Genomic DNA, 72,089 nt, shown 5'->3' with positions numbered 1-72,089 from the left:
AGTTTGGAACCTGAGAAGGAAGGACTTAGAGAGAGTGGAAGGGAAAGAGGAGATGTGAACAGGGTCAGGGGAAAGCAAGATGTGTTCCTGTTCCAAAGCATAAAGCAAAGTCATTTACAATTTTTTTTTTTTTTTTTTTTTGAGACGGAGTCTCGCTCTGTCGCCCAGGCTGGAGTGCAGTGGCCAGATCTCAGCTCACTGCAAGCTCCGCCTCCCGGGTTTACGCCATTCTCCTGCCTCAGCCTCCCGAGTAGCTGGGACTACAGGCGCCCGCCACCTCGCCCGGCTAGTTGTTTTTTTGTATTTTTAGTAGAGAACTTTTGAAGAGAAAACCACAGAAGGGGCTAGTTTAAGATTAGGGCCAGCCTGGCATGTGACAGAGGCAGCAGGAAGCTTTGATTTGATTTGATTTCATTTGATTTGATTTGATTTGTTTTTATGGTCCCTTCTTCCTATTTATAGGCTTTGGGCTGAACTATGGGATGAAAGTGGCCATGTAGAAGGAACATACTAAAGTCAGACAGACCAGGGTTTCAATCCCAGGTCTGACCATGTGACTTTGGGCATTTGCTGACCATGTGACTTTGGGCAAACCAGTCATGAGCTCTCATAACTGGTTCTCTCATATGTGAAATGGAGAACTTTGGAAGTCATGGGGTATTGTGAGAGTTTAACCAAATGATGCACTCTAAAGAGTTTGTGTATGTGTGCCCATAAACACACACACACACATTATATGCACATTTTATATACCAGTTTCCTTTAAATGCACCCTTGAGTATCTCAGAATAAAGAGGCTATGGAAGATATTATTAACCATATGTCATTTTCAAATCAAATTCTTTAATAGTTATTCTACAACTAACATGTGACTCACTATAGGCAATGGGGTTTCATTTGCATTATTTCCACAATAAAAACTTCCACCAATCCATTCCTGTGTAGCACTAGAAGCATAAACAAGATGACAGATGGCTATAACACCTTTAAACCAGATTTCCCCTGAGCTCCATCTGTTTAGTGTACACTATTGGGTTCCAGAGGCTGTGGCTACAGGTCTGAGTTCCCTTTCTTCCCACACCCACAGCTTTCCCTCAGGTCTCACTCTGACCTCCTGCATGCTGGGAATCCAGACCCACCATCCTGCTACTCTCCTGGGAATCCAGCACTAACTACCTGGAAGTTTTGCTAAGTAAACCCTGCAAATGCAACCTCTGACAGAGACCTGGCTGAGGCAGCCAGCAACTCCCCATAAGAAAACCACTGAGAAGGGAGGAAACTTGCAGAAACATGTTGGTGTTGAGGAGATGCACAGTGTCACCAGGTTTTAGCTTTTCAAACGGTTCCTGTGTCTTTCTTGGCAACAATTCATGATCTTGGAAGAGGGAGAATTAAGGAGAACAAAGGGGTGTTTCATGCTTAGGATATAAAAGGAGAAATGGAGATAACAAAAGAGCAGAATTGAAGAACTCTTTGACATTGTTTGGGTTTCTCTCACCATGGGCATAGCAGGATGAAGGTGCCAGGGGAGAACATCACTTACCATGTTTCCTGCCCTTCATGCCTCAGACTCGTACAAGCACACACACTTATGATAATGTGTTTCTTCTTCTGAAGCACAGGTCTGTGGCTTAGCCAGGATCTTTCTCTTACGTGTCTTTTATAGATAAGTTGGAATAATTTTAGAAACAAGTCAAAGAAATAATAGCAAAGGTTTAAGCAATGACAAGAAGTCTGAAGGTTGGAGCACTTAAGGTTGGTGCAACAGCTTGGTGACAGCTGAAAGGCCTTGGATTCTTACTCCATTTTTGCTTTGCACCTGCATCATCACTGTCTTTTCACTGTTGTTGTAAATGCCCTTTGGTCTCAAGAGGATTGCAGCAGCTCTAAGCATCATATCCTCTCTTAACTGTTACAGGAAGCAATGCAAAGCAAAGCTCTTCATTTTCTCTCCTTTTCTGAGGTAGAACCATTTTCCCATGATCCCTGTCCACTCCCCTGACATTATCATTTTGGAGCTGATCACATGTGCCCTTAATCCCTGCTCTTATCCTGGACTGGGAGGAACTTATCACCCTCACCGTGTACGGCAGGACACAGTTGGTTCCCTATGCACCAAAGGAAGAAGGGGATGACTGCTGCATAGCTGCCAAGAGCTTTGTCACATTTTAAATTTCACTGTGCTTCTGAGTTAAGTTGTATGGGGAGGAGAATGTATGAACACCTTGATCTGATACAGTTGGAAGACACCAGGATGAGGATGAAAATGAAATCAAATTTCTGATTTCTCGTATGACATCTTTAGCTTTAAGAACTGTGTAAATGTGGCTTGTGCATTTAGGATCAGGACAGGCTTTCAGTTATGGCAATAAATGAGAAGAGATTTGGAATAGGGTCCTCAACCCAGGACTAAGGTAAGGCTTGCACTGCTTGAGATTGCCGGGCTCTGGCCCTGGGTTGTGGAGGAAGTAGCTGCTCTCCTGAGTCATGGGGCTGAGGACCTGGGAAGAACCAAAGGTCCTGCCCACAGAGCTGCCTGACCGGGTTTCAGGGAAGGAAACTGCTCACACTCCCATGGGCGCTGCATTGAGCATAGAGTCCACTGCCAGTGTGAAAGTCTCAGACACATGACCCTTAGGGCTGGAGCTGGGCTCCTGGAGCCGGCTGCTCTCAGCTCTATCCTCACTGGTTCTGAGTGGCTGGGACCCTGCTGGAGCCAAAGAGGGAGGAACGGCAAATGTCCCTAGAGTCTTTACTCAGCCAGGCTCTGTTCTGGTTAGAAAGAAAATGAGCAGATGCTAAATAAACAAACATAAAATTACATGCATAAGTATATATTTGTAATATAACATATTACATATACATATAATATTTTAGATATGTTATATTTATATATTTGGATATACTATGCATCTATATTAGGAATAAGTATAATATGCACATTTGTATGTTAATAGATATAACTTTAATTGATGGTGTAAGATATGATTTTTAAACTTTGATAAATTGAGCACAAACATTTAAAACCAGCAATAGTTGCACCACCCCATGATCCCTTCCTCACTACAGAGCCTAAGGGTCAGGAAGCTTAGGATCCAACCTACATCCATCCTGGGCTGAGTGGTACCTCCCCACCCATTGCTAAGGACACTGACTGTCCTGAGGGCGTCTGGGGTATCACAGAGCTGCAGGTGCTGGGGAGATGGGCAGTGGGTCTAGGCCCCAACTGGAGGGACTTTTGTCCCCAGAGCTCAGGGTGGGCAGGTCCTCCCCTGGTGGACTTTGTGAGACAGAGCAGCACATGTGGCCCAGTGGCTGTGTGGTAACAGGAAGAAACCACCCCAGGGACCGTTGGAAGCCTCCCCTCTGACTGGATTCAGTCCGTATCAGGTGGTGTTTGGGGATTCAGCCAAGGCGGTGGGGAGGACAAGGCTGGGCTTCTAATCTCAGAGCACAGAGCATAGAGGGAATTACCCACAACTTAGTGCAGTGGCAGCTCCTCCCATGTAACCTACATCATACATGAGACCTCATTTTAGCCCTAAAATATCCCTGTTGATTTTCCTAATATTTCTAAGACCAGGCTTATTTCGGGTGCTTACTGTGGGTTTGTCTGCCATCTAACGGTTGGTTTGTGACTTAGCATCTTTTAGGATTTTAGATACTGAGTCCCAGTCAATCTTGACTGAGTCTTTTCATGGGTATTGATGAAGCAGATCCTATTACATCCATCAGTAGGCCAGATCCTATAAAGAACACAGAATGATACCTCTCCTCGATAAACCAGCACCAAAGTTGAGGACAAAGTATATCCAGAAAAGATGTTGCCCCCAAAACTATTAGCAATTAGGTTCTGAAATCCATGTGAAATGCTGAAAAGGTAGTTTTGGGAGAGGAAGGGTTGTGACAGACCCTGCCAGGCACGATGGCAGGGGCTGAGGTGGAAATCCAAGGGTCTCTTTTCTGGTTCTGTCAGCCCAGGCTCATTCCTGTTATGCTGGAATCTCTTCCAGAGCAGATCTGAGGACCACAGTGGTTGCGCCAGCTGGAGCGCTTTTGAGGACTCCCAGTTTTCCAGACTAACAGCTGGTGAGATTTATGCTCTGAGCTATAACACAGTGAGGGAACACTGGTCAACATTTAGGGCAGTGCTAAGCAAAATAATTTTCTAAGACAATAAAAATGTCTATATTTATGCTGTATAAGAGGGTAGCCATTAGTCATATGTGGCTATTGAACACTTGAAATGTAGCTAGTGTAACTGAGAAAACATGCTTTTAATTTTTAATTAATTCTAATTCACATTATTTGTGGCTGGGCATTGCTAGTGTTTACCATGTGAGAGGATACAGTTTTAGACAATAATAATCAGCAATGTCATCAGCGTAACCAAGCTGCTAAAAGTTAAGCAAGTGTCTGCCCCAGGACCACTGTGCCAAGCTGGGGTGGACCACTGCCAATGTAGACAGAGCGCATGGGTGGATCTCAGGAAACTTCCCTGAATTTCTCTGCTTCTAGGCTGGTGATAGAAACTCTCTCTCTTAGAAGTTGGAGACTGGGGCCCACAGTGTTGCCACGGGAATCTGAGGCAGAAACAAAACACAAATCTTCCCCAATGCTAATGATGTCTCACTCTACCAGCCTCACAGAGACTTGTGTTGGCTGATCAAGTGGGAGGTGAACACTGGGCTTGCTGAGCACAGGACATAAGAACCCTGTCACATGGAGCTCCCATAGCTGCAGGCAGGACTCAAGGGCCAGAGCCCCACGTCCAGTGCTTCCTCTGCCTCAGGTGATCCCATCCTAGAGGCAGCAACCAACCCACTGATAAGGCTCGAGTGACAGGGAGGGGCTTGTGGAACCTGCAGACTTACAACAAGGATGCAAAACTGAACTTCCAGCTTCTGAGCCAGGGAACATTCCATGTTATGGGTGTGACCCAGGTCAAGGTGTTTGATGAAAGATATTAGTATAAATTTTCTCCTGAAAGGAATAAAATCACAGAAGGTACCTTATTATTATAGTACTGGTTGGCTTTTTCAATGCACAATGGTTTATCTGAAATCTCCCAATCCCTCCCTTTCCCATGATGATCCCATGTTCTTTGCTGTTCCTATGGACACTTGGCTGCCTCCTCACCACTCAGATGCATCTTCCGTATGACCCTGAGACCTTCCCTGGTCAGCACAAATAAATGGCCTCAACCTCCAGATGCTACATGCTACTGCCTGAATTTTATACAATTGATCAGCTACTGAAATGATTCTTTTCTCTTTCATTGTGTAGGTATTGTTCTCTGAATGGCTCATTTCCCTACTGAATATCAGTACTTGGGATCAAAAATTGTCTTATTTACTCACATGCTCCTAACCCTCACATGATGGCTTTTAATTGTTCCTGAAAACTCTGATATTATGTTTAACATCCATTAAATGCAAAAATATGTTTCTTTTTTATTGAAGAAAATATCATGGCTTCCCCTCAGCTAAAGACAATCAACTACTTTTATAGTTGAAAAAGATCCACTGGACATTTATAGGAGTAACAAGTATCATCTTGAAATTAGATAAACTTGGTTTGCATGTAAGATGTACAGTAGGAGGAAGAGAGGCCCTCACAGTGGGAGGGGTTTGATGGAGAGGGTCAGGGTGTCTGTCCCTGGAAGGTGAGGGAGGTTCTGATGAGTGACCTCAGGTAAGCATCCAATATCAGGACCAGATATGACTATGAGTAAATCCCGTTTCCATTGGCTTTGATACCAGAAGGAAGTACTGATGGGGAAGCTTTGGGAATATTCATAGGATGAGTGGAATACGGATTGGAAACAGCATGTTTCTAAACACAAACAGCTCACAGACATTCAAACAAAAGTATCTTATAAAATGTTACCTTTTCCTCACCTTTTCTTGCCATTTGGGTTTAACCAATCATGGCACACAATTTAAGTTTCTCTACATGAGGGTCTGCAACTGAAACTACCTTATGAAAGAATTGGTGACTCTCTGCCTGATACCATAATGTGGAAATAAAATGTCTTGTTTCATTCATTGCTCTTTGGTATAAAATATATGTGATAAAATATTATTGAAAATCGATATAACTTTTTGTGATAAAATATGGTGAAAGTCACTCACAAAATATCACCAAATCTGATATGTCTGTTTTCTCAATGACTACATTGTATGTCAAAAATTATTTTTGAATGAGTGATTTATGTGCACAGGAAACAAAGTAAAACAAATAAACTGAGTTGCTCTTGGTATTAAAAAATTCTAGGAGCAGGATACTGGTCCTATAATCAAGAATGGTGAATTTTTTTTTTAAAAAAAAGAGAATTCAAACTGCAGTTTGGATTTTTGAGGTGGATGAAAGAGGACATATGCAATACTCCTGACTCACAGAAAAGAATATTTACTCTAAGGGTGGAGGGTTACCGCCCTGTATTTCATATGTCAGGGCAAGATATAAAATAAAATGTCCACTGAGTTTTTCCACCTCATCTGAGCTCCCAAACTACTTTCTCTTACTCGTTAATACCATGGTACACTCAACTTCTGGACAAGTTGCTCTTATTAGGGCAACTTTATTTCAACTTCCTCGGGCCTGGAATCTTGTTCTGCTCCCAAGACTGGCAACAAAGGGCTCTGTATCCTTCTGGGTTTTGATTCCAGGTAAATGTTCTTTTCAGAAAAGTCTCCTTTTCAAAAGCCCTAGAGAAATGTCTATAGTTATGTTTTCCATGGACCAGTTTTCAGAAATCAAAACCCAAATATTCAGCATTTTCTGAATTCTCAGTTGAATGCTGCACTGGTGAAAGCGAACCTTAATGTTAATCTGACTTAATAAACATCATGCCTCAGGGGGCTGCTTTGGAAATAGAATTTGTCACACCTGTGAATCCACAATAACTGAAACCTCAATCCACGGGATCTTCTGTCACTATAGCTCTAGACCATCACCTGTTTGTTTCCTAATCTTTACCCTTTAAAACACTTTTGCTATAAATGAGAAACTGTAGCCCTGAAGAGAAATCCGAAGTTTTTACCGACTTGTAAAAGATAGTTTATGGAAAGAAAAGGGAGAGGTGACCTTCAACAACTGTCCATGTAGTTTGAAAGTAAATATGGGTAAAGATGAAAGTATGTCACTGTGTTTTTAATTTGCATTTTCCTGATAATTAGTGATGTGGAGCATTTTTCTATGTATTTGTTGGCTGTTTGTATATCTTCTTTTGAGAATTGTCTATTCACATTCTTTGCCCACTTTTTGGTGGGATAATTTGTTTTTTTCTTACTGACTTGTTGGAGTTTCTCATAGATTCTGGTTAGTCCTTGGTCAGATGTACAGTTTGTGAATATTTTCTCCCATTCTGTGTGTTGCCTGTTTGCTGATTATTTCTTTGCGTAGAAGCTTTTAGTTTAGTTAGGTTCCATTTATTTATGTTTTGTTTTGTTGCATTTCCTTTTGGGGTTTTAGTCATGAATTCTCTCACTAAGTCAATGTCTAGAGGAGTTTTCCAATGTTATCTTCTAGAATTTTATGGTTTCAGATCTTAAATTTAAGCTTTTGATTCACCTTGAGCTTGAGATTTTGTATAAGGTGAGATATGAATATCCGGTTTTATTCTTCTACCTGTGGTTTTGCCAGTTTTCCAGTACCAATTATTGAATAGGGTGTCCTTTCCCCACTGTATGTCATTGCATGCTTTGTTGAAGATCACTTGGCTATAAGTATTTGGGTTTATTTCTGTGTTCTCTATTCTGTTCCATTGATCTATGTGCCTATTTTTATACTAGTACCATGCTGATTATTAGTCCTTGGTCAGATGTACAGTTTGTGAATATTTTCTCCCATTCTGTGTGTTGCCTGTTTGCTGATTATTTCTTTGCGTAGAAGCTTTTTAGTTTAGTTAGGTTCCATTTATTTATGTTTTGTTTTTGTTGCATTTCCTTTTGGGGTTTTAGTCATGAATTCTCTCACTAAGTCAATGTCTAGAGGAGTTTTTCCAATGTTATCTTCTAGAATTTTTATGGTTTCAGATCTTAAATTTAAGCTTTTGATTCACCTTGAGCTTGAGATTTTTGTATAAGGTGAGATATGAATATCCGGTTTTATTCTTCTACCTGTGGTTTTGCCAGTTTTCCAGTACCAATTATTGAATAGGGTGTCCTTTCCCCACTGTATGTCATTGCATGCTTTGTTGAAGATCACTTGGCTATAAGTATTTGGGTTTATTTCTGTGTTCTCTATTCTGTTCCATTGATCTATGTGCCTATTTTTATACTAGTACCATGCTGTTTTGGTAACTATAGCCTTGAAATATCACCTTACTCATGCAAGAAGGGCCATAATGAAAATGTCAAAAAATAATAGATATTGGCATGGATGTGGTGAAAAGGGAACACTTTCACACAGCTGGTAGGAATGTAAACTAGTACAGCTACTATGAAAAACAGTATGGAGATTCGTTAAAGAACTGAAAGTAGAAATACCATTCAGTCCAGCAATTCCAGTACTTATTTTTCTTATCTACCCAAAGAAAAAAAAGTCATTATATGAAAAAGAAACACGCATATGCATGTTTATTCCAGCACATTTCTCCATTGCAAAAATATGGAACCAACATAAGCGTCAATCAAGCAACAAGTGGACAAAGAAAACGTGGTGTATATACACCACGAAATACTACTCAGCCATAAAACAGAGCAAAATAATGACCTTTGCAGCAACATGGATGAAGCTGGAGGCTATTATTTTAAGTGAAGTAACTCAGGAATGGAAAACCAAATAACATATGTTCTCATATATAAGTGGGAGCTAAGCTATGAGGATGCAAAGGCATAAGAATGATATAATGGACTTTGGGGACTGGGGAGGAAGGATAAAAGGGGAAGTGAAGGCTAGAAGACAACATATTGGGTACAGTATACACTGCTCGGGTAACAGGTGCACCCAAATCTCAGACATCACCACCAAAGAACTTATCCATGTAACTAAAAAACACCTATACCCCAAAAAACTATTGAAATAAATAAAATAAAACAATTTGTTTTTTAAAAGACGAAAGTATGCAGCAGTGACTCTAGTTTCCTCTCTGCTGGGTGAGCCAGACTTCATTGTATTGGTTAACTCATCGCCCCTGAAGCACCTGCAACAATCAGAAGTATTCTAGGGTATCACCCAGTTTCTCTGTTCAACCAGGCTGAGCTAGTTTTTGTTCTGGGTTGTAACACAGTGTGAGGGAAACTACTACTCTGCTGACAGTAATACGTTGCAGCATCTTCAGCTTCCAGGCTATTGATGGTGAGGGTGAAATCTGTCCCAGATCCACTGCCACTGAACCTTGAGGGGACCCCTGAGATGGACTGGGAAGCATACTTGATGAGGAGCTTTGGAGACTGATCCGGTTTCTGCTGGTACCAGTGTAAGCTACTACCAATGCTCTGACTGGCCCGGCAGGTGATGGTGACTTTCTCCTTTGGAGTCACAGACCGAAAGGCTGGAGACTGAGTCAGCACAATTTCACCCTTGGAGGCTGAAATTATACAGCAAACATTAGTACAACATAAATATGTGTGTATGAAAATCACCTCTAATCTTGCTAGACATGAAGAAAGAATATGCATTACATTTTTTAAATTAGGATTTTAAAATCAAGCGAAAAATCACTTATTGCAGGGTCCCCAATGAAAGACATTACAGATTGAAATAATGTCTCCACCTAGCTTTGTGGAAATATTCTCACCTGGAACCCAGAGCAGCAGAAACCCAATGAGTTGTGATGGAGACAACATCTTCTTGCTTTGACTTGTCAGTTTTGCTCATGCCACATCCCAGAGAAAGAGCCTCTTTTAAGATACCGAGAGGCAGGGCCTCTTCACGTGTAAGAGGAACGATACATGTAAATTACGGGGATGTCCTATAGGTTTAAATAAACAGAAATCACTATTGCCAGGAGAGCGCCCGCCCGACCCCTTCCTTGAGTGTGTGAAGCGCCCTCTGCTGGCGCCTGCGGATGAGCTGCGCTGAGGCTCCCGCAGGGCTTGACCAGATCCAGGGCCCAGCTGCAGAGTGAAGGCAGACTCCATCGCCATCTGTGGGAGGGTCTGCAGTCATCTGGGGTGAACAGCAGCTCACATCCTCGGTCTCGGCCCAGGGCTATGTTAACTCTCCTGCTCTCTGTCGCAATGTAGGCTGAAAAAGCTTTGTGAACGTTCCACAAAGCATCACCCCATACAACACTATATTGATGACATCATGGTAATTAGACGTGATGAGCTGGACATTGTAAGAGCTCTGAATTTCTTGTGAAAACACATGTGCTCTACAGGGTGGGGGATGCACCCCCCAAAACGTCAAGGGCTTGTCACATTAGTGAAAATGTCAAGGGTTTATAAAAGGGGTATGAGTTCTGCTGGCTCATCCCCTTCAAAGTAAGGAAAAATAATTGCACCTTGTACTTCCAACCACTAGCAATGAAGCACAGTGCTGGTTAGGCCATCCTAGAGTGTTGACAACGCATTTCGCACTTGGGTTTACTACACCATCCCATTTATCAGCTAACTTAGAAGGCTGTCTTTTATGAATAAACTCTGAGAAAGAAAAGATTCTGCAGTAAGTTTGAGTTTTAATCCAAATGCCTCTGTCACTTCAGCCATGTGATCCAGCACATTGCCTGGTGCTAGATAATCTATATTAGATGAGGAAACTCTGTAAACCTCCATGCAAGCTCCAAAAAAGAGTCACAGAAAAAAATCTCTACAGTTCTTGAGCAACATCCTGAAATGCCCCCAAAATAAACAAACAAACAACTCACTGCTCAAAATGCAGCTCTCAAAATATCACAGGGTCCTTGTAGGCATGTCCTTGAGTAATTGACTGTTTGACTAAATAATTAAGTGACTAAGCTGCCTTCATAAATTAAGAATGTCACTCTCACCAATTTTAAGGTAAGGTGAAGCTCAGCACCATTCAATATTAGGATGCAGATGGCAGTTTAGTGACTGGGTTCAAGTAGATTCAGAAGGCACACTTCATTTCCATAGACAGATGTTCCAGTTCCTTGTATCACTTTTCTCTCTCACTTTAACACCTCTGCATCAGCTGTCTCTATGATATCATGGGTTTTCCTGAACAGCTAATGCCAGAGAGAGAATAAAAAAAAGAAAAAGAAAACAAAGAAAATCAAAGCAGCAATGAGAACAAGCTGGGTTTCCTCTTGAATGGCTTGGCATCATATGTTTGTGCAAATAAATGTGGACTGTGTTCACACTATAGCAACAGTCATGGATGACTGTCAAATATTACCTTGAGTTATCTTATATCTGAGCAGAGCACATGTTCATCAAATTAGTGTAGAAAGAGAAGTGTCTGGAGTCAAGTATACATATGGATTTCTGAATAGCTGGTTGGCCAAGGTCCTGGAAAAGAAGATTATAGCAATGAGCTGGGCAAACGTTTTGCCCAAATGTGTGAAACTCACAAACCTATTTATCAGTGTGTGTTCTGAAAAGTGCATACAAAATATAGCCAGTTCTTATCTCCCTCTGTTTTACTTTTCACTGCACCACCTTTGATCCCTGTTATTCATACTGGCAGCCTTTAAGTCACCAGAAATGTGTGCAGACATTATTTTAGCAATTCTACCATTCCATCGCTTCCAGGAATCCACTAGTAACTTTCAGCTGGTGTACCACTTGCCCCAGCTAGAGCCCTCAGCTTGAACTAGCTTGCTCTGTTCGTTTCCTGCGGAATTCATCACATATAGCTGGAAACACTGAAGGATCTTGCTTGACTCTCCACCCCAACTCAAGTCCACTCTCTTCGACAGCAAGCTGCTAGTTTCTACTGACATCCTCATTAAAACCCTAAATCTGCAACTCATGTTGACTGAGTGGAGGTGGAAGGGAGCAATCCCAGGCAAAAGGCTGCAGATATAATTTCTTTCCTTGCTCAAAACATTTTCTTTCATTTGTTTTGAATAATATACATTATTAAATGTTTTATACTTTGCTAATTTTCAGAGCGCTGAAATCGATTTGATATTTTTTAGCTTTATACTTAATTTGTGTTTCTCATATATTTTTGCTGAGAGAATTTAACAAACTCTTAGTGACACCATAAAGAGAGATGCATTCTGAAATGAATTTTAATGAATATGATAGCAACACTAAAAGGACATAGATATATGTTAAAACGTAAGTGATTCTGAAGTAAAGAGTTTGAACTCTATATCCACAGTTTAAGGAGAAATCGTGCACTTAACAAGATTATTATTATTAACTCTTGGCAGGGCGCGGTGGCTTATGACTGTAATCCCAGCACGTTGGGAGGCCGAGATGGGTGGATCACCTGAGCTCAGGAGTTTGAGACCAGCCTGGCCAACATGGTGAAACCCCATCTCTACTAAAAATACAAAAAATTAGCCAGGCTTGGTGACACACACCTGTAGTCACAGCTACTCAGGGGACTGAGACAGGAAAATTGCCTGAACCTGGGAGGCAGAGGCTGCAGTGAGCCGAGATGGCACCACTGCACTTCAGCCTGGGCAACGGAGTGAGACTCTGTCAAAAAAAAAAGAAAAAGAAAAGCTAAAAAAAAATATGTATGTAACTCTAATCACTAGATTTCACATTTTCAGGGAATGCACTACAAATCTGTAAAATACCTTATGCATACTCTAGAACTGACCAAGTAAGTGAAAATTCTCTAGATTATGGGAGCCAGGATTGTCTTTAACAGATGATTGAAACACAAATATGAAAACATGATGAATCTTGTGAAATTGTTTAATAAGAATCCATGTTCTTTTGTTTTGTTTTAATTGTTTTTATTTATATATTTTAATAATATTGAAATGTTTTTAGACTTAAAATTTGCATAATATAGTAAGATTGTTCTCATGTACTCTTCCACTAGCTTCTTCTATAATGTCAACATCAAGCATAACTATAGAATAAGTATCAATACCAGAAAATTAACATAAATGCAAGGCTATTAGTTAAGTAATTTGAAATCCCCTTTCTATTTCACTGATTTTTCCAGTAATCTCCTTCTTTATGCTCCAGAAAAAAATCCAAAATCCTGTATTGCATTTAGTTATTGTGTCCTTAATATTTCCCAAATTGTGACAGTTTTTTAGTTCTGTCTTTCATGACTTTGAAACTTTTGAAGTGTGCCAGCAAGTTATTTTGGAGAATCCCTTAACTTGCGTTTGTTTGAAATCTTCTACTGTTTAGATTCATATCTTTTATTTTTAGCAAAAACAAACAAACAAACAAAAAACCAATGGGGTGCATCCTCAGTGCACAGCAGGAATTACAAAATGCCAACATATTCTATTAATGGTGATCAATGAATATGAACAATGAAACCCTTTAAAAAAATTTTTTTTATTATACTTTAAGTTCTGGGATACATGTGCAGAACGTGCAGGTTTGTTACATAGGTATACACGTGCTATGATGGTTTGTTGCACACATCAACTTGTCATCTACATTAGGTATTTCTCCTAATGCTGTTCTTCCCCTAGCCCCCCACCCCCAAACAGGCCCCAAAGTGTAATGTTCTCCTCCCTGTGTCCATGCGTTCTCATTGATCAACTCCCACTTATGAGTGAGAACACGCAGTGTTTGGTTCTGCGTTCTTGTGTTAGTTTGTTGAGAATGATGGTTTCCAGCTTCATCCATGTCCCTGCAAAGGACATGAACTCATCCTTTTTTATGGCTGCATAGTATTCCATGGTGTACATGTGCCACATTTTCTTTATCCAGTCTCTCACCGATAGGCATTTCGGTTGGTTCCAAGTCATTGCTATTGTGAACAGTGCCGCAATAAACATACGTGTGCATGCAACTTTATAGTAGAATGATCTATAATCCTTTGGCTATATACCCAGTAATGGGACTGCTGGGTATTTCTGGTCCTAAATCCTTGAGGAATTGCCACACTGTCTTCCACAATGGTTGGACTAACTGAGACTCCCACCAACAGTGTAAAAGCATTCTCCAGCATTGTTCTGAGGCCTCTGTTCTCTTCCATTGGTCTGTATATCTGTTTTGGTACCAGTACCATGCTGTTTTGGTTACTGTAGCCTTGTAATATAGTTTGAGGCCAGGAAGCATGATGCCTCCAGCTTTGTTCTTTTTGTCTAGGATTGTCTTGGTTATGCAGGCTCTTTTTTAGTTTCATATGAAATTTAAAGTAGTTTTTTCTAATTTTGTGAAGAAAGTCAATGGTAGCTTGATGGGGATAACTTTGAATCTATAAATTACTTTGTGCAGTATGGCCATTTTCACGATATTGATTCTTCCTATCCATGAGCAAGGAATGTTTTTCCATTTGTTTGAGTCCTCTCTTATTTCCTTGAGCAGTGGTTTGTAGTTCTCCTTGAAGAGATCCTTCACATCCCTTGTAAGTTGTATTACTAGGTTTTTAATTCTCTTTGTAGCAATTGTGAATGAGAGTTCACACATGATTTGGCTCTCTGTTTGTATATTATTGGTGTATAGGAATGCTTGTGGTTTTTGCATCCTGAGATTTCGCTGAAGTTGCTTATCAACTAAAGGAGATTTGGGGCTGAGACGATGGGGATTTCTAAGTATACAATCATGTCATCTGCAAATAGATACACTTTGACTTCCTCTCTTTCTATTTGAATACTCTTTATTTCGCTCTTTTGCCTGATTGACCTTGCCAGAACTTCCAATATTATGTTGAATAGGAGTAGTGAGAGACGGCATCCTTGTCTTGTGCCAGTATTTGACAAGAATGCTTCCAGATTTTGCCCATTCAGTATGATGTTGGCTGTGGGTTTGCGATGAATAGCTCTTCTTATTTTGAGATACGTTCCATCAATACTTAATTTATTGAGAGTTTTTAATGTGAAGAGGTGTTGAATTTTATCAAAGACCTTTTCTGCATCTATTGAGATAATCATATGGTTTTTGACACTGGTTCTGTTTCTGTGATGGATTACATTTATTGATTTGCATATGTTAAACCTGCCTTGCACCCCAGGGATAAAGCCAACTTGATTGTGGTGAATAAGCTTTTTGATGTGCTGCTGGATTCAGTTTGCCAGTATTTTATTGAAGATTTTCGCATCAATGTTCATCAGGAATATTGGCCTGAAATTTTCTTTTTTGTGTGTGTGTCGCTGCCAGGTTTTGGTATCAGGGTGATGTTGGCCTCATAAAATGAGTTAGGGAGGATTCCCTCTTTTCTATTGTGTGGAATAGTTTCAGAAGGAATGGTACCAGCTCCTCTTTGTACCTCTGGTAGAATTCGACTGTGAATCTATCTGGCACTGGACTTTTTTGGTTTGGTAGGCTATTAATTACTTCCTCAATTTCAGACCTTGTTATTGGTCTACTCAGGGATTCTACTTTTCCTGATTTAGACTTNGTTAAACCTGCCTTGCACCCCAGGGATAAAGCCAACTTGATTGTGGTGAATAAGCTTTTTGATGTGCTGCTGGATTCAGTTTGCCAGTATTTTATTGAAGATTTTCGCATCAATGTTCATCAGGAATATTGGCCTGAAATTTTCTTTTTTGTGTGTGTGTCGCTGCCAGGTTTTGGTATCAGGGTGATGTTGGCCTCATAAAATGAGTTAGGGAGGATTCCCTCTTTTTCTATTGTGTGGAATAGTTTCAGAAGGAATGGTACCAGCTCCTCTTTGTACCTCTGGTAGAATTCGACTGTGAATCTATCTGGCACTGGACTTTTTTGGTTTGGTAGGCTATTAATTACTTCCTCAATTTCAGACCTTGTTATTGGTCTACTCAGGGATTCTACTTTTTCCTGATTTAGACTTGGGAGGGTTTATCTGTCCAGGAATTTATCCATTTCTTCCAGATTTTCTAGTTTATTTGTGTAGAGGTGTTTATAGTATTCTCTGATGGTAGTTTGTATTTCTGTGGGATCTGTGGTGATACCCCCTTTATCATTTTTTATTGTGTCTATTTCATTCTTCTTTCTTTTCTTCTTTATTAGTCTGGCTAGCAGTCTATCTATTTTGTTGATCTTTTCAAAAAAAAACCAGCTCCTGGATTCACTGATTTTTTTGAAGGGTTTTTTTGTGTATCTATCTCCTTCAGTTCTGCTCTGATCTTAGTTCTTGTCTTCTGCTAGCCTTTGAATTCGTTTGCTCTTGCTTCTCCTGTTCTTTTAATTGTGATGTTAGAGTGACGATTTTAGATCTTTCCTGCTTTCTCCTGTGAGCATTTAGTGCTATAAATTTCCTTTTAAACACTGCTTTTGCTGTGTCCCAAAGAATCTGGTTTCTGAAAGGAGGTCTTGGACAAAGCTAACTAAGCCAGCTGCTTCTATCACTCTTTGTATTTGGTTATTTGCTGACTTTCTGAGAAATAATCTATTCCCGTCTAAAACTGTTTTTTTCTTATGTTACTTAGGCTTTAACCCTCTTCACATTTACTGCACAATAGAGAATATTGAACAAATAAATGAGTTGGCTTTTAAATGGCAAATGTTACTATGATGGCCATTTACCACTTAAATGTTAATAGCTTGAGAAAAAACAAAACAGAGGAAAGAGATTTATTAAAATGTAGTGGTATCAACAAATGAATAGCAGTTACTGAATCGACTGTTTGGGAAAACACAGATTTCTAGCACTTGGAATACCACAGGAATCAAATGGGTAGGAACAGCTTGCCCTGAGCTACTTCTGCTGAGGAGACTGAGATACCATTTGTACCATTTTAGTAATGTACACAGTTCAGACACTCTTTCTGGAAATATGAGGTTCTGGTCCGTCAGTTAAAGAATATGTGGTACATATGCATAACAATTATTTCTAGAAATATGTATTCTCCAAATGTTTAATGTATTATCTGAAAATTTAATAGAATTTTGTCTTTAGATGGTAATAAAACAAAAATGTTAGAAGAGAATGGAAACTTTTAGGTCTATAGAGAGAGTTTATCAGAGAAAGGCCAACCATACTTTACTGGATACAGTTAATCTGACTGTGGCTTTTGAAGGAAAAGACTTAGAGAAGAAAAGTGTTTGAAGAAGTCATACACGTTTAAAAATATATACACAACTTGAAAACCCTTGCAAGAAAAAATAGATGACATCACAAAAAGGTGAAGTGACTTTTCAATTTGCCAAATCACACTCATACATATGCTTTTGCTTTCTCTTTTATGCCCTATACCTCTGAGGTATCAGAAGGGCCTGAGTTTGAAAAAATATATCCCCGTAGAAATCCAGAAAGTAAGAGAATGAACAACATCTTCAGCATCGAAGCACGCCAATCCTGGGAAAAACCTGAGATTTGGTTTTTGAGTTATGGAAGATGTAGTAGAAAAAATGAGGAAAGGTTAAAAAGAGAGAATAAAGATAATGTAAGGAAGGACAACAATATGACATTCTGACCTTTCATAGGATAAAGTTATGATAATGAATGTTGAGAAGAAATGCACTGGACACATCTGAGTGGGCATGATTGAAGGTCTGAGCAAATTAATATAGATCAAGAGCAAATCATTAGCATTTTAAGAATTGTGAGCCAGTCAGTGAAAATCCCATCTCAGAAACTAATGTGGCTATAGATGAAACATCCTTGGATTAGAATTAAGATTGTTTCTCCTAACTCTCTTCTAAATTAGTCTAGTGATGATAATAACGATTATTGCATTGCTAAATGTTATCATAATAGTAACAACAAAATTAATACCAGCATATATTATGATTAGATACTATTCTAAATGCTTTACTTTGTATAAATTGTAAAGAGACCTTTTAGGTAGATTCTACTATTGCCAAAGTTTCACATAAGCAAATTTACTAATGTCATATAGTCTATAAGCATTAAAACTCTGTCTCCAACACAATGGATTTGATTTCAGGGTCTGCCAAGATAACGTCTTGAGAGTTAGACAAATATTGTTGGCTCTAATTCCAGATTGAATGAAGATCCAATTGAAACTTAGAGCAGCATTAATAAAACTGCTTCCTTGATACCTAGGGAAAAGATGAAAAAGTAAAAGATTTTAACTGATTAAAGGAAAAGAGCAGCCATATATGAAATGAGATTCAAGGGTGTAAACAGAGGTTCTCAGAACTATTAAGGAGAAGAGAACCTGACTCTGGGTTGGTAAGCATTGTACAGAATCAAGTGGTGTGTAGCTTAGAGGATCACCCAAGGAGCTGTTCTCTGCCTACATGGACACATTGTCTGTCACCTGCATGGACAACATGATTGTCTGTCTTCAGGGAAATAGTATCAGTAACCTGAAGAACCTGGGTGCTGCTCATCTGTGCAGTTGTGGTCATCCCTGCACCTGCACCACTGGGGTTACTTGAGTGTTGCTCTTTGAGGAAGCTTTAGGGCCCTCAGAAAACATCCCTAAGCAGCAAATGAAGGCATACTTGGGAGATAAAGTTCCAATAACTCTTCATTCCAACCATATTCTCTCATGCACCCACGAAAACAACTAGGCTTATTTAGGGTAGAAAAAAAAGAAATGGGACCACACGTCTTAATTTAGTCCCTACAAGTCTTGTACCATACACCATTCACTGAATCTAGATAATTCATGAGACAGAGAGACACAGGGATATAATTATGTGACCTAAGATAGAAATTCTACACTCAGGCTGAGCTAACTAACAGCCTTTTCAGACCTGACCACCTGGGTGAAAGCTGACCAATATAATATTCACATATCCAGTCATACAGATAGATGTACGTTATCAAATCTGATGGCATAAATATAAATATTGAGTCATCCATTTATAAAGACAGGTAGAAGAAATTAAAACTAAACAATATGAATTAAAATGTGAAATTCACCTCACTTATGGAAAAAGTACACTTATGGAAATGTGCACTTATCCACTGCTCAAAACTCAGTGGATAATAAAAGTAAGCAGGTATTTTCTTGTCCAAAGATGTTCATGATAATAATGATATGGCTGATCAAGGAAGGGCTTAGCAAGGTTGTTCTTCAGCCTTTAGATTGTGTTTCATTTGGGATCAAGGAAGGGCCTAGCCAAGACTCAACATTTGTATGGAATGGAGCAAAAAGGAACACAATTTTCAAACAAACCTGACCAGGCAAATGGTAGCCTAATGTTCTCTAAAACAATGAACACAATTTAATTTATTCTTTCACTTTGTTAAGTCCTAAAGTTTCTAAAAACACTTACTGCATTTAACTATCAAATTATTTGATCCATTGATAAAATAATTGTTTTCCAACTTTTAGAATATTAAAAATGTTTTCAAATGTAATTTTGCATTAATTAGAAATAAAGCAGCATGTATTTTTAAGTGGTTTTAACATAAATGGTCTCACTGTGGCAAAAAAACTTTAGCTGAAGTAAATGTCTTCTAAAACTTGGCTTCTTAAAACATCTGTAGATTACCTCTTAACTTGTAGAAGTGCAGATTATCATGCAATAAGATCTAAAGCACATCTGCTACTTTGCATTTGTACTGTGTTCATAGTGACACTGAGAATGCCACTCAAATCCAGACAAATTTTAAGTAGTAAAGTGCTTTTATATTAAGGAAAAAGTATGGTACATGCACCTACAGGTGTTCTTGTTTGTTTTATCAATTTTTTTTTTTCATTTGTCAAATGATTGCTATGTATTTCAAGCAATTTTGTCATTTTATTTTTTACTTTATGACTTAATAAAATTTTCTTGCAATAATACCAGACTTTCTAATAATACATGTAAGCACATTCAAATGTATTCTGAAGCCACCCCTTTCCTGGAAAATTCTGAGATTTTGGGAAATACTTATCCTACCTGGCTGTCAGCTCCTAAAAGCACGTTTTCTAAAACCCATTTAACCCTCTATGGTTTCTTGTAGAGTTGCTCAAAGAGAAGCCCTCTCATCATATTTGAAGGTAAGAAGAAGGTGATTCAGTATTCTTTGGTACCTGTAGGCAAACATATTCACTGAGATGAAGATTGGAGAATCACCTGGTGAGGTGCTACATCAATTGATCTTCATCTTTGCATCTGGACTTCCAAGACAAAGAAGACCACATGGTTAGACAGCCCATGCCTTTAGGGGCTGATGAACTCTGGCTTCTGGCAGACCTCCAGAGATTTCCCTGTTTCTAGTATCAGCTTCTCTGACTACCATACCCCCAGTTTTGTATATTCAACTCTAATTCCCTGTATTAAAACAGTGCTTTCTTGCAATCTGTAGAGTGGTTTCTCTTTTGATCTATGACCCAGATGGATGCAATAACACAGATTCTTCAGGTATCATAATTGCTATCCCTTATTAAATCAGGAGAGATAGTGTCATGTCTGTGCTGCTGGGGCTGAGCAGGAAGAAAAAGAGTTAGAATGCAGAGGAGACTTCTGGTCAATTCTACGAAAACCTTTAAACCTTGGCTGAACCTGAGAAACACTCTCAGCAGATGAAGGCACCAGTGGAAGCACCTGAGGCAGCCGTGACTCACATTTCTGCTTCCTGGGGGGTTTATTTTATGATTGTAACACTCTAGGACAGCTGCTGTAAGTCTATAGATGCAGTCAGGGAGGATGGAGACTGAGTCATCTGGAAATCACATCTGACACCTGGGACATAAAAACAAATATACACACAACTATTTATAAGATGATTTCCCTGAATGGCCAGGCTGTATACTGAGCACACTGGCTGAGTAAACTCCTAGTGTTCTCCTTCCTTACGTGGGAGCCAGAGCAGCAGCAGCCCCAGGAGCTTAGCAGGAGCCCTCATGTCCATGCAGTGTCCTGACTGGGACTGAGTCCTGCAGAGAGTATGATCAGCCTTTTAGTATGTCTTTAGGGCAGGAGGTTGTGCTCTGGGAACACGCAAATCAGCAGGGGATGGAGCAAGCTGGGCACAGCTGCAGGACTGGTTCATGGAGAAGTATCTTAGATCCAGATAAAAGTTAATAAATATTCATACTCTTATTTTTCACATTTTCAACTTGGCCCAGGGCATCCCAGCCTAATTCAGTAGCAAGGGTGTGAATTGTTTTTCTTTTTACTCCCGTAAGAACAGTAACATAAAACCCTGTGCATGCTCCAGTCCTAGAGGAGAATGTGTGCCAAGAACAAGTATAAAGAACAACTGGGGAAAGGGAGAAAGGCAATGTGTTAACACCACCCCCCGTTAAATATATACTAGTAACTGCTAAGCCAAACAATACCAAAAATGTACCAGTGCTATGTTGTCATGAATCAGCCTCAGTCGTGTGACTGGTAGGCTGAATACATCTGATTGACAAATGTATGCAAAGGAAAGAGGATTGAGATGAGCTAAGTCACCTTTCCCTTCCTCCTTTCTCCTTCTTCCTGACTCCTGGCTCAGAGGGCACTTGCATCTTCTATAGGTTCTGCCCATGATAACGCTATGACTCCTGAAGTGATCTTGTGTGTGATGCCTGAGGTGTAGCTTCATACTAATCCCCTGAGTTCACCAACATCTTCCTCTCACATAGATTTAGAGAATATAGCCTGTCTACTCCTCAGTGAAGGAACTAATTTGGGCAGCTGAGACAATGCAAGTTGGGAGGCTTTTGTCTGGGGCTGAACCTTTGTGGGAGGATATTGTAGAGTGTGGTGGAAGTAGTAATCGCCAACATCCTCAGCCTCCACCCTACTGATTTTAAGCATAAAACCTGTCCCTGACCTGCAACCACTGCAAACTCATGGTTAAGTGGTGCATCACACATGGCTGTAAGTCTTTGGTGACTCAATTGTTGGTGAAGTTCTTATCCAAATGTATTTCAGGTCATATCGCAAATGCCTATTTAACCATAGGATATAGACTAGCTTCCAAAGGTTGAAACTAGTCCTATGACATATCTGGGGATGATTGGTCTACTCTCTCCTCCCATTGGGGAGAACCTGTCTGGGAAGGCAGAAAACTGATTGGAAGTCCTATAGATCAGGAGCTGTGGAGACTGGCCTGGCTTCTGCAGGCACCAATACAAATAGGTGTATCCATTACCATGTAAAAGGTTCTGACTAGACCTGCAGGAGATGGAGGCCGGCTCTCCATTGGTGATGGGCAGAGAGAGCGGAGTCTGGGTCATCACAATATTCCCACTGGATCCTAAAGTAATATGAAAAAGAAGTACAAGGTTATGTAAATCATGAGACATTATCATAATTTCTCAGTGATATATTTAATGCTAAAAAGTTGTATTGCGATGTGTGTGTTGTGGGGGGTTGTCATTTTGATTCACGCACCAACAAAATTCAACAAAAAAAAAAAGACATTTTGAAGGCCCAAGCTGCCCTATGGAAGTCACTTACGCTACCCTCCTCTTTCCAAGTCAGAGTCTGCACCAGAGCTTAGGTCCTTGCTTTTTCTGGAATCTTCCTCACTCTTTCACATATAAAAGTGCCCCCACGCATTCTATTCTGGAGCACAAGACATGTGCATCTAACACGTGGACCGAACACACATGGGAGGCAGTGGGGCCCCCAGAGCTCACCCTCCCACCCCATTCTCCTCCCTCCCCTCCTCTGTCCTTACCAAGAGCCCAAAGCATTAGCAGCCCCAGGAGCTGAACAGGGAACCTCACTGTGAGAAGATGAACTGAGGAGTCAAGGCAAGGTTACAGCCGAGCTTTTCTCCCAGACTCACAGGGGAAGGTCTTTCCTAAGGGACAATATGCACATCCCCTGGTGGTTGCAGTGGTGTAGAAAGAGACAATGTACAATATGCTTAATTCTAAAATGTATCTTTGTCTTCAGTATTAACATGCAGCATCATGGCCTGAAACATGCAAACAAAATGAACCAGTAGCCAAACTAGTCACTACCTACTACACATATATACTAAGTGTAAGTAAGAGTTCAAAAAATATTCTCCATTAGTTCCAGATTTGAAAGAAAGAAAAGTCCAAATAGTATTATCAGAAATGATTATTATGTGGTGTACACGTTTGAGACTCCCATGAGCTTTGATTTGCTCAACAGCCAAAATCATGCCTTGCCAGCAGCTTTCCATTCTCCTGATGGTTGGTGACAGTGAGGGTCACTCAGCAAAGGGAGAAATAAGTGCTCTGAAAGTCATCATTGGCAGCATGTGAGGTCAGACTACACTAGGGTCCCCTCCCAGTGATGTGACTAAGTGTCCCTGCATTCATGACAGCACTAGGGAACTTTAGTGGTAGTTTCAGGGAGGACATGACAGCCACTTCCTGGAGAGTCTGTGGGATGTCACTGCACTAATTGGAGAGAAAGGGAGAGGCTCTAAGAGTTGTCCTGGAGGTCTTTGACCCCTGTTTACACAGAGGAGGAGCCAGTGTTTGTGACTGAAACCTCATGGCCTCTTCCTGAAGGCTCTCCAGCCATCTCTAACTGAGCCCGCCTGGTGTGGACGTGTCCCCTGGGTACCCCAGCTGCTCCTGCTGCATTGAGAGACTGAGTCTCCTTGAGGTTTGAATGTGGGGCCATCACACACGCAGGGTCCCAGTGAGCGTCCTGCTAACAGTCGTACGTGCAGTATCTCCAGGCCCCACAGAAGGGATTGTGAATATGTAATCATTAGAATTTTGGCTGGATGTGTGTCTCCACTTTTGAATATGTGCAGAAAAATACTTTGAAGGTTTGTCATTCTTTGCCCATGTTACAAATGTCTTGCCATAATCCATTTTTTTCTGAATTTCTCTCCTTAAAAATTGAATTTTATCTTCCTTCACCACAGAATGCATTATTTTGGAATACACAGTCACTTCTAATGTGGTTTACTTCCTTACCAAGGAAAAAGAATATGTTGTCCTGCTGATTCAAATGCCCCTTTACTTTGATCATATTATGTCATGATTACTTTAGAAATACTTTTAGGGCATTACTTTAAGTGTCATCTATGCAAGCTATATATTTTCTATACAATTACTACTAGAAGATAGGAATGAGGTTCATTTTCATCTAATGACTACATTGTGTGAAAGTAATGCATGTACTTATATGTTGAAAACCATTTATTATTTTCATGACAATTGAATACCAAAATTGTAATTTCTAAAACATTATTTAGTTGAAAAAGTTATCTCCACTCCCATTACAATAATATTGTGGTTAAAAGCCCTAAAGCAACCACAGCAAAAGGTATAAAAAATACAAAATTTATAAAATTATAACATCAGAGAACAGTGCACAGAATGAGGCCTAGGTAATCTAAAATTCCAGAGTGAGGAAAAGCTTTCTAATTGAGCTGATGCTTACCTGACTTTTTGTTCCCCTGCCGTATTTGCCAAGTGGACATTTGGACTCAAGTTCTGCTTTGGCACAGGCAGAGAAACCCATCTATGAAAGGAGAATCTGGCTGTGCCTCTTTCATTGCACAAGGCAGCCTCTACTCGCAGACAGTGTTGTCCATGGAACACGGGCTATGGTTTCATGACATGTGCAGTCTATGGGTGCTTGTCTAGAAAGGTAGAAACTCCCCGTACAGAGGCCTCATGGAGTTTTTGTTGTTGATAAATTCTGCGCATACCATTCATAGTACATGTCTGAATCATGGATATATTGGTCATCATTGCCACAGCTCCCCAGTTGATGTAGGCTTTATTGGGACTTCAGGTTAGCGTGTCACTGCATGATTTGTGTTGTCAAACCCAATCACATGGCATCTGCTCATTATTATAGTTCGACTGTGATTAGGTCACATAACCTCAGGTCTATTTGCACAGGAACCACAATGAACATTTGATGATTGCAGAACTAAAAGATCATTCTTGATGAACTACTTTTCCTTGAAACTTGCAGTGGTGTAGGCTCAACCTATGGAGCCAGGGAGTGATACTTTCTCCTCCGTGATTTTTCGTAAGAAAGACATTTGGGTTCCTTTCTGAGTTTATATCGTCAACCCCCAACAGTCACTGCCATCCACAACTGTACCTAATGTAAGTCAAAGAGCAGGTTATCGGGCCATAGTTGACCCCCACTATCTTCCATTCATTCTCCCGTTCCTGAAGTCTGCCCATTGTCCTCAAATTCTTACATTTTGTGGAAAGAAATCGCACATCATTCTGTGTTATTTCAGTGGTCTATGAGGCAAATTCTATAACCCATGTCTTCTAGTCTAAGTTTCTGTTTATGAAACTCAACTTTTGAAATTTCAAAAACTACCCCTTTCTGTCAGCAAGACACAATTGAAGCAAATAAAATAATTTTAGCATTCATGTTTTCTATCTCTCATGAATTTACAAAAGTCCATTTTGACGCTGAAATCCAAGATTTTTACTAATTGCCCTCAGTCAGCTCCTCATGATGACAGCTTGTGCAGAAGCCTCTTTCCACGATCAATACGTGGTGGGACGATAAGTGGTGAAAGAGAAAAATAAGAAGTTAGGAAGATTGAAAAATATCAATTTTTGAATATTACCACGTATTATCCTCTTAAATACAGACTTTAAATTGCTAAACCTCAAGTTGTTTTCAACAAGTGTTTCAACAAATCTGGGTTATTTGTCTGGCTATTAACCTGTTTAAGTCTTATTTTCCAATGCAGGTGAGGCAGAGAGGATTGGGATGGGATTTCCTTCAGCTCTCCCTCAGGGCAGTCTATTACCTATGCAGACACTGGGATCACCTCTGGTTTCTTATGGCTTATGCTATGCCAAGGCTGTTGCAGCTGACAGGGCTGTGAATGGGTTTTGCTCGACGTACAACTGAGGCACCCATGGGACAGAACCCTCAGATGCAACCTGTTGCCCTGAGATCTCCAATATGTTCATCTTACACAGATAGAGATTCTGCTCAGCTGCTCCCCAGAGAAACAACACACTTGAGCAGCTGGGCCACGCTGGAGGTTTTTGCTCAGGGCTGTACCACTGTGCGAGGATGATGTGTACCTTCCATGCAGTAATAAACCCCGACATCCTCAGCCTCCACCCTGCTGATTTTCAGTGTGAAATCTGTCCCTGCCCCACTGCCAGTGAATCTGTCTGGGACCCCAGAGTCCCGATTAGAAACCTTATAAATGAGGCGCCTTGGAGACTGACCGGGCTTCTGCTGAAACCAACTCAAGTAGGTGTTTCCACTACTATGCAGGAGGCTCTGACTAGACCTGCAGGAGATGGAGGCCGGCTCTCCAGGTGTGACGGGCAGGGAGAGTGGAGACTGAGTCATCACAACATCCCCAGTGGATCCTGAAATAATGAGAGAGAAGTGCAAGGTTATATAGAAACTTTAAGAGCAATTTTAAAATAATTTTTCTTCTGTTATTTATTTCAGGCTAAATCAATTTTTATAATTTGATTCAGACCCCAGTAATATATAATTTCAAAATAAAAACTTATTTTCAAAGCACAGCAGAGTGCTTTGAGTGCTAGAAGTTTCCTCTACCATTCCCTCTTTCTCTGTCAGAGACGTTACCAGAGCATTAGTCTTTGTTCCTTCTGGAACAATCTTAACCTTACAGGCCTTACTCATGCAGATATAAAAGTTACAAGCCCCATCCTAGAGTACAAGATGTGCACACCAGACATGAGGACAGAACACACATGGGAGGCATTGGGGCCCCCAGAGTTCACCCTCCCACCCCATTCTCCTCCCTCATCTCTCTTCTCTCCTCACCAGGGAGCCAGAGCATCAGCAGCCCCAGAAGCTGAGCAGGGAGCCTCATTATGAGAAGGTGACCTGAGAAATCCTGATAGTCAAGTCGAGCCTGGTGCTGAGCTTTTATCTCAGACTCACAAGGGAAGGTCCTCCCTGGGGGACAATATGCAAATCCCCTGATGGGTGCAGTGGTGTAGAAATAACATGGTGTGTACAGGGGCCTTTCCTATGAACAACATATTTTGTATACTTGAGAAAAAACTGGTAGAAAAAACAATCTATGCAGCCTTATTGGGACAGCATATATTTCAATGTTTACAGTCAATTCTTTTACTTCATTAGCATTTTCCCAGTGAATGTTACGCTTCTCTTTAATACGGCTGAGCTTCTGTAAATATTTGGTGCTTCCTATTTTTTTCTTCATGTGTGTTGAAGAGGTCTTGGTTTGCTCGTCATTTTATAAATCAGAATAAATTATGCCCAAGTAAAGTGCAAACATGTTCATTGCTCAACCAAATAAAGTACTCACATTCACTATCCAGATACAAATATGGATGATTTTAAATTCTCCACAAGCTGCCTTCATTCACCTTTCTAGTCTATAGCTTCTGCCTCTAACCTACCAAGGGAACTGCAACTCTGATATCTATCACCAAGATTCGGTTTTCCTGAATATCAACAACATGTGAATTGAGGTAAGTATATTTATGAAGCCTTTATTTAATTTTATGGATTCAAATTACTGTTCATTGTCATTTACTGATTCTGAATTCTAAAGGATTTCTTCCTGAGTTTCTTATAAGATATATATGCTAGTCATTGCTTCTTTTCTTTTCTTTAAGGACAGATTTGCTGAATATAAAATCATCTTTAACTTATTTTTCTAGTACTTCAAATAGCTTTAACATTAATGGTTAATCCACTACTATTAACGAAGTTACAATCTATATTTGAATTTCACTGAACTTTCCACTGATATATATATCTAACATTTTTACTTTTAATGTTTCAGGATAAAATTTCTGGATCCCATATTGCATTCAGTTTTCATGCTTTCTTAATTTCCTTCCATCTCTGACAGTTTTTTAGTCTTTGTTTTGAAATATCTTGAAACTTTTGATGTATGCTGCTGCTTATTTTTGAGAATGTCCTTAAAATTCGATTGTTTGGTATTTTCTATTGATTCAAGTCAGATTTTTCATTTTTGGCAAGAATATTACAGCAGGGATGTGTTTTCAGTACATCCTATCAAGAGTTACATAATATCAACATGGCATCACTGGAGTTGATATAAATGAATATCACTAATGAACCCTTTTTGTAAGAAAGTCTTGGTCAAAGGTAACCAAGGCAGCTGCTTTTGTCACTCTTCCTATATGGTTATATGCTGACTTTGTTAGGAATTGTCTAGTCATATCTGCTATGATTTAGATGTTTGTGATGTTCCAAACTTATTGTTGGAATGTAAAGCCTAAGTTGATATTAAAATGTAGAGCCCCTTGGGAAGTGATTAAGTCATGTGCTCTGCCCTCAATGAATGGGATTAATGGCCTTATATAGAAGGTTTCAGAGAGCTACCTGGCCCTTCTGTTGCCATGTGCAGACACAACATTCAGTTTGTCTCCTTTGCCGTTTCTGACTCCACCAGACAGCTTCACCAGACACTGAATGTGTTAGCATCTTGATCCTGGACTTCTGAATTCCAGAACTGTGAGAAATAAATATTTGTTGTTTATAAATTTCCCAGTCTGTGAGTTTGTTATAGTTACATGAAAGAACTCACACACTATCTGATTCTCTTTTTACTTATTTATTTTTTTCAGAATTCAGTTCTACTTAAAGCCTGCTCTCCAATACAGAATGCTGATTAAATAAATTGTGCTCACTCTTAAATGTCAAGTATTTCCATCATGACCATTCAACACTGGAATGTTGATGACCTGAAGGAAGGAAGAGAGGACTGGTATCTATGAAAACATAGTGGTACCCACCAGTTCCTGAGTAATTTGGACAAATACATAGTTCTACATGTCACTTAGAATATTTAGGAAACTAAATGAAAAGGTTTAGAATTGATCGAGCTACTTCTAAAGTGGGAGGTTGACATGCTCTTGGTGCCATACTAGGATGCACACAGTTGAGACATGGTTTCCAAGAATCTGAAATCCTAGGGACTAAGTTGCAGAATATGTGGCTATATCAACATGGTATTTATTTCTCAAAATAGGTATTTTTCTAAGTTTTTCATTTCTGCTGTGACTAACCAATGGAATTTTGTCTTTTGATTGTTGTGAAAGTAAATAACTTGTTTTGATTTCAGAGACTTATCAGTGGAAGGAGATGCATATCAGATGTGGCTTGGGACTTGGACTTGGGACTTTTGAGTTAAAACTAGAATACGGTAAGACTTTGGGCAGAGATTGAAAAGGAATAGTTGTATTTTGAAATGTGAAAATGACATGAGATTTGAGAGAGTTCAGGGGTAAAAGGATGGTGTTTGTGTATTTGTTTCTGCTCAAATGTTATGTGGAATTGTAATCCCCAGTATTGGAAGTGGGGCCTCATGGGAGGTGACTGTATCATGGAGACAGATTTCCTATGAATGGTTTAGCATCATCTTCTTGGTGCTGTTCTCTTGATAGTAAGTTCTCATGAGATCTGCTTGTTTAAAAGCTTATGGCAACTCCTTCTCTCTCTTTTGCTCTTTCTCTGGCCCTGTGATGGGCCTCCTCCCACGTAGCCTTCCATCACAACTGTAAGCTTCCTGAGGCCTTCCCAGAAGCTGAGCAGATGCCAGCGTCTTACTTCCTACAAAGCCTGCAGAACTGTGAGTCGAGTAAAACTCTTTTCTTTCTATGTCACCCAGTCTCAGGTATTTCTTTGTAGCACTGCAAGAATGGGCTAATAGATTTGGTCTCTAATTTTTTTTTTTTTCTTTTTTTGAGATGGAGTCTCGCCCTGTCACCAGGCTGAAGTGCAGTGGTGCAATCTCGGCTCACTGCAGCCTCTGCCTCCTGGGTTCAAGTGATTATCTTGCCTCAGCCTCCTGAGTAGCTGGGACTACAGGCGTGTGCCACCGCATTCAGCTAGGTTTTCTATTTTTAGTAGAGATGGGGTTTCACCATGTTGACCAGGATGGTCTCAATCTCTTGACCTCATGATCTGCCTGCCTCAGCCTCCCAAAGTGCTGGGATTACATCACGAGCCTCTGTGCCCATTCCCTTATTTATTTATTTATTTATTTATTTATTTATTTATTAATAAGGACCCTAATTGAATCAGATCAGAACCTAAACCTTATGGCCTCATTTGACTGTAATTAGTTTCTTAGAGACACTGTCTCCAAATACACCCACACATGGACTTAGGGCTTCAACTGGTAAATTTTGAGGGGACAGAAATATTTAGTTCATAAAAGCTTATCTTATTTTCTTGATTCGTCAAATACTTGCTCTCTTGGCATATTTTGTGGTCACTCATGGAGGTGAGATGGATCTTTTCTAATTAATAGATATTATGGTGAAGCTGTTGACACTCCATGTACAAGAGAATTTGGGAGAAATTTTGTAACTCACACAAGGGAATCTTGGGGAAAGCAGGATATGCCAAAGCTGGTATAAACTGGCCTGAGTTAGACAGAGAACTAGGTTTTTATAGTTGGACTGGAGATATGTTATCTTGTATTGCTGAGGATCTCTGAGGTTTGACTGTCCTGCAGGCAGTTGCACAAATATGTGGTGGAAGGGAAAGTGGGAGGTGGTGATTGAAAGCTGTCACTGATCAAACATCAAAAATGGAGTCAGAGTGCTTATTATATAGCACTTATTTGAAGGTATGGTACCTTACAGTATCAGCTTTTTATATTTTCCAACTGTTTATATCTGTTTTAGCAGCTTGGCATGAAAAAAATGTATCTGCCATTTAACATAGTGGGAGTTTTGGGGAAAAAATCATAATTTAGTAAATAATGTCAAAGTAAACAGTATTTGGGGAAACATTGCATCTACATAATTAAGAGATGTAGCAAAATTACAATGATTATTAGCAATTATTTAGTGTTTAATACATTTGAAAGTTATAAACATTTTATAAGTATTCAGTTACTTAATGATTATAATAGTCTTATGGTATAGTTACTTATGTATTTTCCTTTATTAGAGATAAAAAAAAAAACAAGATAAAAGTGTTTAAGTCTTTTGCCAAATTTACACATGTATTAAGTGTAAGGGCCAAAATTCCAACCGACGTAGGTGATTACACTCTGTGTGTTCTGTTATCACAGAAACTAGTATTTCAAAATCTCTTTCACTGAACTTTCTACCCAATTTCATCAATTATGTATGAGTAACTTGAACAAGATAACATTGTTGGATCATTGCACTGTTTTGCTCAGTTTCATCACACGAGGTAGGCAAGCTTTGATGCTGTTGACAGTAACAGTATGCTGCATCTTCAGGCTCCAGGCTGTTGACTGTGAGGGCGAAATCCGACTCATGGTCACTCAACCATGAAGGGACACTAGGGATCTGGATAGTGACTTGCTCCCCTCAAGCTTTGTCCAGAACTTGAAAATTGAGAACTCATGAACACAAAGAAGGGAACAATACACACTGGGGTCTACCTGAGGGTGGAGGGTGGAAGAAAGGAAAGAAGCAGAAAAGATAACTATTGGGCACCGGGATTAATACCTGGGTGACAAAGTAATCTGTATAACAAACCCCATGGCACAAATTCAGCTATGTAACAAACCTTCACGTGTATCTCTGAATCTAAAATAAAAGTTAATAAAATAAAAATAAATAAAACTGAGGCAGCACAATATTCTCATTGACATCTGCATTAAAAAAAAAAAAATCACGAGGGCGGAGCAAGATGGCCGAATAGGAACAGCTCCAGTCTCCAACTCCCAGCGCNTGTTTGTTTGTTTGTTTTCTTTTGAGATTTCCAAGGAGGAATCATTCTGGCAATGACTATTGTCAACTGTCCACTGTAAGCCTATGGGCTGGAGGGCCAACATTTGTTTGGGAAAAAATACAACAGTTTTGAACTTCAGGATATAAGTGAATTACCCTTTGTAGTGAGAAGAGAAAAAAAAAAAATAGCTCGGAGCTCTGACCTATGTGAGGTATGCAAAATTTATCAGGCCCAGAGAGGCATGAGTGTGGAAGTTTGGTCATACCCCTTCACACCCATGCCTGGGGGCAACTGCTTAAGGGCATTTAGTTCCTGACTAGTTGCCTCATTTATTATCCTGATATTTTTTATACAAACTACGATTTATAACCTGTAAATAGTCTTTGTTATTAATGTAAATTATTAGTAAAGAACTTAGGAACTGCCTCCTTTCTTTTTTTCCTTTAAAAACCCGATGATAACTGCGGCTAATTGGAGCATATATTCAGGAAAACTTGAATTTATGCTCCCAGGCTGTAGTCCTCAAACTTGGCCCAAATAAACTACTTATATTACTTTTACCTCATTTTTCCTCTTTAGTTTGACAGTAGGACTAAGGAATCCCTGAACCATAAAACATGAAAAGCGAAACCAATATCTACGTTCAGAGAACACACTTGTTGAACGGCATTGTCCTTTTCAAATACAGAAGGCACAGAACTAGCAGAAATATAAACTGTTGTAACATATGAGGCTGAGGAATAGAAGTGAAATTTCAGAACCCAAACTGGATTTTCTCTCAAGTGAAAAGATCCTTTCTTCAGAGGATCAATGATATGCCTCCAAGGCAAGGTAAATTCACGAATCCAAATTAAACCCATAATGTATTTCTGGCTATGAACCGATGAAAAGTGTAAGACAGATAACCACATAACCTTTAAACAAATGTCATTATGTCAATTGAGAAGATGAATATTAACCAGGTTTCAGAAGAATGAAGATAGTAAGAGAATCAGGGAAAATGATCAAGTTTATCCTCTCTAAATTCATGTCGACATTTAACTGAACATTGTAATCATATTTACATGGACCTTTAAGAAGTGATTGAGCCATGAAGCCCCTGTTCTCATAGTTGAGATTAACACCATTATAAAATGGCTAGTTTCGTTCCCTTTTGCTTCTTTGCCCTTCAGGCTTTTGCCATATCATGAAACAGCAGGAAGGCCCTTGAAAGATTCCAGCATCTTAATAATGAACTTCTAAGTCTCTGGAACTGTTAGAAAATAAATTTCTGTTTATTATAAATTATCCAGTTTCAAGTGTTTTGTTCTAGCTGTAGAAAATGGACTAAGGTAGAAATTTGTACCAGAAGTGGGGTTGTTACTATTAGAAACACCTAAAAATGTGTGTCAGATTTGGAACTGAGTCATGGTCAGAGGGCAAAAGAGTTTAGAGGATCAGGCTAGAAAAAAGCCTAGATTGCTATTAAGAGAGTGTTAAGGGCTACACTGGTGAGGGCTCAAGAAGAGGAGAGCTATAGGGTAAACCTAAATCATCAGTGAGATTACTTGAGTGGTTTTGAAGAGAATAGCAGCAATATGAATGGTAGAGGTAATTCTGATGAGATCCCAGATGGAAATGCAGGACATGTTATTGCACAATGACATGAGGGTTATCCTTTTTACTAAGTGGCAACAAACATGGCTGAATGGTCTTTGTGTCCCAACATTTTATGAAAGGCAGAATTTAAGAACCACAGGCTAGGATATTTGGTGGAAGAAATATCTAAGTAGCAAATTGTCGAGGATGCTGCATGGCTTTTCTAAACTGTCAATAGTAAAACTTGAGAAAAGGGAAAAAATTAAATATGACATGTATATTGAAAAGGAAGCAGAAAGTAAAGATTAGGAAAATTCTTAGTCTGGTTGTGTTTTAAATAAAGAAAAGGCATATTCAGAAAAGAAAAACCTAGGGGGTGGCCAAATTTTGATAAGGAGATTAACTCCCATCACAAGCTCAAAATGCCAATGTCTGGAGAACAGAATTAGATCAAAAGAGGAGTCTTGGGAGCCCTTGGAACCTTGTTGCTCATCACTCAGGGCTTCCTCAAGTCTCTGATTCCTGCATTCCTGAGCAACTCTTTTAAGCCATCTCAGAAAAGGCTTACAGAAGCCCAGATGTGGTGCTGGCCATCACTCCAGAAGGTACAGGGTATAAGTTTTGATGGTGTCCATAGAGTGTTAACTCTCCAGGATTGCTGATGGTAAGAGCTAGATTTCAAAAAACGTGTCAGGGAGCCTCAGGGCTCAACGAGAGAACTGACACAGGTGCAAGGCCACCACAGAGATTACCCACTAGGACAATTCCTAATGGAACATCAGTGGGTGGGTTGCTAGGCAAATAGTTGTTAAACATAAGCAGGAGGGAAGAACTCCTGACAAAAGGGAGGTTTGAAAAATTTTACGCCCCAGAGATTACCTAAAACAGGCATGCTAAATATAAGCAGGAAAGAGGAAATAAACTCTCTGTTCTCTATTTTCCTTCAATACATTCTCTTTTTTGGTTAAATCAATTGCTTGGCAGAACTCTTCCTCCAATTAAAACTAAAAATAAAAAATTCCTGCACTTCCCAATAACAGTTTGAAACACCAGCTGCCAAGAGCTTTGGGGATAATAGTCCAGCCTGTGAGAGCTCCTGCATCGGTTGCTCCCAGAAAAGCCATGGAGGCCCAACCTCTGTCCCAGTCTGTGCTGATGGTGGCACTTGGAGTCAAAACAAAAAATTCTCACACCTCAGGATTTATTTATTTATTTTTTTTGGTGGGGATTGGGATTTAGTTGGAGCCTGCTAATTCTTTTTATTTTCTGTTGCTCTTTTGTTATGAAATTGTCTATCCTATGCCTGTCCTACCATATATTTTTGAAACATATAATTTGTTTGATTTCACAGCTGGAGGGGAATTTTCCTTAGAATGAATCATCACCTGAGTCTTACATATATCCAATTTTGATGATATTTAGATGAGAATCTAGACCATAGACTTTTAAGATTGTGTTAGAATGAGTTAAGACCAGGAGCTATTGGGTTAAAATGAAAGTACTTTATATGTGAGAAATACATGAGTTTTGGGGGTGACAGAGGCAGAATGCTATAATTTGAATGTTTATCCCTTCAAAAATTCATGTTGAAATTTAATTCCCACTGTAACAGTGTTAAGAGATGTCACCTTTAAGTGACAATTAGGCCATGAGTGTAAGATTCTCCCTGGGGCCTGAAACCTTAAGGAGATGAATAACGCCTCCCTTCACAGGCCCAGTCCCAAGCGCAAGGCTACTTGCACCAGCAGTGTGTGCCAGCAAGATAGCAGAAGCAGGAAGAGAGCCAGCTGGAACACACGTACCCCTTAAGATGGAGAAAGAGGCCATCTGGGTCCAACGTAGCAGTTACCTCAGACTAGGGCACTTCCTGTTTACAGGAGACTATAAAACCTTTGACCCGTCCTCACTTGGGGCTGACGCCATTTTAGGCCTCAGGCATCCTGCACCCAGGTGCTCATTAAAACAGCATGTTGCTCCACACCACCTCATGTTGTCCGTTGGTGCGCTGTTGGGGTTTCAAGTGATACAAAAACCTTACATCTGGTGCTGAAACCCAGGAGGGGGCTCAGGTCTGCATCCTCCATGGACCTACCCCTCCACCCCAGAGAGCAGGCCACAGCAGCTGGAGAAAGGAAGCTCCTCGGTCTCCTGTTGCTTCTCCATGCATGCATATTGGTCACTGATCTCACTTACTGGTAAATTTCCTTGGGAATCCCATTAACAGGGAAAAATCGGCATGGCCTCTCTTGGTTTCTTCCATCCAAAAATCCGATATTGGTCCAAGAAGGCTCCGGCATGTACCAGGCAGTCGCTGATCATCTGGTCTTAAGGGGTTGCCTCTTAGCCATTTGACCCTGTTCGGAGAATGAAAAAGGCAGCGGTGACGATTACTCCTTTTATCATCTCCCTCCTGCCGTCCAGGACGGTCTCCTTTTTCCCTGTTCTCCCCAGCCTACCGTCTGTTATGGAAAACTCCTTGTCCTCCATTCCAAAAAACAGCCCTCTAGGCTGCCTCATAAAAAACCTGCAAGCCTTAGGCCTCAGGCAAGATATCCACCCTATGCGCCTTGTCTTTTTTTATTTTTTTATTATTATTTTTTTTGCAATACAGCCTGGCCACAGTACAAATTAAATAACGGGTCCAAATGGCCTGCAAATAGAACATTTAACTTTACAGTTTTTAACCGACTTAAGTAATTATTGCCGACGACTGGAAAAATGGGGAAAAAATTCCTTATGTCCAGGCCTTTGTGCACTCAAATTAGTACCCAACCTCTGCAATCCTTACCTACCTGTTCAAATCCTTCCCCTCCATTCTCACCGCCCTGATCACCTTTCTCCTCCCGACCCTCTCTCTTTTTCCTCATTCGATCCAACAGACTGCTGTCCACCCCTTAAAGCCCATACCTCCTCCTCTCAACTGTCTTCTTTAACCCTCCAAACCTCCTTGTTCTCTCCTCAGCCACTACCTTTCCAGTCGCCCTCTTCCCAGTCACCATCTTCTCGGCCACCATCTTCCCAGCTGGCATCACCTCCAAAAGTAACCACTTCTTCTCCTACACCATCCTCTCCTCGGGACAACTCTAGCATTGTCTGTACTAATTCTCCTCTTCACCCTCCCTCTCCTGAAGCCTGTCAAACCATCCCACCACCTTATGCCCCTATCTATCCTCCACTGCCTGTCAACTCAAACCTTCTTTCCCCTTCATACCCTGAGCAGGAACCACTTCTGGCTTCTTTATTCTTTCCCACCCATACTCGCTCAGGCACCATCTTTGGCCCATGCCCTACCCTTACTTCAGTGCCGGTGCTAGAATGCCCCCTTTGGGAAGTGGCAGGAACTGAAGGTATTGTTAGAGTGCATGTTCCCTTCTCCCTCACTAATGTCTTTCAAATTAACAAAAGACTCGATTCATTTCCAGAAGACCCTACCTTTTATCTTAGCTTCAGTACCTTACCAGTCTTACAAACTAACCTGGCATGACCTCTACGTTATCTTATCTTCCACCCTCACCCCAGAAGACCCGGACCGGACCATATCTGGCCCTTGGCTCAGGCACATGCTGACACAATTCATCACCAAGCTCCTGCCCTGCCTACTGGCACGGAGGCAGTCCCCAGCCAGGACCCCCACTGGGATTATTAAGATGGGGCCTCTGGATGGTGCCATCAAGACCACATAACTATGTGCCTCCTTGCAGGCCTAAAATGGGTCCCCAAAAGTGGTAAACTATGAAAACTTTCAGAAATCACCCAAGGCCCTGACAAAAACCCAGGGCCTTTTTCTCTCTCGTTTAACTGAAGCCATGAGAAAGTATACCAACCTAGACCCAACCAGCCCAGAATAAACCACTATTTCAAACCTTCAGTTCATTTCCCAATCCACCTGTGATATTAGGCGCAAGCTTCAGAAGCTTGACGATGGCCCTCAAACCCCACAACAAGACCTTCTTAATTTAGCCTTCAAAGTCTTTAACAGCTGTGATGAGGAAAGTAAAAGGCAAAAACAGGCAGAGTTTCAAATGCTTACCTCCGCCATCAGGGGCCCTGCAGGCCCCCAGGGTCGCAGCTCCACATGGAGGCCTCCAAGCAATCCACCTCCACCTGGCAACTATTTCAAGTGCAGCAATAAAGGCCACTGGTCCAGACAATGCCCAAATCCAGGTATGCCCACCAGCCCATGCGCCCTCTGCAGAGGACCCCACTGGAAGTTGGACTGTGAGTGGCCCCTGCAAGGACTGCCCCCATCCCTTCCTGAACCGGCCAAAACCTCCTACTCAGATCTCATCAGCCTTGCCACTGAAGGCTGATGGTGCCCTGAAATGGGTGCCCCAGCAACTACCATTGCTTCATCCAAGCCAAGGGTAACCCTGATGGTGGCAGGGAGGCCAGTATGTTTTTTTTTAAATTAATATTGGGGCAAACTACTCTGCTTTACCTAATTTTTCAGGACCCATGCAGTCCTCCTAAGTCTCTGTTGTGGGAATTGATGGACAAGTCTCCAAACCCTGAGCCACCCCTCCACTTTTCTGCTCCCTGCACATTTTTTCCTTCACTCACTCTTTCTTAGGCCTGCCCTCATGCCCAACTCTGCTCCTAGGCAGAAACATCCTTTCAAAACTCCACGCTTTTCACTTCCACATTCCCCATAGTACCCAGCACATCCACCCAGACCCCTCCAGTACTTCTAGCTTTCTTCTACTCCTTCAACCTCCCACCCTAAAACATGCAATCTTTCCTTATCCCCCATCCATAGTTAATCCTGCTGTTTAGGATACTTCCACACCCTCAGTTGCAGAAAACCACACCCCTATCCGCATTACCCTTAAAAGGCCACCCAGTTTCTATCACAGAAGCAATATCCCATCCTCTAAGCAGCTCTCATAAGCCTAAAACCTATCATTTCTCACCTCCTCGCCAGTCACCTACTCCGCCCAACAGACTCCCCTTTTAACATAACAATTCTACCTGTCAAAAAGCCAGATGGAACTTGTTGCTTAGTCCAGGACCTCAGGCTCTTTAACCAAGCTGTACTTTCCAGTAGTTCCTAAGTCATATGCTTTACTTTCTGCAATTCCCTCCAATACCACCCATTGTCTATCCTAGGCATAAAGGATGCTTTTTCACAATTTCTTTACACCTTAATTCCCAATATCTCTTTGCCTTTATGTAGGAAACCCTGACACCCACATTTCACATCAGCTCACCTGGTGTGTACTACCTAGAGGTTTCAGAGACAGCCCCCGACCTTTTTAGACAGGCCCTTGCTTGCGACCTCTGTACCTTATCCCCAAAACCGTACACTCTCCTCCACTGTGTTAATGATCTGCTCCTGTGTAGCGCCTCTCAAAGAGATTGCAATGCCCATACTATCTCTCTCTTTTAAACTTCTTGGCAGAACGGGGGCATTACGTCTCCCCTAAAAGGGCACCAATATGTACTCCCTCTTACCCTATGTACCCAAAGGCTCACAACCGACCGCATATCCCTCCTCCAGTCCCTCCCACCTCCACAAACTAAGCAAGAAATTCTCTTTTCTGGGACTAGCAGGATATTTTAGGCTCTGGGTTCCCTCCTTCGCTCTACGTGCCAAACCGTTACACCAAGCTGCTAAAGGCCCTCTCCATGAGCCTTTAAAACCTGCATAGCTTATTTACTCAACCTTTCCATCTACTCCAAAAGGCTCTCATCTCAGCCCCTGTCCTCACTCTCCCAGACCTCACCAAACCTTTCTCCCTGTATACTGACAAATGGCGTGAAGTTACACTGGGTGTTCTAACCCAGTCTAAGGGACCTAGCCTCCAGGTTGTTGCCTACCTCTCTAAACAGCTTGAAGCCACAGTTCTCAGATGGCCTGACTGCCTCCGAGCATTGATGGCAGCTGCTGCCCTCACCCTTAAAAGCCTAAAACTATCTCTCCATGCCAATCTAACAGTTTATTCACCCATAACATCAAAGACATGCTAACTCACTGCAGTGTACTCTAATCTCTGCCCCACAGCTTCTTCAACTGTATGCTCCATTCATAGAAACCCCCAAAATCACCACGCTAACCAGCTCCCGTCTAAACCCCACCATGCTCTTACCCGAAGCTACAACCAACCAAGACCCTACACACTTCTGTGTGAACACTGTTCAAACCTTTCTTACACATTTGCCAAACCTAACAGACCAAACCTTCCCAGATGCCTCCTTTACTTGGTTTGTAGATGGTAGCACCTTCCTACATTAAGGATGCTGGAATGCTGGCTATGCTATAGTGTCACGCCCCCCACCCCCACACACACACTATTGAAGCCAATCCGATCCTCCTAGGCACCACCTCCCGAAAAGCTGAACTCAACGCCCTCACTCGAGCTCTCACTGTAGCAGCCAGACACAGATCAACATATATTCAAATTATCATTATATACCACATAGTCCTCTCACACTCGTCCATCTGGAAAGAATGGGGTTTCCTAACTGCAAAAACCATCCCTGTCATAAATGATTCTCCCATCAGCAAGCTCCTTCAAGCTGCCAGGCTCCCACAGAAAGTTGCCATCATTCATTGCAGGGGCCACTAAACCCCAGACAATCCTATATCGGCCAGAAATGCTTTAGCAGATCAGGTAGCCAAACAGGTAGCCCTACAAACCTGTGCAAGGTCAGTTTCTGTCCCTGTCCTTGTTCTCTCCTCTTTACTCCTGAGAAGAAAAAGAGAACTTCTGAGCCCAAAACCTTCAAAAGCAAAGACCATGGTATGTCAAGGAAGGGCGCTTTGTTCTTCCTCACTCTCAAAGTCTTCATCACCTCCGAAGCCTCCACGACTCTTTCCATGTTGGTTACAAACCTCTCTTGCAACTTCTCTGCCCTATTCTCACTTGTCCTCACATTTCCAGCCGTGTTCAAAAAATTACCCAGTCCTGCTCTATCTACCACTCAGTGTCACCCCAGGGCTCCTTCCAGCCACCACCTTTTCCTACCCACCAAGCCCGGGGCCAGATGCCCAGGCAAGATTGGCAAGTAGGCTTCACTCGATAAATACCACCCGATAAATGGCTCCTCTGTCTTCTAGTCTTTGTCTGTGCTTTCTCTGGGTAGGCAGAAGTATTCCCAACAACTTCAGAAGGTGCAACTATCCTCACACTAACTCTCATCATGCATATAATTTCCCTTTTTGGACTCCCAACATCCATCCAGTCTGATAACAGGCCCCCCTTCATCAGCCAAATTACCCAAGGCATCTCTACATCCTTAGAAATAAAGTGGGTTCTCCACACACCCTACAGGCCTCAATCTTCAGGTAAAGTTGAAAAAATTAACTGTGTCCTTAAAACCCAACTCACCAAGCTGGCTCTAGAAACCCACCAGTTGTGGACAAAAAATCTCCCTTTCACCCTCATGAGACTCCACACAACACCAAAAGCGCCCTCATTTTATAGTCCCTTTGAAATCATGTGTGGCCGAACTTTTGTCTTAAGGCCTCCACCCTTACCAGACTTTGAGCCACTCAGGAATTACCTCCCCTCCTTAATCCAGACACGGTTTTTCATTCATGAAACAGCAAATGTAGACCCTGCCTCTCCTGTCAACACCTCCTTGTCCTCTCAACATAATTGTCTTGCAAGCACAGATGTGTTTATCTACCAACCTGACCCCCACCCAAAAGCTACAACCAAAGTGGACAGGCCTCTACACTGTGACACTCAGCACGCCAACTGCAGTGAGAGTCCAAAGACTCCCCCACTGGGTCCATCGTACCAGGGCCACGCACCCCCAAGGCTACACCTTCCTCCAAAACATTAACAGCAGGCAACATCCTTGGAGTCCCTGTATACAATAACCTAAACAAAGAAAAATGATCCTCAAAGGTAGGAGGAAGCCAAAGACGGCAACAGGACGAATAGCCTCTGCAACGGATCATGGAGTATAATGGTCCTGCCAGTATAATGGTCCTGCCACTTAGGCTGAGGATGGTTCCTGAGGTTATCGCACTCCTATATATATGCTAAATAGAATAATCAGACTACCAGCTATTGTAGAGATAATCACTAACCAAACCCACTTCAGCCCTGGAAATGCTCGTGCAACAACAAAACCAAATGCACGCAGCAATTTATCAAAACAGGCTAGCTAGCACTAGACTACTTATTAGCAGAAGAGGGCGGAGTCTGTGATAAGTTTAATATCTCTAACTGCTGTCTTAACATAGACAATAACGGAAAAGCGGTCTAGAAATTGCTTCAAACATCAGAAAAGTAGCCCATGTACCAGTCCAGAGCTGGAAGGGATGGGACCCAACAAACCTTCTAGAAAGGTGGTTCTCTAATTTAGGAGGATTTAAAATGCTGGTAAGGACAGTAATCTTCATCATTGGGTTCCTCTTATTTCTTCCCTGTGTTGCCCCACTGATAACAAAAGCCATTAAAACTCCTGCTGAAACTACAGTTAACTGCCAGACAATCCAGATGAAGCTCTTGCTACAACAACACTATGGATACTAACCCATCTCTCAAGAATATACAAAAATTAAATTTTTCTTTTTCCGAGGTACCACATCCCCCTGTGTCATGCCTGATGTAGTTATTGAGAAAGTCTCCCTTTTCCCTTTCCTATAACCAAACAGACAGGAATGTAAGATCCTCCCCAGGGCCTAAAAACTCAAGGAGATGAATAACTCCTCCCTTCTCAGGCCCAGTCCCAAGGCGCAAGGCTACTTGCACCAGCAGTGTGCGCCAACAAGATAGCAGAAGCAGGAAGAGAGCCAGCTGGAAGACACATACCCCTGAAGATCACTGAGGATCGAGAAAGAGGCCATCTGGGTAAACGTACCAGTTATGTCAGACTTCCTGTTTACAGGAGACTATAAAACCTTTGACCTGTCCTCACTTGGGGCAGAAGCCATTTTAGGCCTCAGCTATCCTGCACCCAAGCGCTCATTAAAATAGCATGTTGCTCTACACCATCTCCTGTTGTCTGTTGGAGCGCTCTCAGGGTTCGAACTGATACAAAAACCTTACAATGAGGACTCTAAAGAACAATTCCCATTTCCTTAAAAACACGTACACACACACACACACACACACACACACAGGATTGTGATGATAGCGTGTGTAAAGGACAAATTAACTTGTAAGGTAAGGACTGGGTGCTTGATATCTTAAATGTATTTTTTTTTTTTTTTAGCTTTTCTTATGCGGCCTCTGGCCATGGCCATGATCAATGGGCCTAATTGAAATTAGGCGTCAGAGAGTTAGACTGGTTGAATGTGGAAATAAAAAAGAGAAGGAAACTAGCAGGTTTCATTGAGCTAAGAAAATGATCCCGAAGCAAAACTTCTTGCCTTTGAATCTAGCTTCATCTAGCTTCAATATAGACAAACTGTTTGATCTTGGGGAAGTTACTTAGCTCTGCTCTTACCTTCAGTTTCTTCATATGTGATATATGTTTCCTAGTGGTACCCATATTACAAAGTTGTCATGTGGATTAAGTGGGTGCCTATTTGTCAAGCATTTGGAATAGTGCCTGGCATAGAGAGCACGTGATGAAAGTTGGTGTTACATAAACTGAAGCTTTCCCGTGAAGCAGAAGAGGCTAATTTATAAGGAAGTTTCTTTACATCTGCACAATACAGCAGACCATGGAAAATCCTTGGTGCATTTGGTACTCCTTCAACTCCTTTGCTTTCCAGTCTAAAGTTTGCAGACAGGCTGTTATTCACATGCCTGCCAAGAGATTTAAACAAAAGAGAGATTCTCTCTCCATCATAAGTCTCAAATCTGTTAAAAGGTGGAAAACAGGGAACAGCAGATAGAAGATGGCCGATAGCACTAAAAATAAGCCATAGCCTCGAAACTCTCTAGGCTTTATTGAGGTTTATCAAGACATTGCCCCCATTTGGGGATATACAAACACTAGATGTCCAGTTTACCCCTTTCCACCTATGTGAAGACTAACAGAGGAAATAGATAGGAAAGGCCTAAAATCAGCTTCTTAGAACTTTGTAAAACTAGTTCAGAGGATAGGACCTTCAGAATCCTGAGGACAAGGAGATAAATCTTAAAGGGCTAGGAAATATGGCTTCCTTGATAAAGGCATCACTTTGGAACCAAAGTGGCTGCCGGTAAATATCCTCAATTTTACTACCTGGCATGTGGAATTTGGTCAGTCACATATGTGAGCAATAATGGTTAGTTATCTAAATGGGCATACAGCTATTGGGGCAATAAATATTTTATGAGAGTTGTATCAATTGTTATTTGTTTTAAAATGCTTTCATATCAGGCTAGCCACAATGTGTTTTATTATGTATTTGAAAGCACTGGATCTTTTGTACCTTAAAAGTCATGGTCTATTTGAAGTCTTCTTGATGTAAAGAAAAACTCTAATTTATCAAATTACCACAAAAAAAATTTTTGTGTTAATTTAGAAAAATTGGCCCAACACAGTGGCTCCTGCCTATAATCCCAGCACTTTTGGAGGCTGAGGCAGGCAGATTGCTTGAGCCCAGGAGTTTGAGACCAGCCTGGGCAACATAGTAAAACCCTGTCTCCTCTGAAAATACAAAAATTAACCTGGCAAGGAGGTGTGCGCCTGTACTCCCAGCTACTCAGGAGGCTGAGGTGGGAGAACAGTTGAGCCCAGGGGCTCAAGACTGATGGGAGCCATGACTGAGCCACTGCATTCTAGCCTGTGTGACAAAGAGATACCCTGTCTCAAAAATGATGATAATAATAACCATAACAATCATAATAATTGCTTGTTTGATTTTGGCAAGATAAACTCATGGTAACAAGCATACTATACTTCTCTCTTCTTCATCCCTTTCTAACTCTGAATAATATGATTGAAATTCTTACTTATAGAAAAAAAACCCTCACATCTTTGTCTGGTTATAAGCTTTTAAGAAAACATAATTATTTTTAGAAAATGCTGAAATAAATTGGAATAGTTTGACAAACACTTTTGAACCTGTTAGGCTAAACAATATTAACCTCTGTCATCTATGTTTAAAATGATTATTTTAAAGAAATTAAGTTATATACTCACCAGGAAAACAGTAATGTAGACAGTAAAATGTTTCCTCTTCAAAGTTTCCATTCTTGTTAAATAATAAATCATAAGTGTTAGAAATAATGGTTTATTTTAAAGATGAACTTCCCTCAAGCCCCCTTGCTTTATGCTAATAACTTTGTTAAGCCTTATCTATCTTATACAGCTATTAAACATGCTCATCAGGCACGTAGTACATTCCATGTCCTTGTACCTTAACCAAGATATTTGTGTTGGATGTGCTCATAGGTATGTCCCAGTTCACAGCCTATGCCCCTTCCTTATTTGGAAAAATTTTTATTTTTGTACCTATTTTTAAAAGTTTTAAATTATTAGCCAATCAGATTGTAATTTAGATTGTGAGGTCTGACTGTAGCCAATGGAGACAGGACACAGCAATAGGGACCTCATGCGTAAGGAATGAATATTCTGGTGTCTCTTTATTCTGTGTATGCCTTTGCCATTGTTCCATCTGTGAGGGGCATCCTTTCTGCAGAAAGTAAAAATTGCCTCACTGAGAGAACTTTTTGTTTAAATGCTGATTTTTTCTTGCAGAACTGAGGAACAAACATTTTGCATTTCTAACAAGTATGAAAATTTTTTGTATAGTGTTTTATTATGGATTTATTTTACTTTAAACTACATGTGAATAGATAAAGAAACAATATAAAGAATTAGCCCTTTAAAGCACGTATAAATATTATTAGTTTGTAAATTTTTGCAACTGACTTTTAAAATTCTTTTAAGTTTGTATATGCTTTTGAAAATAAGCTCATGTTTATATAAAGATATTAACTTATTTAATTTAACTCCTGTTAGTATTTCAAAATATATTATTTAGTCATTTATCCCAATTGATATAGCCATCTCTATTTCTGTGAACATTTTGGTTAGTCTTTCAACTCAAGTTTAAATTCCAGATTTGCTGTTGCTCCCTGAATCTGAATGGGTATTTAATGGGAATTTCAGTAAGTGTTTAATTTCCATCACTATCTGTAACTTCACAACAACAGATGATCGACTTCAAACCAACAACTTCATATTCCACTACTTTGAGCTTACTTAGGCATCACCTCCCTGTAGTTGCCACCTGCTTGGACTTTGAGAACATCTGTATCCTGCTAGCTACTTATACTCAAACCTTGCTGGAAATGCTGGTTTAAATTTACATCACTACTAAACCTTGTGATATGGTGTGGCTCTGTGTCCCCACCCAAATCTCATCTCAAATTGTAATCCTCATAATCCCCATGCGTGGATGGAGGAACCTAGTGGGAGGCAACTGGATCACAGGAGTAGTTTCCCCCATGCTGTTCTCATGATAGTGAGTGCATTCTCACAAGATCTGATGGTTTTATAAAGGGCTCTTCCCTCTTCACTCTCTCTTGCTCATCTGCCACCATGTAAGATATGCTTTACTTCCCCTTAGTCTCCATGACTGTAAGTTTCCTGAGGCCTCTGCAGCCTCAGGAAAGTCTGTAAGTCAATTAAACAGTCAGTCAATTAAACCTCTTTCTTTTTTAAGTTACCCAGTCTCTGGTAGTATAGCAGTGTGAAAATGGACTAATACACCTTGCCTTCTGAAGTAGGTTTGAGAGCTTCCTGAGCCTGAAAGGGAATGGAGAAATGACTTAAAGCCACCAGCTAATTGGGCTTAATCATTCACACTCAGTTGACTCTTCCCCTACCCCTACCCACATCTAAACCAAAGAAAGGATCACCCCATATTTACATAGCACAAAGAAATCTACTCTTCTGCTCTTTCTAGGATGGCTAAAGGCCATAGGAACTGGACACGTGGATGCTGTGGAGGAAGGACAAAGCCCAACATCAACTTGGACAGTTTGCTAACCTGTTTATGGTAAGTTGATATCATGTGTGACCACTCCTAATGTGTGCCAGTAATAAGCTATTCCTGATGCCAGAATCTCTTACTGTTAGTGCCCTTTGTAGGCCTTCTGACCCTTACTCCTTGCTCCACCCACTGTTTATATCATGTGGTTTTCTCTCAGACCCTAATATAAAGCTCCTACTCTGTCTGACCTGACAAGCCACCTCAAGGGGACAAGGCACTTACCAACAGGTAAGGGGGCATTACAGGAGAAGAGCATGTCTAACATGGGATTTTCTCTTCATTTTGAGGTAGATACAGGGTGATTTTCTGAATAAAAGATCCCAGTAGTAATGAAGCTTAAGCAAAACCAAAGCTGATTTTGGGTAATTTGGCCTCTGTTATCCCCAAACCAAAAGAGAAATATCTGGGAGTGTAGCTATCTCAGTGGACCTTCCTGGTCACAGGAATTTCAAGAGGAGGGGATGTTAGAAAGATAATAGGGACTCTGCTCTCTTCTTCAAACCCTCTTCCCTGTGTTCTCCTACAAAGATTGCTGATTTGCTCCTTAAACAAGAGATTCACTGCTGCTCAGCATGGCTCAGACCAACTCACACTTCATGCTGATCTCCTGCCTGATGTTCCTGTCTCTGAGCCAAGGTGAGATTTTTTCCCCCAGACCTCCCACAACCCCAGCTCTGAAGTCTTCCCTCCATCTTCATGTATAGGGTTCACTTGAAAAAAAGCAGAGCCAACATCAGGGGTTGTTTTATGTTGTTCAGTGATCATTATGGCTGATCTCATCCCATTCAAAAACACCCTCATTTCATTCATGAGTTTGAGACAGAATTTAATAGGACTACTTATAGGTGACCATTGTGGTTGAGTTTATCTGATTGAATCTATATGTGATGGCAGTTGGATGTTTTTATGTAGTCATTGATAGGATGGAGAGCTAAGGCAAACGTGCAGGGAAATCAAGAGAAACTTGAGAAAGGTGGAAGACTGGGTCTTTAAAGGCAGAAGCCTGAGCCTCAGAAATAAAAGGGAAAATGAGGACACATTTCTTTAGCCTATTCATTGCAAGCTCTTGTCTTGAGCAGAGGAAACTAGAAAAAAAAAAGAGATAGGATGCAGGGGGCAGAGGTGAGGAGTCATTCCAGTACACACTGTATTAGTATGTTCTTATAAAGGAAACTGAGAAGTCCCTAATTCACCTTCCAGCCTTTTCCTTCCCCTGAGAGTCTTTCTTAATTATCTCTTTTTCCCCCCAGGCCAGGAGACTCAGACAGAGCTGCCTAATCCCCGAATCAGCTGCCCAGAAGGTACCAATGCCTATCGCTCCTACTGCTACTACTTTAATGAAGACCCTGAGACCTGGGTTGATGCAGATGTGAGTGAGGACAGCAGCAGGGAAAGGGAGGCTCATGAAGGTAGTGGCAGCTCCTAATTTGCAGTGTGTTCTGTGGCTGCAATCAGATAAGATTGATCCCTTCCCTATTCCACCACTGATCCAAAACTTCCCATTCTACTTTATCACATTATTTAACACATTCCCAGCACAGAGATACTGGTGGTCAGTGACAGCATCATCAGGGACATTTCTGTGCTGTCCTTTTTCTGTTACATCCTCTGGAAGGTCTCAGTAGATCCTTCACACCTTCCTCCTCCACTGAGTGCTCCATTTTCTTCACCTACAGCTCTACTGCCAGAACATGAATTCAGGCAACCTGGTATCTGTGCTCACCCAGACGGAGGGTGCCTTCGTGGCCTCACTGATTAAGGAGAGTAGCACTGATGACAGCAATGTCTGGATTGGCCTCCATGACCCCAAAAAGGTCAGTCTGCAGCCTCCTCTATCTCCTTATAAACATTTTTGAGACGTAAGAGGGACTTTTAAGGTCTGGCACCTCAAGCGCCAACTTTTATCTTTTTGTTTTTTTAAATAAAAGAAACCTCTTTATAGATCCTATAATGTATGAGTTGTGAAGTTCAGTGTAGGTAGTTAGAGACATGAGCTGAGGCTGAATTTTCTGGGCTCCTGGGAATTCATGTGCACAGTCATTGTGTCAACTTCTAGAAATGCATCTTTATGTACAACTTCCTCCCTATTTTGCTATTGTCTGTCTTGGAAGAGGTCCCTCTGTAGACTGTATAGGAAAAGAGTAGTGGGGGAGAATCCACTGCTGACATTTGTTATACATTTTATACACATGTATAAAACTGTACAGTAGTTCTTGATATATTATTTAGTTTAACACTATAAGTGTTAAACTAAATAATATATAACACTTATAGTGTTAAACTTATAACACTTATAGTGTTAAACTAAATAATATATCAACAACTACTCTACAGCCAATGTTATGTTGGATATGAGAGTTCTGAGCTTCAGGAAAAAAAATCAGGAACCACTCTCTATAATGGGCTTTTATGGGTCTCTGTATCAAACTCTGAACACTTATTATTTGCTAGAAGAGGAGGAGGAATTTGGACATTCCAGAGAAGGAGCAAAAGCAGAGGAAATAATACGATGTTCATGGTGACAACAACGATTATTCTTTCTGCTATATCTTGGCCTGTTTCTGAGTGTGCACACAGGCCTGGCTATTCTATTGATTTTTGAGTGACCATGGCCCCTGTTCTGGCTCTTCTCTACCTAGAACCGCCGCTGGCACTGGAGCAGTGGGTCCCTGGTCTCCTACAAATCCTGGGACATTGGAGCCCCAAGCAGTGCTAATGCTGGCTACTGTGCAAGCCTGACTTCATGCTCAGGTGAGAGGCAGACAATCTATCCACCTGTTGCCATTTCCCTCCTGCTTTTCTCTGGGGATGAACATGGGAACTGGGATAGAGGAAAGGTGAGCTCCTTATCTGGAAAATAAAGGAATATTTCCTCTTGTTTTTTGTTCTGAGTCCTAGGAAGAGGAGGGGCTACCTTCCTTCTGATCCTCTCTGTCTGACTCTTCTCATTGTACTATAGGATTCAAGAAATGGAAGGATGAATCTTGTGAGAAGAAGTTCTCCTTTGTTTGCAAGTTCCAAAACTAGAGGCAGCTGAAAAATGGATGTCTAGAACCACTCCTGCAATTACTACGAAGTCAAAAATTAAACTAGACTATTTCTCCAACTCAGTTCAGACCATCTCCTTCCTAATGAGTTTGCATTGCTGATCTTCAGTACCTTTACCTGTCCCAGTCTTTAGAGCCCTGAAAAATAAAAACAAACATATTTTTCTCCATTGTTCTGTCTTCTGCATTTGCTCTTTCTACAGCCCATGCTTGGGTGGTTGGGGTGGGAATGATTGTCACACTCCAGAGCTTGCCCTGGCCCCTCCGCCTGTTACAACCCCACTCACATTTTATGTATGCCAGGCTTATGAACATGTGGTGGCCTTGTTTATGACAAGATAAAAAGATGAAGATTTTATCCGCAACACATGTTAGCATGAACCTAGTGTGAGTTACACAAATAATTAAATTGTTGATCCAGTCTGACTGGAGTATTTGATATTCCAGAAGAATTCGCATAGTTGGAGTCTGAGGAGAACACATCTGTTCTCAGTTATGCAATTTGAAGTCAGGACTGAAGTGATAAATTAAGGAGAATTGTCAGGTCTACAGTCCTGAGTGCATTAGTGGTACATTTTTGGAGGCCAGCCTGCAAAGTTTGTTAAATGCTACTCCTTGGATGAATGAATAAGTGAATGATCAATTATGTAAATTAAATATACAGGCATACTTAATTATCTCTTTAAATATCCTAACTCTCAATAAAGTCAAATTCTGAAATATTACTCTTAGGACTTTCACAAATTAATTGTGCCGGGACACAATTCAGCCCATAACATCAATCATATCAATAATAGAGTTAAATGTGATTTGATAACAAAGGAAACAAATTGTCAGCCTGGATTAAAGTAACAACAATGAAAACACGATTTAACTGTGTGCTATGTATGAGAGAAATGAGTTAGATTAAGACACAAATAATTTGAAAATAAAAGGAAGGAAATAAACATATTTTGCAAACAGAAACTATAAGAACACTGGTTTTTGTACTGTTCCTCAGTGTAATGCCTGTATGAGATTGCTGAATTTCTACCCTGTCCTAACTCTGCTTATCTTTAAGAAACAGAATGCCTGTGGTCAAAAGTTTCCTTTATAACCAGTCCAGCTGAGACTGGTTAGAATCAAGATCACCATCAAAGGACCTCAGAAAAATACCGGGTTCATTATGATCTCATTTCCATGCTAAATGACACTTATACCAGCACAATGACAGTTGACAATCACCATGACAATGGCCAGAAGAAGCAATAAAGGTACAAAAAGGAAGGCACACTCCGATTCCAGGAAGTTCACAACCTATTTCCAGAAAAGACATCAATATTCCTCCCTTTGTTTTAAATGCCCAGTCCTTTCATTAGAGAAACCGTATATTTTAACCCCTTTACCCCTAACTAGTAGAGAAGCCAATTTGTGAGTCATGTTCCTGCTTCTCAATTCCATGGCCATCAAATAAATCCTGCAGTGCTTGACACTCACTTTCTGTTTCAAGTATTGGCTTTGTGACACCAAATAGGGAAGATTCCATCTTTGGGGGGACTTGTTTTGCCTGCAACGATACTAATATCAGACATATTTGACTTTAAAGCAAACAATGTTACTTGAGAAGAAAAGGAGCATTTTATAATAATAAAGTCGTTAATCCTTCAGGAAGATGTCTCAAAATACCTGAAACAGGTGGAATCCACCGCAGTGTGACAAAGCCACTATAACCAGACTGTCCCTTTGGATTCCTCCTCTCTGGGGAGGACATCTCTGAAAGAAAGGCAGCAGCCACAGTCAGGGGCTTATAGAAAACTCCCATCTCCCTGGGACAGAGCACCTGGGGGAAGGGGTGGTTGTGGGCCAAACTTCAGCAGACTTAACTGTTCTTACCTGCTGACTCTGAAGAGAGCAGCAGGTCTCCCAGCGCAGCATTCAAGCTTTGCTAAGGGACATATTGCCTCCTCAAGTGGGTCTCTTATTCCAGTGCCTACTGACTGGGAGATACCTCCCAGAAGGAGTCAACAGACACCTCATACAGGAAAGCTCCAGCTGGCATCTGGCAGGTGCCCCTCTGGGACAAAGCTTCCAGAGGAAGGAACAGGCAACAATATTTGCTGTTCTGCAGCCTCTGCTGGTGAGATATAGGCAAACAGGGTCTGGAGTGGACCTCCAATAAACTCCAGCAGACCTGCAGAAGAGGGGCCTGACTCTTAGAAGGAAAACTAGCAAACAGAAAGCAATAGCATCAATATCAACTAAAAGGACACCCAGGAAAATCACCATCTGAAGGTCACCAACATTAAAGACTAAAGATAGATAAATTCATGAAGATGAGAAAAAAAGCAGTGTGAAATGGATGAAAATCCCAAAAACCAGAAAGCCTCTTCTCCTTCAAAGGACCACAACTCCTCACCAGCAAGGAAACAAAACTGGATAGACAATGAGTCTAACGAATTGACAGAAGTAGGTTTCAGAAGGTGGGTAATAACAAACTCCTCTGAGCTAAAGGAGCATGTTCTAACCCAATGCAAGGAAGCTAAGAACCTTAATAAAAGGTTACAGGAACTGGTAACTAGAATAACTAGTTTAGAGAAGGACATAAATGACCTGATGGAGCTGAAAAACACAGCATGAGAACTTGATGAAGTATATGCAAGTATCAATAATTGAATCAATCAAGCAGAAGAAAGGATATCAGAGATTGAAGATCAACTTAATGAAGTAAAGCGTGAAGACCANAAGGTACTAAAGATTTAACTTACAATGAGAAGAAAGCAAATTTCACCATCATGTGGCACCTCCTCATAATCATTTTCCTCATCTGGGATCAGTGCAGCAGGAGGCAGAAGAGTTGAGCTCCTTATTTCCATTATGTACATGGCTGAGGCAGACACCTGCCCTGAGCTAGGGAGCAGGTCACTGATAATGGCTTTGATATGTAGCCAAATGCTCTATGGAAAGCACACAAAGTCATCCCAGGCTGAGATATTTTGGAGCTTCTTGTTCCAGAACAGAATATTTAACAACTGTCACACACACACACGGATGCTCCTTCCCCAGTGTCTTCAGTCTGTATGGGGACTATGTGGAACCCCTCACTTAATAATACTCCACATCACCCTAACATTTCCTCAGTTCTCAGCTGCAGCTGGTCTTGTTCTGGTGAAGACTAATGTGAGTGACCACAAGCATGTTATATGAACCTTATTAACCATGGTCATCATAAATAATAATCACTGGTACAGCTATTAATTCAAGTAGCTTGAATACAGAGTCATTTTGTTGGTATGAACCTAACCTGGGAATGTTCCATACAATGTCGATCAAGATTATGAGGTCAGTTGCCTTACTAACAGAACTTGGGGATTTAGAATTGAGGGAAACAAAGTAAAAGAAGAAATTGGAGAATTTTATACAAAAGCCATACCGACTATAACTGAAAATAAAAAATCCATGCCTTACAGTGTCAATTCAAGAACAAAATTCATAATCAACTGCAAACAGCAAACAATTAATGAAGAAAGTTTACATCAAACTGCCTCAAAGGATAATGACAGTTTCAATCAACATAGAAGACACTGCTAAAAACTCATTATTTGTTGTTTGATTTGATGAAGTTGCTTGAAGGGATAAAAAGTACCGTTTGGGGAAAAAAGAAACATTTAAAAAAACACAGACATTTGAAGCAGGAAGCCCCGAAAGGAAGCTGTGGCTTTATGCTATGTGGAATTTTGACTGCTGAGTGCCTTCTTCCTGAAAGGGAGTATCTACAGCGTTGTCTGTCAAGTATCTGCATCCTAGTCCTGTCTCATCATTGTTCACAAGTCTGAGTGGGATTGGGGACAGGTATTATTCAGGAACTATGGGCAAAGAAGCTCAACTGCACAGAGTCTGATCTAGATGAGGAGATCTTAAACTTTAACTTACCATCATCATGGGAAATGTTTGTAGATGTTGCAGATGAAAATTAGTATATGTTGCATATAGTAAAAAATGTCGATTGATTTAAATAAGTGTAGAGAGTTGCCAACTGGATATTCCAAGATGGTAGTAAGATCTTCCATCTTATCAGCTCCCTCTAATAGTGAGATGTTGATAATTTCCTTATTGGACATATTAGCATACTTTTCCCCCTTTGGAATCTTAGTGAACCTATAATTGTGATAGAAGTAACACTAGGTGTCTTCTGAGACTATAATAAGTCATAAGAGTTATAAAACATCTGTCTGGTGCTCTTCAAGGAAGTGTACAGGAAGCCAAGCAGGAACATGTAGAGATGCACAGCCTAAGCTGAGGACTCATCCTATAGCCTGGATTGGCCACGTTTGAGAAGACTCCATCCTCAGCTGCTGTCTGACTACATCCATGTAAGAAATGCCAAGCAGAAATCTTGGTCAGTCCAGGAAACACCTACAATTACAAAGATAATAGTATAATGATGCCAAATTGTAATGTGTCATTAAGTTTTGGGTGATTTGTTCTGAATCAATAGTAACTGGATGCCAACTCATAAATACAGAAATAATTTGGAAGTAGAAAGTCATCTATAGCTACTAAATGAATTTAGGTAAAGTATACATTGGAATTCTTATACTACTTTGGCAATTTTTCTTTAAGTTTAACATTATGCCCAAATAAAAAGTCACATAAAATATGTTCAACAAAACCAAACAGAAATTTACAAAATGCAATTGAATGAAAATAAAGAAAACTCCAATAAATGGAAGGTTACACCATGCTCATGAATTGGGAGACTTAATAGTGTATATTCTCCCAAAATTTGTTGAAAATATTCACAATAAAAAAATCTCAGAATTGTTGTTGAAATTGAAAAGACATTACTTAAATATACATGAACATTCAAAATGCAAAAAGTAACTAAGATAGTCTTGCTAAGTTAAAAAATGTTGGAGGACTAATACTACACAATACCAAAGCCTGTAAGTTACAGTAATGGAAATATATGGTATCAGTGAAGTGTCAAACAAATTAGCCAGTTCAATCAGTTTGAGAATCCAGAAACTGATCCACCCATGTGTAGTCATTTGATTTACAATAAAAGTGCCACTACAATGTAGTAGAAGTAAAATAAATTAATCATATTGGATCAATTTTTATCTATATTAGATGAAAATGAATCTTAATTCTGTACCATATACAAATATTAATCATCAATAAATCATAAATATAAATATGAAAGGCCCAAGAGTAAATCCTCTACAAAAGTGTATAGGAATATATTTCATGACCCTAGAGATAAAAATATAATTCTTAAAGAAAATAAAATATCTAGCATAAAGAAAGAAATTAATAAATTAGACTTCACTAGTGTGACATTCTTTTATAATGTTTAAAAGAAATAAATAACTTTTTAAAGGAATATATAGAGAAGACATTGATAAAGAATATTGAATTGAAAATTGTGATTAACTTGATGGTGGTGGGAAATAATATGTTTAGGATATTGTGGAGAACCTCAAACTGGATATGAGTTAATATCTTTAGTTGTTTTGCAGGATAATAACATGAATTTATTATATTACTAATATTGGTGAATGAATTAGTGAGTGCTAAAAATATAAATAAATAAATAAATAAGAACCATAATGGACTCGTAATAAAAGTGCATTATGGACCAAACATTATAACTACGTTATTAACCATCAGTGATTATTATTCCTTGCAATCAGTTAATAAAGTTGAGGTCCATTAAAAAAGATAATAGAAAAAGAAAAAACTGAAAGGGAGGAAGGAGGAATTGAAAGGAGGACAAGAAGATGTTGTAAGAAAAATAAATTAAAGAGAAAAGTTAAGAAAAAAAAAAAAAACTCTTGCAGATTCCAGAACATTTCTACATTATGTTTTGTGTAATCAACAAAATAAAGAAAAGACATATAACCTAGGATGAAAATAGCAAAAAATACGTAATTATTAAAACGTAAGTATAGTTCCTTAAACTCTGCTGAAACATAAGAAAAACAAAACAAACTGCATCATTAAAAACAAAACCTAATATTCAAGACAATAAAGAAGAATTGGCACTGCAATTAATCAAAACAGTGATATGGAAGGCAAACTAGAGTAGCACTTTTGTTTTTCAAAGGAGAGAATCATGACATTAGATAATAAAGAGAGAGCTTAGACAGAAAATCAGAGTAGAAAGTTAAACCTGGGAATTAAACATTTTCCTACTGAAGAAATGAGTCCTTAGAAAAGAATCAGTAAGAAGAAATGTATTCTGAAATAAAATTTCCATGTCTGTTAACTATTAATGAGTGGAAATTCAAAGGAGTCACACAATTGTATTCAAACATTTATAAAATGAGAAAACACATATATTTCATAATAAAATACAAATTCAAAGAAGGTAAGGGTTATTTTTTCAGAGATAAATGTCAGGTTTGCTTCAGAGTCCCAGCAGGCATAACGAACTCCCAGTAATCAATGTAATTATATCTGAAAATGTGCAAAGATTTATAAAAAAGAAATTAAACTGCATGTATTTTAAATTGAACTAGGGAAATAAAATATGAAGAAAATTTTCAATTTGAAACAACAAGCAAATTATGATATGCATGAGGATTTATGAAACTAGAAACCCTTGAAAACTTTATTGCAGCAGATAAAGAGATGAAGTAAAGTGGGTTGCTCTAGAAGAGGAAGCTGTGGTTTGTGATTGTAAAAGAATGTTGGTGAGGATAGAAATCAACAAAACCTAAAAGTTAATCTAAGTAAGTTAAAAATGTGTTGATAAATGCAAAGTCATTCCACAGGAAAAATTTCTCAAATATGAGACATATAATGCAATGCAATTTAATTGTAATAATCTGACTATAACAATGACAATATTACTCATGCAAAATTAGGAATCGTAACTGAAGGGCAATAACAAGTTTTACCATCATACTAATTTAATATATGATAAAATTTAATAACCAGTATTTTCCTTGACTTCAAAATTTAAAATTATAGATTTATATAGGTATAACAAAAAGCAAATATGACATATATGCTTACATTTTGTTCCTTCAGTTTATTCCCATTCTGTCTTATTTGGGATTCACTCACACTAATTCTTTTAAAATAAAACATCTAACCTCACAAGATCATTCTACTCTATATAAGGAATTACAATAACTGATACAAGAAGTTAATTAGTGAGAGGAAGAGATGTCAGTGCTCAGTCCTTTTATGTTAGGCAACAGGTCACAGCACAAGATCCTAAGAACAGACACACTGCCTAAAGAACAAGGCATTCTTGCTTAAATGTTGTCTCCTTCCTATAGGAAATTTTCATTTCATGTTCTTCAGCTCCCTGTCTTTCATTCTGATTAGGTCTCCTCAGTTTGTGTCTTGAACCAGTTCTTCCTTGTCTGAAGGAACTTTTCCACTTCCTGGGTCCATTCCCAACTCTAAACACCATTGGGAGTGAGTACCATCCACCAGGTAGTAAAACATGGTCCCAGGTTTGGGAAGGCTAGGAAAATTTAAAACTATTTAATGGGCATCTCAAAGCTACCCTGGATTTATTTTCTCACATCCGGATATATTCTAGTTCTTCTAAATACCTCTGCACTCAGAGGTTTTTTCTTCTCATTGCATAGACTGGCAATAAAATAGAATCTTTGCATTGCTGGTGGAAATGAAAAATGGTGCAGCAGGTTTGGAAAACAGTCTGCAATTCAAGTGGTTAAACATTGAGTTACCATATGATCCAGGGAGCTCTTAGGTGTAGACTCAACGAAAAGGAAAACATATATCTATACAAAAACTTGTACTTGAATGTTCTTAGCAAGTTACCGGCCCATCTTTAGAATTATTTAGGAACAGCTTTGTCCTAAAACGGTGTCACCAGAATTCTACATGATGCTCTTCAACTAGGTGGATGATCTTCAACAACTCCTGTCAACAAATCTATCTGGGTTTTAGTCATCTCATCTTTACTGAAGGATATAGCAAGTATAACTTTGTGTATGTTTTTACACACACACAAAAATGTAAAATTACCAGTGTCTTCAGTGAATGAATAAAAGTGAAAAACACATTGAAGCAAATTGTTCTGATTCTACAAATATTGACTTAACTGCATTCATAAATTTAGGGTAAATAAGAACCATCATTAAAATGCAATGCATTTTGAGTAGCTTAGAATTTTGATGCTTTCCAGGAAAAAAAAAAAAAAAAAGAGGTTATGGTGACTCATGTGTTCCTGATGACACTAACAGTGTGGTAACCTTGTAAACCCTGGGCTTCCTAACATTTGGTGCCTTGGTTTCATAGATGGAACGTGAAAATGAATACAGATTACAATTAAATATAATTTGATTAGACAATGGAGGCAGTTCGGATGCATTGATTGGTGCAAATAACATTATGGCTTATAAATTTTTTTAAATAAAATTTTTGATAATATAAAACCTCCCCATACATATATATTCATAAATCCCAACATGTGTATAGGCACTCACAAATCCTAATGCAGGTTTTCATACAATTTTCAGAGATTCGAACACATTATATAACAACTGTACCAAAGCAGAACACTCCCAGTCTCCTAGAAGTACCTTCTGCCTCCTCCCAAACATTAGCCCAACTCTTCTCCAGTGCAAATTTAAATCTCACTTTCAGTAACATTGATTTAATGATGGCAGTTTTTGAACTATATGAAAAGGAATCATGGATAGTGAGCTTTTATTTCTAATGTCTTTTGAGCATTATTTTTCTAGTAAGATTCACCCACATTCATGGATGTAGTAGCAGTTTTTATATTTTCATTCATCCATAGTATGTAACTGTATGCGTCTACCTCATTTTATTTATGCAAATTACATTTAGAGTGTTTCCAGTTTGGGGTTATCACTAGTAATGCTATGAGTGTTATTGCACATTTGTTTGTGTGCACATCAGTACACATTTCTGAGTGGAAGGACTGGATTAAAAGGGATTAAATATTCAACATCAGTTCTCCAACTTGTGATACCACTTTATATTCCCAAACACAATGTGTGGCCCTTCTAGTTCCCCCTTTCTGTCACTGTATTTGACATTGTTCCTTTGAGTCATCCTATTGAAGTTTTAGTGGTAGTCAGTTGTGATTTTCATTTGTAGGACTGGGATGATTATTGATGTTGGACAGCTTTTTATCTTTTTCACTCTGTTGTGCAGTGTCACCTGTGTCCCTCTTTAGTATTTTGAGGCCTTTATGTCTGCCTGTCGATTCAAATTACCATCCTCTATGATTTCCTGTGATTCTGAAGAATTTTTTCTTAAATTGATTTCAGATAATTTATTGAATGTCTACAAGTAATAATTTCTTTCCATTTGTGTTTATCAAAATAAGGACTAAGCTCTGTTTTTTTTGTTTGTTTGTTTTGTTTTTTGTTTTTTGTTTTTTTTTTTTGTTGTTTGTTTGTTTGTTTTTTTGTTGTTGTTGTTTTAACCTTGCCCCAATTCTTATCTAAGGAGTCTGGGGAGTCATGTCCTAAAAACTATACATTCTCATCAGATGGGTTTTATTTAACCCTACATATCATTGGACTTACTTTCCAACCTGACTCTGGTGTCACATTATGCAACAAGGCAGAAAATTAAAACATTTTACCCCCAAACATGTTTCTTTACCCTATCTTGAAATGGCCCTGCAAAGCTGTCTTTTGTGGGGAAAAATCTGAATCTCTATTAACATAGCTAGATCTTTTTCTTCTAGGCCCTCCCAATCTTTAAGAAGAGTTTCGCACCTTTTAAAGATCTGAGTAGGAAATATTTGTCATCTATTGTCTCTAAGGGCAGCCACTATATGACTTCAAAAGAACCTTGGTTTTCCACAGTCTTTTATCTTAACCTGAACATTTACTTTCTATTGATCCCAGGTCTTCAGACAAACTCAACCAATTGTCAACAAGCAAATGTTTACTTAGAGCCTGGAACCTCCCCTGCTCCCCTACCACCCATCCCCACCCCTGCTTTGAATTGTCCTGCATTTCTGGACCAAACCAGTGTATTTCTTAAATGTATTTGACTGACGTCTCATGCCTCTCTAAAACATATAAAACCAAGCTGCACTCCAACCACCTTGGGTGCATGTTCTCAGGACCCCCTGAGGGCTGTATCGGGGGCTGTGGTCACTCATATTTGGCTCAGAATAAATCTTTTCAAATATTTTACAGAATTTGACTCTTTATCAACAAAGAAATATGTTTGGTTTGCTTTATTCTTAAAGTATATTTTTGCTGCATATAGAATTTTAGTTTTTTTTTTCTTTCAACATTTGAGTATGCCATTCCACTGTCTTCTAGCCTCCGTTAGACATAATTAGACCCTTATTCAATGAATTAGACTCTTATTCAATGTCTACATTATTGTATCTCTGTACATAGTGGGTTTTTTCCACTTGAAGATTTTCCCTTTGTCACTGTATTTCAGCATTTTAATTACAATGGGCGTAGTTAGGAATCTTTTTTGTTTCATCTGGATGTGTTTCATCACATGTCTTGGATCTATATAGTAATGTGTTTCATTACATTTAAAAAGATGTTCCCATTATTTTTTCAAGTATTTTTTCAGCTCCTTTCTCTCTCCCTCCTCCTTTGTGACTCCCATACACATTTGTTGGTGTTCTTCACACTGACCTATACATCTCTGAGGTCTTGCTTTGGTGCTTACATCTTTATTCTTTGGAACACATTATTTCTATTGGTTGATCTTGAAGTTCACTCATTCTTCGGACACTGTCAACTGTTGTGGTACCTATCTAAATTTTCAATTGAGTTATTCTACTTTTCAGTTTTAAAATTCTCTTTTGGTATTTTTTGTCTTCATAACTTCTACTTTTCTATTGAAAGTCGCTGTTTTGAAACCACCTTTGCAAAAATTTTAATAGTAAGAAAATTACGGTAGTAAAAGAGATCTGATCTAACCCACCTCCCCATCTTGCATTTCCCTTAATTATTCCTGGGCTTTTGGGCAGAGGTAACTCTGGAAGACATTTAGGTTATAGTTTAAATGATGATATGGGTTACCCAAAACTCAGCTACCTTTGTAAAGCTCATGAAAGGCCATCAAATAGTGGGAAGAGAGGACCCTGATTCTGCTAAGGTGTGGACTGGTCACCAAATACTCCTGCAGATAACACCACTATTGTAGATTGGCCTTTTTAGATATGTTTTCAGGTATTTTTGCATATCTGACACCAATGGCTCCACCTGAACCTGCTAACCCCTGTCCTATGGCCCCACTCAGGAGAGCATCACCTCCAGAGGACAGCTCTGACATTTTATGACTTCATCTCTGACCCAACCAATCAGCAGCAAGCACCCATGACCTGGCCACCCCTTCCTCCAAACTGCCTTTGAAAAACCCCTAACTGCAGGCCTTCAGGGAGATTGATTTGAGTACTAACTCTGTCTCCCATGCGGTGTGGCCAGCCTCATGTCTACCAAAACTCTTTATTGCAAATGAAACTGACTTTGCAAAATTATGACTGAGACAGTGACAGAGGTCTAACTTAACTGGCTCCATCTTGCTTCTCACCTCCAAGTTGTCCTTGTTCATTCCTGGGCGCAGGCTGAACTAACTTTGAGAGAAACGTAGTTGATAGTTTAAAACAAAGACAATAACAGCTCTTTCCCAAAGCAGACGTTCTTCTTGCCTGGGGACTTGATTGCCTTTGTAGGACTAACACAGCCACGAGATTTGAAATTATGGTTTATGAGTCACGCAGCTGGAGGTTACAAGGTTCTGACCCTCCCTAAACTGCTCCTAAGATCAGTGCTTGAGATATTTTGCAGATCTTGCATTTGATGGATCAGCTGGCACCACACAGATCAATAAACTGCTAATCTGATCTTATGGTCTTCCACTCAGTGCAAGAAGACAGCTTCGACTCCCTGTGATTTCATCTCTGACCAATCAGCACTCCCGGCTCACTGGCTTCCCCATCACCCACCAAGTTGTCCTTAGAAATTCTGCTCCCAGAATGCTCAGAGGATTGATTTGAGTAATAATAAAACTCTGATCTCCCACACAGCCAGCTCTGCCTGAATTACTCTTTCTCTATTGCAATTCCCCTCTTGAGAAATCAGCTCTGTCTAGGCAGTGGGCAAGGTGAACACATTGGGCAGTTACACAATGTTGTGGTCTTCATTTGTGCAGTGGTCAGGAAAAATCCCTCGGGTGGGTGCAATGTGTTTAATCATTTTCTTCATATTTTCCATTTTAAGTGTTTGATCATAGAGTACTGATCGAAAGAAATAAATTTTTTAAACATCTTTAAAATAACTCTACTGAATTCAATGTCCCATCTGGTCATTTACAACCACAAGAAGTGGGCAGTGGGTGAGTAAGTGAAGCTTCCTCTGTCTTTAGAGTCTCTACCCATTGCTTGCTAAAATTACCACCTGAGCTCCACCATCTGTCAGATCAGCAGCAGCATTAGATTTTCACTGGAGCGCAAACCCTATTGTGAACTGTACATGTGAGGGATCTAGGTTGTGTGCTCCTTATGAGAAACTAATGCCTGATGATCTGTCACTGTCTCCCATCACCCCCAGATGACACCATCTAGTTGCAGGAAAACAGGTCGAGGGCTCCCACTGATTCCACATTATGACGATTTGTGTAATTATTTCATTATATATTACAATGTAATAATAATTGAAATAAAGTGCACAATAAATATAATGTGCTTGAATCATTCTGAAACCATCCCCCACTCTGCGAGCTTGGAAGATTATCTTCCGTGAAACCAGTCTCTGGTGCCAAAAAGGTTGCGGACCACTGCTATAGATAATGGAAACAAGGATGGTCATTTCAAGAAACAGAAATCACAAATAAGAAAATGAGAAAAAATAGAATGATACTTGTGGAATTGCTAGTTAGGAACTCATGTTCTTTTCTTACTCATATTTTATTTGTATATTTTAATTAATTTTGAAATAAATTTAGATTTACACAAAGTTTCAAAAGTAGTAGATTGTTTCAATATACTTCTCCTCCACCTTCCCTTAATATTAAACATCTTAAATAACCAAAGTGGGATGACATAAAATGAAAAATTAATATTAATACAATAGTATTTACTCCATATTTGGATTCTAATCAATTTTTCACTGAAGATTCTTTCAAGTTCCAGTATCAAACCCAGGATAACATATTGCACTTAGTTTTCTCGACTCCTTAATCTCCTCCAATCTGTGATCATTGTTTATTCTTTCTTTGTCTTTCACGACCTTGATGCTTGTAAAATGTACTATCAATGATTTTTAAGAACTCCCTTCTAATCTTCTCTATTAACTAATTCAAATCATACATTTTTGACAAGAATATCACAGAAGAGATGGTCCTTGTCAGCCAGTGCATCACCTTGAGTTGCATAATGTCAACATGTCTTATTACCCGTGACGATGAAGGATGATGAGCCATAAAATCCTTTTTGTAAGACATTCTGGACAAAGGGAATGCAGGCAACTGCTTTCCCTGCTCTTCCTATTGGGTCATGTGCTCACATTATTAGGAAGGGTTTATTTTTCTCTGAACCTGCCATTACTTATTTTTTTTTCAGAATTTAGTTATTTTTGAGGTCTGCTAACCAATAAAGAATATTGAAAAAATAAATAGTGTTCATTCTTAAACAGTAAATTATCTGTGATGCCATTTACCAATGGAATGTTGATAGCTTGAATGAAGGAACGAGGGACTAGGATTATTAAAACATAGAAGTGTTACACCAACAGACAGCTGTCACTAAGTCATGTAATTGGATAAATGAATTGAATTTTCTACCACTTAGAATGTTACAGAAATCAAATGGAAAAGTACTGCAAGCACTGAGCTGCTCCTAACTGGGAAGGTTGAAATACAATTGCTGCCATATTAGAATTCACACAGTTGAGACACAATATTGGAGAATATGAAATTCTAGGGCCTCAGTTTAAAAATATAGCATTTGTTACTAAAAATATATACTTTTCCAAGTTTTGCCTTTGTGATCTGACAAATCAATGGGATTATGATTGAGTGTTGCTAGTGGTATGGAAAGAGGCACTATTAGAGAAGGGCTACCAGACTTTACTGGATACAAGTAGCCTAACTTGGACTTGTGGAGAAGAAGAATTAGAAGAAAAGCATTTGGAAAAGCCACACATGTTTTAAAAATCAAATACTTAGCTTGAAAAACTATTTCCAGAGAAAAGCAATGACTTATCAAAAAAGTTAAATGACAGTTTAGGTGACCAATTCAGTCTCATACATGTGCAGCTGCTTTGCTCTTTTTGCCTTGCATCCCTGAGGTCTCGGAAGGGCCTAGGCTTGAAAGGACTTGTTTCCTCAGGAATCAAGTAAGTAAGAAAATAAATTTACAACATACTTAGAGGAGAAGGCTGTCAAACGTCTTGGGGGAAAACCTGGGATTAGGGGAAGCCAGGAAGAGCATGGGTGAGCCAGAAAGGCTAGAGCACATGAATCTCATGGAGATGAGCCATAACGCAGGAAGTTCAGAATCAGAACAGCTGATTTAGAACAGACCAGTATCTCCTTATGGACCTGGCACTGTGTATGGTCCAGTGGAATCTGCAATGAGGCTGTGAGTTGAGCAGCAAAGTCAGGGCAGGGCAAGCTGTGTTCTTGGAGCCATGGACGACAGGAAAGTACTTCAGGGCCAGTGATACGGGTGTGGGGAGTGCCTGAGAACAGAGACTGAGCATGGAGCCTTCTGGAAGCTGCCTCAGCGATGCTGTCTGGACACTGATCATTTAAAGAGAGGGACCCCTGGGCTTGGAGCCACACAACATCTTCCCACCTCCTTCAAGGGCTCCTCACCATTTCTGCCTCACCCCAACTTCCTTCTTCTCTAAGAGGAACAGTTGCACTGACATTGATTCCCTGGAGGAAGCAGATGCTCAGCCGAGCAGAAAGGTTGACCTGGCATGGGAGTGTCACGTGAATCCATGTAAAGAGAGTCCACCAAACAGGCTTTGTGTGAGCAACAAGGCTGCTTATTTCACCTGGGTGCAGGCGGGCTGAGTCTGAAAAAGGAGTCAGCAAAAGATGGTGGGATTATCATTAGTTCGTATAGGTTTGGGATAGGATTACAAAGTACATTCTCAACAGTGGGGAGAATATTACAAAGTGCCTTCTTAAGGGCGGGGGAGACTACATTGTATCAGTTAGGGTGGGGTAGGAACAAACCACAATGGTGGAATGTCATCAGTTAAGGCTATTTTCACTTCTTTTGTGGATCTTCAGTTGTTTCAGGCCATCTGGATGTATACGTGCAGGTCACAGGGGATATGACAGCTTAGCTTGGGCTCAGAGGCCTGACAGGGAGGTGTATGCTTAGAACCGTCACACTGTTTAGGGTCCCAGTGAGTGTGTTGCTTACAAAAGTAATATGCAACATCGCCCTGCTCCACATTGGGGATTGTGAGTGTGAACTCCCTCCAAGACCCACTGCTACTGACTTGGGCTGGGACCCAGGAGCCCTGTTTGTCACCATATAGATCAGCGGTTAAGGAGATTGGTGTGGCTTCTGTTGTAACTCGTTCAAGTAGTTGTCTCCATTCCTGCGGATGAGATTGTGACTGGCCTTGCAGGAGATGGAGACCCTGTCTCCCATGGCCACAGACATGAGGGATGGAGGCTGAGTCAGCACAGTAGCCTGATGGGAAACTGTGGAAAAATAATTGATCATTCTGAACACAAGTAAAAAAACAGTGGTTGTGATCGAAAAAAAAAAAAAAAAAAAGATGCATCATATGTAGATGTTCTTCAGCTTTTTAAGCCTCTGCCATCTGAGTGAAAGACTGAAATATAAACTTTGGTCATTGATCTTAACTGTCTCACCCACTGGATAAGAGTGGCCATCACTGTTCTCATCCTGAAAATCACTTATATGTACCAAGAATCCTGTACCATGAATGCAGAGCACCAGGGGCAAGATCCATACCACTAAGAACATCCTGGGCAGGGGAATCTTCTAGAAGTGTGTTTTCAGCCTAGATGAGCGGAATCAGATAATAGGTTCGCTTTCACACCTTAGATGGAGCTGTCAAATAGCCCATGTGTGTTTCTATGCAAAAGACCTTGAGTGCTAGGCATTCATCTCTGAACCTCAGTCAAAGCTTCCTATGAAAGAGAGTGCCTCACTGCAGCTCCCAGGCCAGCTGTACTCAGATGCCTGGGCATGGTCCAACCATGGGCTCAGGTTGAGCAGAATCATGATTTAAGGATAAATATCCTGGGGGTCAGCTGACTTTCTGAAGTGTCAAATATGATATTAAAGGATCAATATGGGAAAGAAAAGTGTCACTAGGTTGTGATTTTTCATTTAGTTCAGAGAGCTATTTCTTTTGCCCATTTTTCTTTCCTGAATGGAGTCATAGATATAAATCTAATTAAATATACAATTTTCATTGTACTCTTAATCATTGACAAACTATATCTACACTTCTGGAGGATCCGGGAAGCTAGCCCACATCAGTGCTTCTTTGGAGCCAGGCAGTGACTGTGGATGTGAGCAAATGAGGGTTAGATCTACAAGTCTCCAAGACCATGACCACCGGCCTGGGAGGACCTGCAGGTTTTGCACTTCCTCATACTTGGATGAAGAACATCTTAATCCTTGTCCTTTTGATGCCCTTCAATTACAGGCCACACTCCAAAAACCTAGTCCTCACTCCTCTCCTTTGCTAGACAGACCCTCTCACTCACAGCTCTTCCTCATGGACATTTCCTGTGAATCATTTCTCCAATCTTACACACACTCTGCATGTCACAGTATGTGACAGAGGGAACTGATGTTTAACCAGTTACCCATTGATTAGGTTGTTCTGAGTCCTAAGTGTTAATTGTCCTACTACAATACAGTCAACTGGAAAAATGAGCAGCGCAAAGAGGTGTTAAATTATTAGTGCATGAAAATGGTAAGCTATGAACTGGGATGATGAAGTAATAATAGTAAAATAATAACAACAATAATAATAATAATAGCCAGAACCATCCTGGACTCTGGGGCATTGTTATCCGAGATCCCAGAACCCTAAGATCGCTGTTGCACACGTGCCCCCTCTTGTGGTCAACTCTGGCAAGACACCTGGTGCTTTTTCCTGGTACTTGGCAGTGTCATTCCTGGTGAAAAATATACGTCTTTTTTGCATATTCTCAAACACGCTTCATTGTTTGTTTGCTTACTTGCTTGTTTATGATGCCAAAAACAGTCATAAATGGTTTTCAGGCACTATCCAAGACTGTGGAAACATAAGCGAGTGGTAGGTAGCTTTCACGTCCAGATGTTAAGACCTATGAACTTGGAATTTCCCTCACATCTGGTTTCCAAGTGCTGTGGAGGCCACACAATATGTTGCTGTCCAGCGCTCTCTAGTTAGCAATAGAATGACCGTAAGCTGGCTCAGTCGGTGATGTCTTACTCCGTTCTTTTGTTGTTCCCTCAGTCATAATCTGTGGGCAGTTTCCACCACATCTGTGCCTCTGGCCTCTCTCAGCTCCCCTGCGGTGCTGGGGGTCAGGGATGATGGCTGCACAGGAAAAGGTCTTCATATTATCAGCTCTGGCTAGAGCTCAACTTCAGAGCAGGACAGCACCCTCCAGATGATTATAGAGCAGGGAGACTGCCTCTTCTGTCTTCTCTGAATGGGGTACATTCTAGATTTTTATGGAATATTTACATTCCAATATTTATGGAATGATTCCAATTATTTCCCAAAACTGTATTGGAAGCTATGTGTGAAGGCGGGGAGCAATGCTTTTTTTGGTTTGTTTTTTATTTTTTATTTTATTTTGTTTGTTTGTTTTTGAGAGGCTGTTTCACTACGGTTGCCCATGCCGGACTGCAATGGCATCCTCTTGATTATCTGCAACCTCCACCTCTGGGGTTCAAGTGATTCTCCTGCTTCAGCTTCGCAAAGTGCTGGGATTACAAGCGGAGCAATGCTTTTGTAAATGACTTTGCTCTCTGGTTCCACACAAGGCACTGAAGCCTGCGAAATTCAGGGCTTCACATGGGTTCGAAGGTCCCAGGCTGCCACCTCATCACTCAGCCTCCTTTTCTTGCCCAGTGCTCTATATTCTTTCTCTGGTCAGGAAATTCTCACATATTTTGATTTAAAATGGAAGAATTGTTGCTTCTTTCACCTGAGGATCAATCAATTCACAATTTTCGAGACAATGATTCACAATTAAATCAACTCACATTCACCATATTTATTTAGAAATGATTTTATTCTTTTTATTTATTACAAATTACCTCATGGCCTGACCAGACTTCCACGAGATCACTTGCAAGAGCAAATTTAACTGTCAAATTTTCAGTTACATTCATCTGTTGAGTTATTGGTTTGAATTACTTTATATTTGAAATTTGTTTGATTTCTTTTTATAGTTTCTGGTTCTCTGCTAAAATTCTTGACCTTGTCATGGAATGCATTCAGGATATAATATACTATTGGCCCAATATCTGCAAATTATTTTGGTCCATTTCTGTTGCCTCTTTTTTTCCTCTTCATTTTGTATGTTTGCGTATTGTTGATTGAAATAACACTGTGTTTGATACACTTAATATCTATGTAGGTTTAAACTGATACTTGCCCTAAAGCACTTTAGAAGCAATTTTAGCCTCTGGAATAATTTTCACATTCCAGAGAGGATTTACTTCTTATTCTGCCAAAAAGAAATGCCAGCGCTGTACCAAGTTAATGCCATCAAAGGACTGCACTACTTTGGGCCTGGATATCAGTACGGTGGAGCCTTGCTACTCCTGGTGCATCCTCCTCCTGGTATGTTTCCCTAGCAAGATTTCACCTCAAGACCTCGGTGTGTGTCAGGATTCCTCCTTTTTTGCAGTCGTTCAGGACACTTTTTCACCTGTGGCCATATGAGATTTTTGAAAGCTCTGCTGGACTCCAAGGCCTCTTCGCCCCTCCTTTCTTTCAGATTCTCAAGCCTGAACCTCTATTTTTGAGTCTGCTTATGTCTTGACAGACATTGAAGACACAAAACTAGTGCTCACCCGTCTAGGCTTCCCTGCTTTTCTTGTCTCCTTGAAGAACTGCTGGGTTGTAATGTTTAATGCCCCAACATGGAGGTAGATGGGCCGGTTTCCTAATTAATAATTGTTAAGTTGAGGCCAAGCAAACTTGAGAGAGTATTTATTGTTCCCACAAAGGATACCTGTGTGGGGTGGGCACAAGCTGGCACAGACCTGCCTGAAGAGGCAGAGTTTAGGCTTTTAGAGTTGGTAGGGGTAGAGAGTGAGAGAATGTTCTCCCTGTGGGCTGGAGGGTTGTGGGGAATTTCCTACCAGTGCTTATAGAGATGTGGGCAGAGAAAAAAGGAGGAAGGGCTTGGAGGATGTCAGGGATAAAACATCAAAAGTAATTAGACTCTAAGACATGGTGATGCTCTAATGCCTTCAAACATGTTTTCATATTTTATTCAGCTTTTTTATAGTTGTTCCCAGCAGGTTGGTTCCAAATAAGCCATTCCACCATTTTACAGAAGTGGAAGTTGCAAAACAATTTTTAAATTATGAAATGGTTCAAATTTTAAAATAGGGTGAGAAATATTATATACATAATTACCGGTTGGAGCAAAATGATAATGATAACGAATGTTATCAAATATTTACTATTTATAAACATTTTAAAAATATCTAGTCAACTCTTATAATACCCTATGGTGTAGTTATTCCTTTATTTTTTATTATTACAGATGGGAAAACCAAGCAAAGAAAGTTGAAATAATGTCCTGAAAGTCACACAGCTGTTAAGTGGATGAGCCCAAATTCCCATCAAATGTGTATGGTTTCAGTTCCTGTCTTTCATGATGGGATAAAGTAGTATCCGAAGGCCATTTCTGAGGGTTTCATTAGATTTTCCATTTAGCTATCAGTCATTTTGACAAGAGAAAGGAGTGGACTAGTGTCCTCTCGCTGTTCAGGGCTCTCACACCGTGACAGACAAGCTACTATGTTGTTGACAGTAGCAATGTGCTGCATCTTCAGCCTCCAGGCTGCTGATGGAGGGGATGAAATCAGTCCACCCACTGTCACTAACCATCGCAAGGACAACAAGGTGCAGATCATAATTACTATAAATAATAAAATTCAGAGGCTGACCTGGGTTTTTTTGCCTCCAATTCAGGCAGCTACTAACATCATCACAGCTTCTCAGCTGATGGTGACCTTTCAGCTTCTCTCATGAAGCTTTGTCTGGAATTTTTGTAAGTTTGGGCATCATAATGTTCCCATTGGCAACTGAAATGAAAAAAAAAAAATCATGAGAAATGATGATGTAATTGAGGTTAAATACATCACACTTCATGGTCTTCTCAGGTCACTCAAGTGTGTGAGTTCCCTGTGAGAAGTCACAATTCACAGATGCAAACAAGCCCTCAGAACTCATCTTACAATGAGAAGAGAGGCTGTTTCCTCATCATGTGGGAGCCTCATAATCTATTTTCTGACCTGGGCCTGGTGTAGTAAGAGGCGGAGAAGCTGAGCTCCTCAATCATCTCTATGTGACTGAGGCAGACGCTTATCCTGAGCCAGGGAGCAGCTGATAGGGCTTTGATCTATGGCCACGGGCTCTTGGAAAAGTGTGGAAAGTCATCCCAGATTGAGATATTTGGGGGCATCTGGCTCCGAGCAGATTGGTTCGCAGCTGCCACACAGGGATGCTTCCTCCACAGTCCTCACTTGGGAAGGGAACTATGTGGAGCCCCTCATTTAGTCCAAATCACCACTGCGTTCCCTCAGCCCTCAGTTACAGATGCCCTTCCTCTAGAGGTGACTGCTGTGAGTGACCACAAGTGTGTTACATGAACCCTGTCAGTCAGCATTCATCGAAAATAATAATGGCTGGCACAGAGTTCAGTTAGATGTGAGCTCAAGCAGCTTAAATACACAGCCCTTTTTGTGCTATGAACCTAACCCTGAGAATGTTCTGGAGAGGATTATCAAGATTATAAGACCGATGCCATTATAGGACAAACTTGAGAACTTACAGTTCAGGAAAACAACATAAAACAAGAATTTGTGGAATTCTATAGCAGGAATTGCCTGCTACATTTAAAGATAATAATGCTGTGTGATCTACATTCAGATAAGGAGAATCACAGTAAAGTGAAAATAGCAAATGATTTCTAAAGGAACTTAATTTGAACTGCCTCAAAGGATAATGAAAATTTAGGTCAACAAAATACATGCTCTTTAAGATTAATTATCTGCATTTAATGAAATAATTTAAAGGGATAAGAGGTAAAATTTGGGAAAAGAAGACTGGGATTGGGAAATGCAAAAGGGAAGCTGTTGCTGTATAGTCCATGAAATATTGACTGCTGTGTGTCTCCTGATTGAATGAGAGTGCTTATAGCAGGAACAGTCGTTTCCCGGTCTCACCATCATTCACACGTCTTCCAGCTGGGAGGACCGGTACTGAAGGAACAGTATTCAAGGAACTATGGCAAGAGGACTCATCCACACAGCACTTGATTTTGATGATGAGATCTTGGACTTTGACCTGATGTCATTATGCAATAATACTTATGGTACTGGAGTGAGAATTAGTGTATTTTGCAAATTGGAAAAAATGTGCATTGTATTATTTTATTTAGTTTATTTCTAATGATACGGAGTTTTGCTCTTGTCGCCCAAGCTGGAGTACAATGGCACAATCTTGGCACACTGCCACCTCAGCTTTCCAGGTTCAAGTGATTCTGCTGCCTCAGCTTCCTGAGTAGCTGGGACTACAGACACCTGCCACCACGCCCAGCTATTTTTTGTATTTTTAATAGAGATGAGGTTTCACCATGTTGGCCAGGCTGGTCTCAAACTCCTGGCCTCAAGTGATCCGCCAGCCTTGGCCTCCCAAAGTGCTGGGATTACAGGCGTGAGCTACTGCGCCCGGCCATGTGCGTTGCTTAAGTCAAAGGTGGACAATTGCCCATTGTAGTCTTCAAAGTGCCTGTAATAAGATTTCCCATCTTACAAGTTCCTCTCACCGTCTGACATTGACATTGCTCCCATTGGGCTTATTGTCCCATTTTTCTTCCCCTTAGGTCAAAACGGGACTGACTATAGTGGAAGGAGCACTGTTTCCTGAGGCTATTAGAGGTCATAAAAGCTACATAATTTCTGCCTTCTACTCTCAGGGGAAGTGTAGATGAAGCCAAGTAGCCAAGAATAGGTTAACTTTTCCAGCTAGGGACCCAGCCTGCATCCGCCATGAACCACTTTGAGATGACTTCATCCCCAGCCACTATCTGACTGCATCCAGGTAAGAAACCCTGAATGGAACTTTGGTGAGCAACACCTCTCACCAAGGAGATAACAGTAAAATAATAGAAGTTTTCATAATGCCTTTCAGTTTTGGGTAATTTGGTTTTCATCAATAGAAACTAGAATGCAAACTAATACATTTAAAAGGAATTGAGTGGTGAGGCCAGCTGGACTTCTTGGGTCGAGTAGAGACTTGGAGAACCTTCCTGTCTTACAAAAGGATTATAAAATGCACCAATCAGAAACTTACTTGTCTTACAAGGGGTTCGTAAAATGCACCAATCAGCACTCTGTAAAATGCACCAATCCATGCTCTGTAAAACGCAACAGTCGGGGCTCTGTAAAATTCACCAATCAGCAGGATTCTAAAAGTAGCCAATAGCAGGGAGGGTTGAAAGAACAGCACTCTGATAGGACAGAAATGGAACATGTGAGGGGTCAAAAGGAATAAAAGCTGGCCATCCCAGTCAGCAGTGGCAACCAACTCGGGTCCACTTCTGCTCTGTGGAAATTTTGACCCTTTCGCTCTTCACAATAAACCTTGCTACCACTCACTCTTTGGGTCCATGCCATCTTTAAGAGCTGTGACACTCACTTTGAAGGTTCACAGCTTCATTCTTGAAGTCAGCGAGACCACGAACCCACCAGCAGGAACCAACTCTGGACACAGAATGTGGAATTAGAAAGTTATCCACTGATACTAAATGAATCTGGGTAAATTATGTATGGAAGTTTCTTATACTGTTTTTACAGTTTTTTTCTAGCTTTGACATTATGCGAAAATAAAAGATTACTTAAAATATGTGCAGGACAACTTGAGAGAAATGTACAGAATATTATTGAAAAAATAAAGA

General features: G+C 40.2%; 1 protein-coding gene and 2 gene segments (V, D, J or C); 1 reads left to right on the top strand and 2 right to left on the bottom strand.

Moving 5' to 3' along the window:
• Positions 1-9,176: 9,176 nt before the first annotated feature.
• Positions 9,177-9,862, bottom strand: LOC108515497 (Ig kappa chain V-V region L7-like). The segment is given in 2 exon segments: positions 9,177-9,535; positions 9,746-9,862. Coding segments are annotated over 2 exon segments (408 nt in total).
• Positions 9,863-25,799: 15,937 nt separating this feature from the next.
• Positions 25,800-26,634, bottom strand: LOC108515486 (Ig kappa chain V-II region RPMI 6410-like). The segment is given in 2 exon segments: positions 25,800-26,131; positions 26,559-26,634. Coding segments are annotated over 2 exon segments (381 nt in total).
• Positions 26,635-46,444: 19,810 nt separating this feature from the next.
• Positions 46,445-49,133, top strand: LOC108515552 (lithostathine-1-beta). The gene is made up of 5 exons (XM_017852525.1): positions 46,445-46,557; positions 47,172-47,290; positions 47,598-47,735; positions 48,561-48,672; positions 48,881-49,133. Exons 1-5 carry the CDS (start codon positions 46,494-46,496, stop codon positions 48,946-48,948), a joined length of 501 nt encoding a protein of 166 aa, XP_017708014.1. The 5' UTR covers positions 46,445-46,493; the 3' UTR covers positions 48,949-49,133.
• Positions 49,134-72,089: the final 22,956 nt, after the last annotated feature.

The sequence above is a fragment of the Rhinopithecus bieti genome, unplaced genomic scaffold, assembly GCF_001698545.2.
Source record: "Rhinopithecus bieti isolate Rb0 unplaced genomic scaffold, ASM169854v2 scaffold_2476, whole genome shotgun sequence".
Lineage (NCBI taxonomy): Eukaryota > Metazoa > Chordata > Mammalia > Primates > Cercopithecidae > Rhinopithecus > Rhinopithecus bieti.
This window is presented reverse-complemented; position numbering and strand designations above follow the sequence as displayed.

Coding starts and splice junctions, on each gene's coding strand:
- LOC108515552 (XM_017852525.1), top strand. CDS start 46,494: ATGGCTCAGACCAACTCACACTTCATGCTGATCTCCTGCCTGATGTTC. Junction 47,291..47,597: donor AGACCTGGGTTGATGCAGAT/GTGAGTGAGGAC, acceptor CTTCACCTACAG/CTCTACTGCCAGAACATGAA. Junction 48,673..48,880: donor AAGCCTGACTTCATGCTCAG/GTGAGAGGCAGA, acceptor ATTGTACTATAG/GATTCAAGAAATGGAAGGAT.